At 42.7% G+C, this 72,089-nt stretch overlaps 3 protein-coding genes across 3 annotated transcripts in view; 2 read left to right on the top strand and 1 right to left on the bottom strand.

Moving 5' to 3' along the window:
- LOC139641972 (cdc42 effector protein 3-like) overlaps positions 1-4,502 on the top strand; it is a 6,549-nt gene extending 2,047 nt beyond the window's left edge. Inside the window, exon 2 of the mRNA XM_071516650.1 lies at positions 2,664-4,502. Coding sequence (XP_071372751.1) covers positions 2,897-3,979 — 1,083 coding nt within the window. The 5' untranslated portion in view covers positions 2,664-2,896 and the 3' untranslated portion in view covers positions 3,980-4,502. The remainder of the gene's footprint in view (positions 1-2,663) is intronic.
- A 46,566-nt stretch (positions 4,503-51,068) lies between these two features.
- On the top strand, positions 51,069-59,082 carry opn3 (opsin 3). The gene is made up of 4 exons (XM_071516651.1): positions 51,069-51,402; positions 53,835-54,154; positions 57,288-57,539; positions 58,256-59,082. Exons 1-4 carry the CDS (start codon positions 51,084-51,086, stop codon positions 58,526-58,528), a joined length of 1,164 nt encoding a protein of 387 aa, XP_071372752.1. The 5' UTR covers positions 51,069-51,083; the 3' UTR covers positions 58,529-59,082.
- A 1,280-nt stretch (positions 59,083-60,362) lies between these two features.
- kmo (kynurenine 3-monooxygenase) lies at positions 60,363-69,751 on the bottom strand (the record flags this gene model as incomplete). Its single annotated transcript, XM_071516649.1, has 11 exons — positions 60,363-60,733; positions 61,802-61,861; positions 61,949-62,050; positions 62,985-63,067; positions 63,242-63,299; positions 63,383-63,530; positions 64,084-64,205; positions 65,538-65,609; positions 65,738-65,903; positions 68,638-68,725; positions 69,703-69,751. Coding segments are annotated over 11 exons (1,089 nt in total), but the record flags the coding sequence as incomplete, so codon positions are not given.
- Between the last annotated feature and the right edge of the window lie 2,338 nt (positions 69,752-72,089).

Raw genomic sequence — 72,089 nt, 5'->3', positions numbered from 1 at the left:
TCTATGCACTATTTCAATCAATACTCAATCACTCAATTCCTCAACAAACTCCCATATTGGATGTATAGTGAAACACTGGCAGCCAAGACATAAAAGCCTGAGATGAGGATATTGTTTTCCTCATGCGCTGCTGGTGCCTCTGGCATTCCAGTCATGTTTGCCATATAAGCCAAACTGAAGCACCAGCAGGAAGGCTGACGTGAAGGTCAGGCTTTCACCATACCAGCTGACTTCTCACGGGCCACAACTGTTGACCTTGGCTCGGATGCACAGCAGATGTCTCCCCGTGAGCGCTGGAAGAGTTGGGTTGCTCTGCCGGTAGAGGAGTTCCTATACATTCCATCTATATTATTGATTTCACAATGAGATTATCAGCTACCATAATGCATGAGCTTTGCGTTTTACAGGGTCTGCACAATTCTCACAGGTGAGGCAGTGTGGTCTAATTTCACGTCTGGGCAGACCAATAATCAATAAGTGCGTTTGATAGGAAGTGTTTGAGCCAGAGGTGAAGCGGTGACCTTCTTTTCTTGGGATTAGCAATACAGCGGATAACACAGCTATGTACTGTAGATGCAACACACACTCACAGGAAGCAGCTTTTCGGATCGGCAGGCTCGGCTGTCAAGGTCAGAAAGGATTGAGCGATGGAGAAAGGGAAAGAAAAAAAAAAACACAAGAAAGGGAAGGAAGGAAGAAAAAAGGCAGAAAGGGAGAAAAGCCCGAGCTAAACAAGTGAGGGATCTTGCTTTACACCCGGACTCCTCCACCTCCTCCCTCCTCATCAAACACTGCAGCGGTGCTTCTCATCTCCCTCCCCCCCACCCCCGCCTCCACCCTGCTTCCCTTCCTTTCTCTCTCTCTCTCTCTCTGTCACTATTAGCAAAACTATTAGCAAACAAACACACACTCTCCTCCGCACACATGGCGTGCATTCAACACCGACCCCCGTCTCTCGCGGGCGCCGTCAAGCGCCTCGTACAAACACACCCCGCGCTCGCCACCGGCCACTCAAACACACAAGGACCCTTGGAGAGCGGCAACACACTCGCACATGTTCCGCATCCCTCCGCAGTGTTTGTCATGTCTATATATAGTCCCATAGTGCTTGCTGAGTGACAGGTTTATTTGGGTTGTAATGGCATCCCCCTTAAGTGAGAACATTTTCTCTACTACTTCATATGCTGCACAGTATGTCGAGGTCTGGAGACATATGGGTACTGCCACGCTGAATAGAAGCGTTGCTCTCATGTGATAAAAACAGGTAGTTTCACTGGAGAAATGGAGAAAATGTATGTCAACGCCATCTTTGCCTGATGTCTCCATACTGTAGTCAAACCAGGCTGCTGTTGGGACTCAAATACAGAGCGACCGTCTCTCTCTCCCTCCTCACTAATGTGTCCGCTGAATAAACATAGCCTACTTAAAGTGTCTCTGATAAGGCTGCCGCAGCGTGTCTCTATGGGGTCGGTTGCAGCAGGAATGTGGATGTTTTCTAAGTCAAACTTTTTTCTCGGGGTGGACTTGACCGCCCAGGCACTTTTTGTGCGGCGGTGCGCTCCGTCGGACGGTCACCGCTGACAGACCTCTCATAAGTAAATATGTCTATAAATGGGCAAGCTCTCTCTCCTCTCTGGTGCTCTCCTCTCCCCCCCCCCCCCCCCACTTCACACACACACATTGTAGACTCCCTTCCTCTACAGTGTATTTTTTCCCCTTTCTCCTCGGTTGCTATGTCATTTCAAACGGTCAAACCAATTCTCTCCTCTTTTTTTTACTGAGCTCGTCCTGCACAGAGCTGCTTGCCAACACGATGACATTTTCTGTTGGGTTTGTAACAGAATAGCCTGGAGAAGGCAGCACTCCATGCAGGCACCTTTTTATCGAATCCAGTACTCCTTAATAACGTTTACCCATCCTGATATACTGTGCAAGCTCGCTGGTATATCAAATCCAAATCAAATCACCATCTGCATCACCTCCTTTCTTACAATCCACCCATCTAATCCCTCGCTCTATCTCTAAACCCCTTAAACCCCCTTCCTACCCTCATTCTCCACATGCGCTCCCCCCCTCCGGTCCATCTCTTGCTATCTCTGTGCGTGTCTGCGCAGTAGCCCGCTCCTAAAACTGGCTGCCCCGCTCTGATCCCACTAAAGTCCCCTTTGCTTCTCCTCTCCCAATCTGCGGCCCAGCTGTTCCACATTAGCACATCCAGAGCGGGGAGGCCAAAGGAGGCTCATGTGCGGAAATGTGAATGTGAGTAGAGCAGCGGCAGCAGCCTTAGACCAGGCCTCGTCCTCCTCTCCTCTCCTCTCCTCTGGCTCCTACGCTCTCCAGATGCGAGCGGATGATGAGGATGTTTTTGTGCGGGATCCAGAGCTTATTTCTGGGACTTGTGTCAGTAACCAGATTTCTTCATCTGGATGGCGGCGGTGACAGCAGTTGTACATCAGTAGGGGAAGGAAGCGTCAGTAAATCTGTCAGTGCTGGGTTTGTTTTATAAATACTGAATGGAATGCATAATGCAACATCTTCGCGTGCAACGTACCCCAGCAGCAAAGTGAGATATATAAGATGTCAAGTTTGAGTGCTGTCATATTGTTTGGAGCTAAGACTGCCGACTGTAAATCTGATCACTCTGTATTTCTCTCTCGTTTCAGAGAAGTGGCCATCTGACCTTTCCACAACCCCAGGCATCACCAGTAATACTTGGAATCCCATCTCCTGATCAATGACACAACGACTGAAGTTATTCCTGGAGTTGCACATGACCGCTGTATTCCTGAGAATGTAACTCGAGCGTCTCCCCAGGGACACTGTAACGTTCAGAACTTACAGAACATTCTCCACTGTCCTATCCTACGTATCTGAGATCTCTTCCACAGTTACAGCCATGCCAGCTAAGGCACCCATCTACCTGAAACCCATCAATAGCAAGAAGGGAAAGAAATGTCGCCTGAGGGATATATTGTCCCCGGACATGATCAGTCCGCCACTCGGGGACTTTCGCCACACCATCCACATCGGGAGGGGCGGGGAGCGAGATGCCTTCGGAGACATGTCCTTCCTCCAGGGAAAGTATGAGCTCCTTCCGGGGAAGGGAGAGGTGGTCCACCCGCAGTTCGGCATCCAAAGCGAGTTCCTGAGAGCGAACAGCACCTCCGACGCCTCCTTTGCCGAGACCCCGTCTCCGGTTCTCAAGAACGCCATCTCCCTCCCGACCATCGGCGGCTGCCAGGCGCTCACCCTGCCCCTGATCTCCTCCACTGTGTTCCCGCTGCCCCCAGAGCCCCTGGACGACATCGTGGGGCCTACAGCTCCCATGAAACCTGACAGGGCCGAGGAGGTAGAGATCCTGCAGATGGACGCTCTGCTGCGCTCCATGGACGTCTTCAGCGGCGAGCCCTTGCCTCCCTCTGATATCCAATCAAAGCCCGATGTCCTTCTGGATGTGCTGGAAAAACCAGAGAAGCCGATGTCTAAGACAGTCGCCAAAGCTAACAAGATAAACAAGGGTGAAAGCAGGTCTGAAAAGCCATCACCTTATTATATCAATGGCCACAGCAACAGCATCTACAAAGCCAACGGAAGCCTGAACAGCAACACAAGCAGCGACAGCTTCGACAGCCTCGATGGCAAAGGGAGCTTCAAGAGTAACGGAATCTGCAATGGCAGTGGGAGTCTCAACGGCAACGGCAACTGCAACGGTTATGGATACTTTAACAATGACATTGCCCTGAGCTATAAGAAGGAGCTGTCCAAATGCAACGGAGACTGGGTGGACAGGGACAGTGGGGTGGAAGAGGGCCGCATCTGTGATTTTGAGTTTGAGTTTTCCAAGGAGAAGAGTTCGTCGCGGGATTCCCTCACCCAGATCACGGGGTCACTCCTGTCCCTTGAACTCGATCTGGGCCCATCCATCCTGGATGATGTGCTCAACATCATGGACAAGCCCATGGTGAAGAGCAGGCCTTGAGCAGTGCTGAGGCCCCAAGAGGAGAAAGGGAATTACTGAACTATAGCCATGAGGACAGAGACTCAAAAAGCAATCAAAATGGTGTCTGGATATATCATTGTGATGAAAATGAGCTAAAATAGACAGAGCTGCTTATGTTTTTATTGTCAAAACAAATAACTATTCTAGCTTCTATGGAGTGTTGATTCTTCTTCTTCTTCTTTTTTTTTTGTCTGTCACGCTACCAGCATGTTTATGATGCATGCGCTATTGAATTACAGCTAAAACACAGCCATTGTGCCTTTGATTTATTGATTAAATTACTGTAAAAATAATACACGATAGATTTGTGTTCTTATCCTGACTTCTGCAGTATATATGAGAGATACTTTACAAGTGTTGAGGTTGCTTTTTGCTTTTTTTTACACAGTCTCGATCTGTTTCTCCATGAAAATAATGCAGTTTGTGTGACTTTTTAATGTGTTTTAACAAAGCACTGTTTTGTTTGTCACATAATTCGTTTGCCACATGACTATTTCAAAGAACAGAGTACTATGCATATTTGTGTTTTTAATATTGTAACACAAATAAATACATTTTGTCCTATTTTTGCCCAATTTCTTGCGAGGAATGTGTGTACAGGATTTGAGTGTTTATTCCAAAAGATAAAGCAAATGGGGGAGAGGGAGAGAGAGAGAGAGAGAGAGAGAGGGAGAGAAAATCAGACCAAGAGTCAGATCAAAACTGAAAGAGTCAGACCAAAACTGAAATAGTAGGAGAGGGAAAAGACGAGGCAAAAGATGTCTTATCCAGGAAAGAAAGAGCTACAGATCGGCAGAGGGAAGGATAGAATGGATTTATTTTCTCGCCTCTGACATTCCTCGCATTCTGCCCGCCTGCCCTGCAGTGGGAGCACCGGTGGGCCTTCATCTGCCCCGACCAGGCGCCTGCTCCATTTGTTTGCGTGCGGACGGGACAAGCAGAGGAGGGGTCTTTAACATTCCCCGCATTCCAGCCGCGGAGCACAAGTGTCCAGGACCAGACATAAATCAGCTGTTTCCAGTGAAGAGGGGCGGGTTCTCGGTCTTAGCCACGCAATATCCATCACCCGGGATGTATAGAGAGACGGGGCTGTAAAACACAGCGCTTACAACCCACAGGCAAACTTTGCTCAGTGCTGAGCGATGGATGGGCCCTCTCCGTATGTCTAGGTACAATAAAGATCGTGTTGACCCAGCGGCGTTAAAGCAACAGTCTGAAAGAGCAAGACAGCGGTGAATACCCACGCTTGCCGCCTCTTGAACCCTACCACCCCTTTGTAGCTCTGCCCCTATCCTCTATCTCTTCAGTGTAGACATACAGTATGTAGGGTGAGTCATAACAAGACCCTATGGAAGCCTGTGCTGTTCCTCTTGAACACCGTACAAATCCGAGATAAGGGCCAAGGCATCCCCCAGCGTCCACGTGCCGCCGCGTCATTCTCAACTAGATAAAAAAACGAGATGACCTCCCGACGCTCCCTCTACACACAAACATCCAAAGCGGCCCGCATTTGTGTCGCCGAGCTAATTTCGCATGCAAATAATTAGTTGGGGGGTTTTGATTCCGTTTCTGTCATGGAGCAGGCCGCTGCGGCAAACCTCTCCGAATCCCTCAAAGACCTCAGAATGTGCGTAAACAACCGCGACCGGCCCAGCCGAGGCGTCTCAGGCCGTCGTAAAACCAGATGTTCGAGGCAGCATGAGCATTTCCCCACGCAAGAAAAGCCATGTCGTGGCAACGTGCCCCGGCCGTCGGAAAATCCCCCGCATTAGTGCGTAGAGTTTGCATTTGCATAGCTGAAGCATCTAACCCCCGAGCATGAGTAATGGAAACCGCTGCTGTCAAGGTAATTACTATGCTTATACCTGCAATAGTACATCATTGACTTGATGACAGCCCTCATTTGACAGGCGTGGACCCCTAGCAAACTCCCTTCTGTTTACAAAAGAAGCTGCGACCACAGCCGCGAAGTGTGTTGTGTAACATATTAGAAGTATTGCTGTGGAGATGCCAAAGCTCTCTGACTCGAAAAATACCAGGAAATACCACAGTGTTTTATGAAATCCAATACAAATACCCGACATATGTTAAATTCTGAACATTGCCTTCATGTTCTCTTACTTTGAGTTCAGCGCTCTACATGAAATGTTAAAGTGGAAGGGGGGGTGTTTTTGTTTGTCCAAGGGACCAGTTGGCTTTGTGCCTCGATAGTTGTAGAACTTTGTGTTATGTAAGCGATGCAAGGTTGACATTTCCATAACTTTTGTTCACTAAGCCTAGATAACAAATCTTTGGATATCCATTTTGAATTGCACCAACTTCAGCCGGCTGTAGGCTACTGGCAGTCCCAGACTGTCTTCTCTTGTTGCTGGTTTAGTCTTCTCCCGGACCCTCAGGGCAGAACAGAAAATACCAGAGATGGAAGGTAGAAACAGTCCTGTTGGACTGTTTTTTATTACAACATGGCCAGTGCCAAGGTGGAAGTCTGACCTGAAGAAACCTTGAATCCAACTGCCTTAGCTTCTCAAAATGAACCACAAAGAGGCTGCACAGCAACAGTCAGGCATCACATTATGTGACAAACACCCACAGACTCACAACAGAACAATATTCCACTTGTTTCACTATCTACAAGTCACAGCTTCATGCCTGTGTTTGTGTGAGTTTCTCATAAAATAATTTCACTTGGGAAATCAGTCTTTCTTTTTATCTCAATCTTTTCAATTTTGTTTTAATGCCGTTTTGTTGGCAGAGCCAAACGCACACGAGTGCCAGTTGCTGAGAATAGGGGAATGATTGCCACATTAGCAACGCTGCTCCAGAGTAAAGTGCCCTCCAGAGAGGGAGGTGACACGGGTGTTGCCGCTACCTGGTGCCTTGTAATTTCCCGACCAGCCGCTTACTCGACAAAAAACAGAAAAAGCCTAATTACTTATTTCTGCCTCTTTGACTTTGATGCTGCGGTTTAGTAGAGCAGTGACACACATCCATGGGAAAAAGGAGGGGCATAACTGTAAATGCATGTTTACCCATTAGCCTGTTCTGGATTATTCTACTATATTTCAACCAGGAAACATAAATTGGAAGGGTAGAAAATCCCTTCTATCTGCAAATGTTTTGGGTTTTTTTGGTGATTGAAGACATTTAACACAGCTTGTGATGGGCCATTTTGTATCATGCATATAAATATTACTGAAATAGAGGCAAAAAGGCTCACAACGTTTTTTCAAAGCATTTGCCTAGTACCGGTAAATCATTTAAGAACATGTCGTGAAAGTCCTTCCAGCAGACTGGTGATCCGGGGGAATCCAGCTCCTCCGTTTCCTGGGCTAAGGTGAAGCTGTCAGTTCACAGATGAATAAGCTTTGGCCCACAGGCCGCCGGTGCCAAAGAAAGCACAAGTCAGACCCAGCAAAATTTTCCACCCCAACCTCTGCAAGAGAGGCGAATAATGCGCACACTGTCTTTCACACAGAGGTGTTAGTGAAGGAGCCCCACGTAGCAGGACTTGAGCTGTGTCAGGCGGGCGAGAGGGAAACTTTAATAAGACGTTTCCCCACTCGCTGGCCCTAGATGGAGACAGCAGAGACACGAGGAGCAGGATAAAGCTCCTCTTGTCCTGCCCTACTGCCCAACATGAGCCCCAAACACAGTTACAGCAGTTTCCATCCAGCCAGGGGGAAATATCTGAGGTATGAGCTGGCTTTGTCTCAGAAATATTCTTATTAAACATTATTATCGCTCGCATTGGAGAGAGAGATTGCATTCACTGCAGAAAAGCATTCCGTGCGTGCTCCAACACCGAGTGCCACGGCTGAGATAATCGGGGTCGAAGTAACGGGAGGTTCTTGGGAACATTTACTTTGGGATGCTGAGCATGAACGCTGGAATCAAGTGTTCCCCAGATCTGATGATTTAGCAGCGCGGGGCCGTAGCTCCCTTTCAAAAGACAACAACCGGGGAGCGTAGTGGGAGCTTATTCTCAGGGGTGAATTAAAGCGAGCGGGAGAAAGAGAAAGGGGGTTGATGCAGTGCAGATACGAGCCGGGTCACATGCAGTTGGGTCTGGCACTGGGTTTACAGTGCTGTTGACTGTTGTTTGGCTGACAGTAACCATAGTGAGCAGGGTTTGTATCAGCAGCACGTGCAGGCAGAGGGGAGGGGGAGTGAGAGGACAGGAGTTAAAACGTTACAATAGTGTCACCTCGGAGGCAGCGGGACGCCTCCACGACAAAACCCAGACGCCTTTTAATCGTGGTGCTGCACTATGTAGACCAAAACAAGAGCTACACTTAAATATACATTTGATTTACCTCTAAGTCTTAACTGTTTCACGTGCATCTTAGATATGTGGCTTCTTGCTCTGGACAGCAACTGTAATGTCCGATTAGGTGATTAGGTATTACAGCAACAAAGTAATTCTAATTTCTATAGTGCTTGGGCTTTTGGGCATAGTGCTATTCACAAAAGTGTTTAATCTGGATACATTTGCAGTGAATAATAAAGATTTTCAAAAGTGCTGTTAAAGGATCAGCAATTCAGCAATTTTGGACCTATAAATATTTTGTCTCTTGCATACCTGTAGTACTTGGAGAATATTTAATACAATATATTGCCTATGATATATTGACTCCAGAGTCAGCTGTCAGTTGAAACAGCGAGCTCCGGCTGCTAGGCCTCCTGCTGCTAACAATGAGTCCACATGGGGTTTGTCAAAATATCTCCAAAAAAGCCATTTGTAGGCTTATACCCTAACCAGGCCATAGAGGAGTTGAGAATAAACATGACACAATTCCACCATTACACACACTTTCACTAATCAGCAAAATCACAGAACTATTTTTCTCTGCCGCAGCACAGACTGCTGTGGGGTGGAAGTGCGTTACTGGCGGCGTGATCTGGTTTTGCAGACGGTCTGGTCAGATGGTAAACAGTAGACTATCCACTGGGTAGAAATGGTGCAGTGTTGCTGCTTTCAGGGCTGTAGATAGAAATACATTGGTTGGTCGCCATATTGTTTCCACAGGCTGGCTTTTATGGAGATATTTTGACAAACGCTGCTTGGACTCATTGTTAGCAGCAAGATGCTAGCAACTGAACTCACTGTTTCAACCCACAGCTGACTAAGGAGTCAATATTCTCTGTGGGCACTACAAGCACTACAGGTATGTAATAGACAAATTATACATAGGCCCAAAATTGCTTAACTTATCCTTCAATCAATATTCATGTTGGTGGAACATTTTTACTTTGTAATATGCATACAGTATGAACAAGGTTTATGAAGCGTCTGCACCCAAAATTAGCTGCTCCAGGAATCTGCTGCAACCACTGGTGTTCAGGCTTTTTCAGACTAGCATTATCAAATTTTACAAAATGACCTTGAAAAGTGAAATGCAAAAACAGAAAAAAATATTTGAGATTTTCACAGTAGCTTTAATGCAGCACTGGGCAACATTTTTTACATAGAAATACACCTGTCTTATCAGTCCAAATGTCCAAATGAAATTCTGGTGTTGGATATGGACATCTCTCTGCCCACAGGAAGTGACACATCGAAAGTTAAGAGTGAAACGCAAACTGTGTCATTAACAGCAGAGAGAGAGAGCGCTCTGTTCAGGCCACTCTGTGATGCTCTATACCAAATGATAGAGAGAGGCATAAGATCTAACATCAGTATACCAGAGAACCATCAGGGGAACTCAGTGTCAGTGGTTAACTGAATTAGGGGCATACAGTATATGCTTGGAAGCAACTTTGTTCATCTAAAGTAAATTGCTGTAAGTATTGCTTTTTGATCCTACAGGCTGGAGGAAACAAGGTTTGAATCGAGCTTGTTTTGCTTTGCTGACCTTATCACCAGTTCCTGGAAATACCAACTGTCACATTTGGTGCAGGAGATATTTGTTTGACCAATGGATAGGCCAATACTAAAATCATTTAAGGTCCTCTTCAAAAATGAACCACAACTAAATAAAGAAATAAATCAAAAGTAATCAATATGATTTACTTTAATGATTTCAAAACTTTGTCAACAGCTATCTATCATCAGCCCACATGTTTTCCTACTAATTTACCCCACATTGGTGACTATAATGTTCTGCAAGTCAAACACCAGTGTCAGACAGTACTACACTGCACATGGTAGACATTTTTCCTACAAAGAATATGACCTTGACTTCACAAACTGTAGCCTGCATGTCACTTTGTTGAGTTCAAACTGCAGTTAGTGACATGCACTCTCCCCCTGTCAGCTTAATGATGAATACTGGAAGGCTTCCTCGAGACATGGAGCTGAGCACAAAGAGTGCGCTTGCCATTTTAATCGGCTTAATTTACAACAACTCCCACACTGCAAACAATCCATGAATTATTCATATTTTATTCATATTTATTTCAGCCCACGGAGAATGGGACTGTGACCGAAGCCGGTTAGCTGGGAAAGTAATGTATGCGCTCGCTGGGTGCCGTGTCTGAGCTGGCCTTCTAAGGCAGAGCAAGGGAACGAAACCAAAGGCTGGGACCATGTGAGTCTTTCTAAGATCGTCCTTGGCTATATTTTCTCTCATTTCAAATGGCATGCCCCTCGTCCAGGGCAGCAACTACCCATTAGGGTGCTCTTCTTCTGCCCAACAGCCTATATCCACACATAGGAGGTATTTATACATTTGCTCTTTGCTGCATTTCCTCCAGACAACCCCCTGAGAATTCCTTCAATGCCACGCAGAAGGGAAGGGTAGTGGGCTTAGTGGGGTATCTCCCTTTATAGATGTGGGTGACATCACTTGCCCTCTTTTCCTCTTGCAGCTCAACAACACTTCTGTCACCCTGACCCGGATGATTGTACCCAGTCACCTCTCGGGATCCCGTGGTAAGGCAGTCGCCAGTTTACCCAGCTGCCCCGGGGGTGGCAGATGAGGAAAGAATATGTATTTCACAGGCTGCATATATGAGGAATAATTTGTAATTCATTTTATATCATATTGTCTGTTTTTTTTTAACCACCCATGCAATTTATCCATTGTTTATATTATCTGGTTTTTCTGCACAAATCACTTTGAAAAAGCAAAATTCAATCCATATGTGTGAACAGGATCAACTCTCTTTGAGCTGCAGAAATCAAAAGACCAGCATGCTTATTTGTAATATCAACAGTTGCACCCTGCAGCTGCTCCACTGACAATGAATGGGAAACTGACTCATTGTCAACTCATTGTTTTTTTGTTTTTCACTTGACTGTTTTGGGGCTTTTACACCCTAATAAACATTATTTGAATGCTTTTACAGCCCCAGGGAGGTTTTGTTAGTGCTATCAGTTCTGAAATAGCATACCAACTGAAAATCATTTTGGCTGCAGGCACAGAGTCCAAAAAGTCAGTCTCCTGTTCATTTTCAATGGAGTAGCTTGTGGTTGTGCCTCTTGATGACATGTTGAATTCCTGACTGTCTCCTTTCTTTGAGAGAGAGCTAGAGGAATAAGATACATGTGTGAGTTTTGGAGTGGAAGCCCCCTTTTACTGATGCCAGCCATTTAATTATCATATCTCACTTCATCAAATCCACCTCTGAATAATACAACACGACTGTTATCTCTGTACCTGCGTGCAAGTATACAACCAAGGAAAGTGGAATCAGTGAAAGCACACAGTGTTCAGGTCAGAGGACTACATTCCTGTCGTTATGGCCAACAGCCTTCAGGATTCTGCCTTTTAAGGTAAGACACTCTGTTTCTCCCTATCCCCCCCCTCAAGCTTGATCCCTCTGTCTCCAGGGGGGCTCACTGGGTGCCCCAGAGTCTCCTTTTATAAGTTGTCACCGGCCGGTCATGCGATCACATCTGCAGGAAATTTCCAGCAGGTTCCTTTCCTACGACCCCATGAAGAAACGGCAGCTGGTGGCCATTCATTTTACGTTTTGTTTGGAGGAGCTTTTACACTTCAGGTTTGCGCGCTTGAATTACGACCGGGTAGTAAAGTGGAACAACACACAGCATGGGAGAGATATAGAGGAAAACGCGACGATTTCAAAACTTCCAATTTTAGAAAAAAAAAAGAGGAAGAGTTATGAATCAATGTTGATGACGTTCTCACGGTGTTGCGACCTCTGACCTCTTCTCAAGAGTTGCATTGTGCCTCCACCTGAAAAACACGCCAAGCTGTGTCTGTGAAATGCATCTCATTTCCATTTGACACCGCAGGGAGCAGAGCAATATAACAGCTTACACTTCAGCCGCTCTCACTGGATTGTCAATCACCATGAGGACTGAGGAGTCCTGGCTCACTTCACGACTCCAGTCAGCATGGGGAATGTCTTGGACAGACTCCCGGTCCATGCATCAGGATCAACATGAAATGACTACCAAGAGCTTCAATATTGGCCGGACATTGAACAGTACAATAGGACGCAATCGGCATGCAGACATCTCAAAGGATGATTCAATAACCCAAAAAAGAATGTCATGTCTTCTCCAAATGTTTTCCTGTAAATCTATTTTCAAATATGTTCCCTATAGGCCCATTCAGTCAAGTTCATCAACTGTGTACTGAAGTTGACATAAGAGAAACAACAAATCAAGTGAGCCCTCTATAGGCAAGTTGCATGATAGCACTAAATTACAAGCACAGGCTGTATGCAATATTATTTTTTAAGCTCACTATCCCAGCAATATAGTTTATCTTTGCTGCTAATGGCATGACTTAGTCTACATTGTTGCATAAAAACAACATTAATGCCACATATCAACGCTTACATAACTAACCTTTCCCAAAGATCACAGGTCACAAGGCTTTCTGGCAGCAGGGAAAATACCAGTGGTGAAGTTTCCCAGATGCAAAAGTTAGTTTTGAGCTGTCAGTGGCTGTCAGTGGAGGAACATGGCGTTTTGGGAGATATATCCTGAGCCAAAGATAGATCACCGATGTCAAAGGGAGCGACCTCTGAGAACCTAAGTGCTCGTGCCCTCCAAGGTGAAGTTGAGGCATTCTGCTCTCCTGTCCGAACTCTGAAAATATTCCATGAGTCCCGAGGGTGCGGGCTGACGGCTTATTGAGAGTTAATCAGATAAAGAGCCCACACACACAGGAGTAGTGGTAATAGTAGAAGTACTGCTAATACTAACAGAGCTGCCACTACTTGTTGGAGTGTTTTATTGATCCCAAGGTTTCTCAGCTTCACCAAAGGTACATAAATGGCATAATAGCTAGAACAAGGAACAATCAGGATGCTGATTCATACAGACAGAACACAATGCAGAAAAATGTAGTAAATATCCATCAATTGTTCAACTTCATTCCACTCTGTTCCATTCTGTTCATTCCACATCCTTGTTGCATAGACCTGAAGAAGGCCCATGGGGTCGAAACATGATAAATGTCCATTTGGGATACTCTTAATACACGCACAGTTTTTGTGGATGTATTCACTCTGCCTAACACCTGCCGAGCAATAAAGGATATGCAGGTTTTTATGGATTTGACTAGTTTTATCCAAACTGACTAAAAAATTTCACCGGTAACAACTCATCCGACACCACCCTGGATCACACTGTATTTGGATAGTCCAATGTTACTCAACTTCCTATCAAGTGATTATAATGCGTCACTAAAAGGTCTACTGAGTTTCAAGTGATACTCAAAATTGTGTGAAAAGTAGTCTGGGCTAGGGTTAATGTTAGGGATGGGGTTAATGTTAGATATAAAAATGGGATCAGAGTTAAGATTAGGGTTACATAGTCTGTAGAGATGCACCAAAATAGGTAAGTAACACTTTGTTGAGCACGTACTTTTTGTCACCTGATAGTTGCGTATCAACATTGGACCATTCAAATTAAGTGTCACCCAATCCTGAATTTATAAGTGTTGAGGCTAATTGTTACAAAAATGGAAAATCCACAAATATTCACAATGGCTACTGTTCAATCAGGATGGCAGAGGGGTGAGCAGCACCCTCTGCTGTGTGATAGGAGACACTGTCTGTCTGCTGGTCGGAGTCACAAGCCCATCTAACTCGATCATTAGCAACCTACAGGCGGCCTCATTCAGCAAATACCCAGCGCTTTAACAATCATAGCTTTAACTTTATTAAGAGGATTTTTCCTTGGTTGTTCCCTTGCACCTAGCCAATCTCCAGACCACCCAGATTTGTCTCAGCACTTGACTAGAACATTCCACACTTATGAATGTCAAATACAATTAGGGCTGAATATCTCCTCAGCAGTCCTGGGACTGGGATTTCCTAAGCTTAGAGAGACGGATGAATTGTGGTGTCAGTTAGACTTTGCAGAGCGTAGACTGGATATTATATAAAGCGTGTTATTTTGTGTTAAAATCTCTATATTTCTCGTTAATTGCCTCACCACCACCACAGCAAGCCATTCAGTGTCCAAGTCGGTCACTCGAATATTTGCAGAAATTGCCCTCGCACACATGGAGAAACTATCCTCAGTACTGACTGGAGGAGTCTGAGGGATTAAAGCATATTGATGACAATACAGATCAACATTGTTGTGGTTTAACCCCACAAGTTAGAGGATCCTAAGCAGATCATGGCACCTCCAGGGTCATCCAACCTCCATCCTTCAAACCGGGGTCAGGTCAAAGCTCAGCTCAAGAGCGAACCACTCAAAGCACAAGCTGGGTGGTTCAACTGGCCGCTGAAACGTGAAGATGAAACCCGACTGCTTCACACTGTGCAGAGAGTAAAGACTGTGAGGACGATATGATCAGAACTTAGAGAATTTCTCAGATATGCCGTGGGTCTGCGCAGGTACACAGGGTGAATCTGAGCCACTGTGTAAATGTCCGGTGGAGGTTTAGACCAAAGCCCTCCCAAAAGTTATGTTTTACTAATGAGATTATCTGCACTTTCGCCTCCCTCCAACAGCACCGCTGCGGAGGGAGAGAGGAAGAATGAAAATGACCCAACTATTCTGTGGCTTGGCCCGATCCCAAGTGCTTTGCATGCAACCTGCTAATTCGTCCGGCTGGCTAACGACCTGCTTGCGTGCCAGTCGATCATTAGCGCTCAGTCAGAAATGGTCACCAAATATGTCACATGCCCTCGGTCACTCTATTCAGGGCCGACTGCCGGGGCCCTGCATGACAAGAGGCGGCCGTGACACAGCCGGCCGAGCTTCGAATTAGCACCGAGGAACACAAGGCCATTAAAACTGGTTTTGTAATTTGCCCATGTTGTCCTAATGCTCTTTCAAATGCTTTGGAAAATGTGCTTTCTAAACTAAATATTATCAGAAAATATGACAAAAGACAGTGTTTTTTGGGTGGATTTGGATTACTTAAATCGTTTCCATGACAATTAAGGCCCCAAGGGACCGACTTCAAATGAGGTGACATGCAAGTAACACAGTTCCTAAATATATATGCTGTATTCTATATACCCTATACATTTGTTGTGGTTGGGATGCATATAGTCTCTACTAGACCATTTTGGTAAACATAGGGACAGAAAAAAACGAACTACTCAAACTGAAGCTCCCAGTTCCCTTCGTCATACAGGCATGAAGGCTTTTACCGCTTCTCGTTTTTTCCCTGGTGCAATTGTACCATCAAAAATCAACTGACTTCATGTTTTCACGTAATCCATTATGAAATCACATTGTGAACTCCAAGAGGTAAAAAATGAGTTATGGCTTGCAAGAAAAACAAGTGCTACAGTTTGAGATTACTTAGGCCAGAGCTGAAGGGGAGATGGAGATTGAAAGAGACGGGAGGAGGGGGAGGAGGGCGGTGACTTGGTGATGCCTGGCCAGCTACTGTATGTGCAAAACCTCTAAGGCCTCTCTGACGCACTGCAAAGCAGATCAGGGAGACTTGCTGCTAAAATTACAAACACAATTATTCTCCTTCTGGGAGGCTCTCCAAGCAAAACGAAATGTGAAAAGCCACTTTCTGATTCGCAGGAAGAGAGGAAAAAAAGCCAAGACTCTCCCCTACCTAGCTCAGCTCATCTGTGTCCAGAGTGACTTTGGCATCTAATATAGTAATTTACTGAATGATGGTAAGGTACTGTATAAACATATTTCAAAACATACTTCCCAGAATTTGGTCCTTTGTCATGGGTCACACTGCAGCTTGCCTGTGGTCAATACACACATCGGTTTGTGGTAGAGGGTCAAAATGTGTTTCTGCCTACTCACTATGATGCATTCGCTTAGTCACCTTCACTTGGCCTGTAATTGGACAGGCCATGTGAAGAACCACTGGGTGGCACCCTGCCACTAAATATGAAATGCCCTTTGAGACGGACTTCAAATAGTCATTTCTCTGTGCTGTCATGGAGAGATGTGAACTTTGCCCCCATTCCCACAAGACTCATAACACAACACAAAATGCTGTGAGGGGGTTAATATATATCTTAGCATATCAGAAATGCAGGTGTTGGTGTATGGTCAGTGGTGAGAAATCATGAGTCAAAAACGTTAGATGTTTTTCCTCTCTTTGGTTTCTCTTTGGTATAAAGCATCACAGACCGGCCGGGTTGGTAAACGTGCAGTTTACTGATGTCACACTACAGGATTTCGGGGTATTGAAGTCCTCACAATTCAAACAGTTACCTCTCACTACCATTTGGGGTCACCAACGTGGGAAAAAAAAGTTTTTTATTGTTTAAAAAATAATCTTGTGCTCTATCTCTTTGTACAACTAGGTGTCACACTTTCTACAAAACTGTTTGAGTTCAACATTATGTCATTATGACCTGGACCTTGTGTTTGCATTAGGAAGGGCCCCTGGCACTAATACAGAAAACTATGGGGGGATATTGAAACAGCTCAATCCTTGCATGCTAACTGATCCATTAAAGCCCTATGATCCCATCCAAGTAGGCTTTTCTAAATTACATAAGCCTCATTAGAAGAGTTTAACAACTCACAAAGTGGAGCAGTCACAATACAGTCAGCCATATGACTGAAATCGCATCTGAGAACGCAGCAAAATTATGCTGTTTTTAAACCTATTCTGTAATCTCATAGGAAAACCCTTTGTTTCACATTTAAACCAATTACACTGATCTTGCAAGCCATGTGGAAAGTTTTTGTTTGGTCTTATGTGGTCACAGTTCAGTTTCTGTGCTGAGCGTTTCTGTGTGTTTTTGGGTTTCTGTGTATGTGTGTGTGTATTGTACAGTATGTACAGTATGTGTATTTGGGTGTGTAAGTGCTTCCCTCTGATTTGAGGTGACACATCAGAGAGGTCGAGGTGACACACGAGGTTGACATACAGTATCTGAAATGGCTTTTGAACGACATCTTCATACCAGTAATGAAGCCAGAATGTGTGTTTTGTGTCGGTCTGTCCTGTTTGTTTTAAGTCTGCACAACAAGCTGCTTGATTTAAAATAATTCGATCAAGGAAAGCACTTCAAAGCAAACAGAATTGTCAAACAGAATAAATCTCAGTGTTTGAAGTGCTGCTTGCCTTCAGGATAAGGAGTTGTGTTGGGTTTTCAGACATCAAAAGTGGTCAGGAATCAAAGGGGTTGATGTCTGACAGTGTTGAGGGAAAACACTAATGGGAAATGATCACATTCATTATATTTGACTGCCAGACAGTAGGTGATTATTTAACCTTATGTGCCATCTAGTGTTCAAATTAATACAGTGCAATGTAACCACTATACCTACAGTATATCAGTTAGCAGACACAACTTTGGACCCTGAACATTTGTAAGGAACTGATCATACATTCTTGTAAGACATATAAACATTGGAGTATGATAGGTATTATATAAATACATAAAAATGAATGCAGCCACTTCAAATGTTAATGAAAATGCTAATGTTACTGACTGTACTGTTTATCATGATGCCTTCACATGCTCCTCATAAGCTCCTACTTCAGAGTTAAGGAGTCATAAAGAGGACTTGTCAGTCACACATTCGAGTGCTTTTGGTCAGAATTATAAGAATCTTTTTCAAATGTATCCTGTAACAAAAGTAGTGTTTTGGTGGTGGTTGTTTGGTTTTAGAAACAAGCAGCAGAGAACTACTTTGTGCTGTAGTGGAAGCTTGAAGATGAGAAAATGTACAACAGCCATGCAACTGATTTTAAAATAACTCAATAGCTGTTGCAGTTAAAAAATAATGTATTTAATAAATCAATTGATCAATTGTTGAAACAACTTCCATTCTCTCTGCCATATGTCCCTCAACATACTCCCCTAAATGTCACATCTCTGCAAATTCTGACTTTCCCAGTCATGTTTACCACTTTGTTGGGCTGTTCATGTGTGCTAAACCTGTAATCAATATTTCCAACAGCACATGTACATGATAATGAGTTTAGGTTCTATTGCAGCAATAGAACCTAAACTCATTAACAAACAACTTGTGTAACAGGAGATAGGGGACCAGTGACCACTGGGGTGTGGTTGGTTTCAAATTGTACAGTATATTGGCTTTGCAGTCCTTGGTGACTGTTCATGACAACAGCAGCCTGCCATGTCACCCTGCTGATTGGGATTAGAGTCAGGTGTTTGGCGTCCGACCCTCCACTGGTGCCTTGCATACAAATAGACGCAGATCAATAAAGTCACAGCAAAGGTTACATGAGCAGGAAAAGTTAAACATATTGCAGCATTGGATGTGAATAGCGCACGCAAACTTTGTTTGATCAGATGTGTGTGTGTGTGTCTGTTTATCTATGTATGTCGTGAAGTGTATGCCATGGGGTGAATACACGTGTGTGTGTGTGTGTGTGTGTATGTATGTGCCTTGAGGCTGTGTGGTTGTGTGTGGTGTGTGCATCTATCTGTACTGTGTCCTTCAAACAAGGTGGCAGCCTTGAGTTGAAAATGAACCATGAAGACTGAAAAAGTAAAAAAAGTAAACAATATTGTGAACCATATCTTTTTTAACAAAGGTTGTCACCTAGTGAAAATAAATGTTTTTCTCATTTTATGCCTCTGAATATGATATTACTTGTTTGTTTTCTATAACATATTTCTATATCTTTACCAAGGATGCCTGTCATTTGGGGGGACATTATCTTTGTGTACGTGCAAACACAACATTTTTGTGCGTGTGCACGTTCATGCTTGATCATTCGGTCAAGATTATGTAAGAAAAACATCATCAAAGAACTGCTTCAACAAGAAAAACTGTGCAATTGCCATTGGAATTCACTGGTTATAGAAGGTAACGCCTACAAGCAGTGGACAAAATAACCAAAACACATGAAAACCACATGAAAAAGGACTTTGAGGTAACTCACAATCACAATTACAGGCAGCTACACAGGCGTGTGACATTCAGTTCAATGCCAATTAGCATTATGTGTCAGTTTTAAAAGAAGTCTGACAATCATTACTTTTACGAGTTTTCAAAACATGAGGCAAATAACAGTTCTAATGGAGGCCAGATAGTGCATCAGTCACAAAAACTGCCACTCAAAGACGCATAACCTGATGCAAAGAGCACAAAACCTATAGATCCTTGTGCAATGGAACAAAGTAATATGGTCTGAAGGGTCAATGTTTACCCTTTTTTACTACATCTGGTTGGGTTTACTTTACAGAAACCATTAGGTCGATGATTGCCCAGTCAAGGAATATGAGACCAATATGAACTCCTTCTGAGGAGATAGAGTACCTACAACAGTAACAAGCGTAAAAAACTACAATTTGAACCTATACAAGCATTCTGCAATTATTTCCACATAGAGAAGCTTTATGTCTGGAAAAAATACTTTACAAAGAGTTGCATAGTTTATGTGATGCAAAAGTGCCAAAGTCTGAAATGTGCAAATTAGATGCAAGAACTCATCCCCCATGTCCTGAGTGTAATCAAGAGAAATGCCATATCAATTTGAGATTTCATTACAACTCACTGATTAATTTACCCAGAGGGGCAAATTACTGGTACGGAACGCATACATTTAACATAACTGTAACAGTCTGAATATGAACAAAAAACAAGTTCTATTTGAGTGGTCAATGAGGTTGAAGAGAGAGGAGGTTCTTTGTTCGTTCCATGGTTCATCACCAGGTGCTTCTTTTTTTCAATCAGCATTTTCTTTCTCCAACCCACTCTTCACATGTTATTGTCAGTTTTTGTCTGGCTTTGGAATCTCATTGAGGTATTGGGTTCTTCATGGACACTGCAATGGAGCTACAAAGTAAATGTCAGTTTTATTGCTCTTTCCACCTCCACATACTGAATGCAATAAGTCCAGGCACATTCTCTGAAAGTTGTCAAAGGGGATTCTGGGAAATGTAGGAAATCGCTAACTGAAACAGAAGAAGACAAGAGAGGTTGAGGAAAAGTGGGAACACCAAAAAGTTAATTTCAGCACAAAATAACTCCCACATCACAAAATAACTCCAGGAATGCAATGAACATCACAGACTGATGAGAAATAACAGTGCAAGAGTATATGGAGGTGGAATTTTCCTTTAACCTTCCACAGCTATACCATCAGCCATCAGGCTTAACACAACAAACTCAACCTAAATGAAATAACCCTGACCTTTTTTAATGAGTAATGAGCAATTACCACATGCACTTAGATGATTAATAATGTCCTGTATGGCTTCACCCACTGCCATCTCTGAAATAGATAGACAGATGGTGATGAACTAATTTACCAGCATTAAGTCCAGGGATGTTAATTACTGGTATGGAACTCATACATTTAACAGAGCTATAGCAGAATGAATACTGTACAAAAAGTTATATTAAATGTCAATAGCAATAGAATGACACATGAGGCCGAAGAGAGAGGAGAAAAGGGGGATTGCATTTAAAAAACTGTGGCCTAAGCAGAAGAAAATGTGTAATTGTGTTTTGCTCCCATTTTTGTTTGTTGAAGCCATATCTCATTTTCAAAGAAAAAAAAAAGAAAGAAAGACAAAGAAAAAATAGAAGAGATGAGCTTGCTTTCCATCATCAACTTCTGTCCCTCTCAACTTGAAAATTGCTTTCTTGCAGTAACATTAATTTCTACATTTGAATAAAATGGTGGTATTGTCAAGTTAGTTTCCAAATCACATGTATTCAAATAGTTTTAAAGCAAATCTGTTGTGGAATATATCACATAGTGGTCTACTCACTGCCCTACCATACTGAATTCTTAGAAGCTAACACAGTAATTAAACACAACTAAGTTATATTATGACTACTTGGTACATAAACTTTATTATTTATTTACTTTACTATGTTTAGTTGTAGATAATGTGCAAGGTCAGTTGCACATTAACCATACGCAGCTATACCATGAGTCATAAAACTTAACACAAAAAGCCAGACCCAGATGGAATTAACTCTGACCTTCTTCAATGAGTAATGAGCAATTACCACATGCACTTAAATGATTAAATGATGCACTGTATGGCTTCACCTGCTGCCATCTCTGAAATAGACCACTATGGTGTCATCCATAGGAGGTCATCATGCATTCCCTTTACATTACTGCAATGAAGGTCATTTCTAATGTACTGTATGGCCATTTTCCCATAGGAGGGGGGTTGGTGGCATTAATAACCAATTGCCTAAATACTGATAAATGCTTTTAAAAGGGCTGCCAGGAGGAGGAAAAGGGCACAGTGAAACCCCATCGCTCCAAGGTCATTCATCAACCCGTGTGTCCATAGCAACCTTGAGACTGCGGTGTGATTGGTGGAGACGAGGTAAGAGGTTATGCCCTGTAGATCAGTTAAGACTCTCCATTCCCACCTTCCCCTGCTGTCTCACGATGACTCCTGTCTCATAAATCACCAGGAGTTAACAATTATACAAGACGATACTCCACCTCACCTCAAGATCTTTGATTGATGATTTAATCAGCGAGGAGTACGGCCCTTAACAGATTCATAACCTTGCATAGTTAGGCCGTTGGATTATCTGCCAATGTCGTACGAAAAGATCATTCATATTCCTACAGTAAGCAAAACGCAGCCTGCTCGGTCCCATTTTCCCTCGATGCACATTCCTAGAGTCATCCTGCTTCGTAGCGGCCCACTGCCCCAGATTCTTCATCCAGACAGGTGGAGTGGTAATGTGGGTGGTGTTATAGTGATTTGCCAACCAGCTGCCTGCACCGGTGAATGCCCGCTGACACACACTGGCCAGCTGCCTCCCCCAGGAAAAAGTAATCAAAGGGACTCCCGGTGCGCCAGGATGGCGTGCGGCCGAGAGTCTCTTCCTCTTTAAAGCAGCGACTGGCTGACTCAGAGAAAAAGGGGCAAATGAGGAGAGAGTTGTTTGAAGTTTGTTTTGTACGAATAAAATGTCAGCCTGAGTCTGAGTTCAGCGCGGATGATAAAGGCTATTCATCTTGACATTTCCTATGGCATCCTAAAATCGAGACCCTCTTCTTCGATGTTATCCAAACCTATCATTTCCGGTAACATCGCTCCAACAAAGCCGAATCTTCTGAGATACTCTGAGGTGACCCGAGAAGGACGAAGCGGAAATCGAGACGAGTTTGTTCATTCATTCGTTATTTCAGCCCCTTAATCCTCCTCAGACACGTAGACGGAGACGCAGCTGCTTTAATACGATAGCGCGGGGTCTGCGTCAGCGCCTCCCTTGAATTCTAATCCCGGCCAGCCGCCTTCTGAGAAAATGGATGAGTGAATGTTAATGCAGACGCTTCCTCGGTTGCCTGTGAAATAGCCGAGGGGGGGTGGGGGGAGGTTTCTTCAGACATGACGCGCTGCGGCTTCATGCTAAGCGTTTCTCCTGAGCGCCGGGCCTCGCACTCCGCCGATGAGCCAGTTTTGTATTTGTTTTACCACTAAAATTGCCGCTCGGCGTTTTGTTTGGCGGGCAGGTTGCTGTTTTCACTCAATGAATTATGCATGCATTGTTACAACTTTCATCTCGCAATTTCCATGTTGGCTTGTGAGCAGTTTCTTGGTAAGAGGACAACACAAAGAGAGATAGAGGGAGAGAGATTCTGTGTCTGGAATGTTTCAGCCACTCCTCTCTGGTACGATCCCCTTTAATGGCTCCTTTGGAGGTATAGTGGTATGTAACGACAGCAAGCGTTTCCAAATGTTCTTGTATCTCCGGGAGAGCTGTCAGGGATTTAAGAGAGGGGCTGCACCCGAGGGAGACAACGACGGGAACACGAACAATTGATTATCTCAACCGCCTTTCAAAACCCTTTTGCGAACAACCACAACGAATCCCTATCTATCCGCCCGGGGTTCACCTTCTACTCTCACTCCAGCTTCATGGCAGCAGAAAAAATGAGAAATCAGTGACTGCGTGACCCTTGGGGATAGTGTGCACAAGGTGAGGAGGTGAGAGATATACATCTCCTGCCCAGCATTCATCACTCTCCCAAATGAGGGTGCATCTGTGTTGTATCTGGTGGAGCCATTCGGGCCCAGGTTCCAGACCATATGGCACTTAGGGTGATTTACGAACCTCGGATAAATTAAGGGAGGGAAACATGTCTGCTGCCCGAGGCACCGTCACTGGTCTGTCGGCTGAGCTCTAAATCTGGAGCTGTCCAGGAAATACATCTAACAAGCATGTTCTGATGTCAGAAACACTTTGCAAATGCAATAACAGTGTAGGTTTCCCGATAAAAGCTGACGGACTTGGTACAAGGACAACAGGACCTCGCATACAGATCAGAGGGAAAGTACAAGACGCACATGCAGTATGCATAGTTGACTAAAACAATCGACATTTAATATTCATAACCGGCTCTACACCTCATCTGTTTGCATAGTGGAGAGAAGTTCAATGACAACACTACAAGACACTTTTCACTACTAGTACAGTAGTTACGCTTCACTTTAAAGCCACCCCGAAAATAAAAGATTGTTTGACAATATTACAGCTGGTTATCCTCTCAGAAATTTTGTGCAATTTGGGTGGAATGAATGCATCAGGCACACACATCATGTTTGCTCTACATGAGAGAAAACCTGAGTGATTTGTGAAGCTTTCATGTACCATTACCTGTTCTTTTTTTTTTTTTTTACTTTCATCATGTGACCGCCATAAAAGCCCCTGACTCTGAAGGTCCAGCACTTACAAAACACTTTATTCCCAGTACAGTTTCCCTTGTCAGATGATGCCCCTGGCAACATAAATTGGTCCAAACCTTGGAAAAGTTCTGTGCCGAGCGCCGCCGATTCACAATGTTGTTGAAAGTCGCCTGTCTGGACTTTTGCTTTGATTGTCGTGCGCCTCATTTGGATGCAGCACGACTGATTGCTAAGCGTGCATCTTTTGGCCTTGGATTTTCAAGCCTTTGCTGATCCCAGAGAGCGTGATAGAGCTCAAAAATGGCACAGATAAGAGGAGGTCTGGTGGCTCCCTTGGTCCCTGCCTTTAATCACACAGGCCTTTTGAACAGTGTAAAGCTGTTTAAAAAGCATCGCTGGAGATGCCAATCAATGCCTGACTCTCAGAACAGCCAGAGCAGAGGAAGAGACAGTCGAAAAGTGGGACACAAACACATTAAACTGCCGGTCACCATAGGGATCACTAGACTAATGTTAGTTAGTCTAGTTATCTTGCCTATAATTTGCAATTGTATTAAGTTGTTTGTATGATGCTCTCAGTGTTTCATTCTTATGTCTCAGAAACAAATCTTCCTAATTGTTTTTTTAAACACCCATGTGTCATCTTTTTCAGAAATGCCATGAATACAACTTATAACTGGTTTAAGATTAGTTTTGGAAATCTGTCATATCTGACTGCCTTATTGTAAGTGTTACATTCACCTGCCGATCTCTCTCTCCCACACACCTTCAACAGCTATCGCAGGGCATAATATCACACGATTTCAACTTTGCAGTAGGTTGTTCCCATGCCTTAGGACATTCAGTCTGTGTTAGAGTTCACTGCTGTTCTGCTATTGACAGGAACAAGAGAGAAGAAATTAACCTGGATCTTGAAACTGGTGTACAGCTCCATAGCGAATGTAACACAAAAGGAAGGAAAATGTGGCTGTGGAGGTAACAAAGGTGGTTTTCAGGGCATCAGGATACATTACCTGGTTTGGAATTGATAGCACTGCTGTAATAACAAGATCATTTTGATGTAATAATTCAGACTGAGTCCACGAAAAGTTTTCCATTCACTGTCATTTGTTAAATTTCAACTGGGAGAGAATTGTTCATGCTAAATAGAGAGGAATTTATACCAAAATGCTATATATCTATTTTGGAAAGCTATTCATCATTCAATATCATTCAATATAGAGGACTTAAATGTTGCATGACAAGAGTCTAAAACTATATAAGTGACTATAAGCCTATGGCCTATTCACTATACTGCAACTTACATGTTTTTCCCACTGGCAACATACAATCTGCTCCCCAAGCGAGGTTGTCTCGGTTGTTGTGGAGATACTCAGGGGTCTTAGAAAATCATAGGGGTCATTGAGAGGAGCCAGGTCAGGATGCTCCCCAGGTGCCTCCTTTGGGAGGTGTCCAAGGCACGGCAGATAGGGAGGAGACCCAGGACAGAACCAGGACACACTGGAGGGACTACATCCCCAGCTGGCCTGGACCCAGATAAGCAGCTAGAAAATTAATGGATGAGAAGACATGCAGTAACTGCTAGTTTCTTTTTTTCATTTTCAAATATAATAATATTTGGATGTACTACACACAATTCCTTTAGTGGAGCAGCTCAGTGGCAAACAGCAGAAGACTGTGGTTGTACTGAGCAGCTCCCATGTATGAATGTGTGCATGAATGTGAAGCAGGGTTTTGCTGAAAAAGATCATCTGTGCTCAGCAAACTTGCCTTGAATTAATAAAAGACAAGATATAATAAGATAAGATATAAGTTGATGGTTTAATCAGCATGTACAGTATTTTAAAGTGAGCTGAAGTAGTGTTGACTGTTTTAATCATCCCCAGAATTAAAAAGGCATGATATTAAGGCATTAAAAACATTACTGTGACACCCATGTTTTCAAAGCAGCTCTTCAGATGCCTTTCCATGCAATGTATAAGGGATGGATTTGAGTGTTCTTGAAATAGACAGGCAATAAATTAACAGTGATGATGACTTTGTTGAGCTATTGCCCCTCATTAACCAAAACCGCTCCCGAGGAATTCTATTAGAAAAAGCCCTTCAGTCAAAACAAGCGCTTTCAAGAGGCATGAAAATCACCTCTGATGGATTACTTCTGAGGCAATTTACTGAAATCATTTTCAAGGGTGGGCTGAATAAACGTCTGACTCAAAACAAGGAGAGTGGAAATCAGGGTCAAGTGAAATAACAGTCCTGCTTTTGAAGTGCTTCAACACTGTGGGCAAGCATCCATTGGTATTCATGAGTGAACAAATAAATGGTATATTTGAGAGTTATATCCATTTACATATATATCAAAGAGAAAATGTCTGAAATTATACATTTTACAACATCGTGGTTATTTCAAAGCCTTGTAAAATATAATGCTGCTTTTTCCACGTCTTATAACATCAGGATGCAGATGTTAAGTTTAGACATATATAATCCCATATACCAAAACCCTGTATCAGAACCAATGCTTGCCACTCATAGTTATTTCATCTTATATTTATCCAGAGTTCATTCTTGTGATAAAGTATGGCATTTGCTAGAGAGACCTGCTGGTTACAATGATGAAGAGATGAACCAGGACAGTGGAGAAATAAATAAGTGTTTGAAACAAGAGAGTAAAGTTACAGTCCATTTTCAAGAGTGAGAGGTTTCCATTTGTCACTGGTCTGCCAGTGGAACTGCAGAGGAGGAGATAAGATCGTTTAATCAGAGCTGACCTGATTCCTCTCTGTAGGGGACTCAGCTCAATAGAGTTCAGCTGGAGGTAATGCAGGACTGATGGGTTCAGCATCAGGGGACAAAGGTTCACATGGAGGTTTGGGACAGTTAGCGGGACAGTTACACAGGACCACTCTGAAGAGCACGGGAAGAGCGTGCAACCCTCCAAAAAAGCTACAAATAAAAGGTTAAAGCTACAATATGCAACTTCTTGCCTGGAGGCAACAAAGTGTTTACTCGCCCTGCCCTCCTCCCCCTCAGTTGGACAAGTTCACATTCCAACACTTGTCACTCATGTTGATGAGCCGTCTGCCTCAAAACAGCATACAGCCCGAGGCTGATGTAACTCAGTCTCCACAGGCACTGAAGAAGCAGACAACCTGCAATGTTGATGTTCACAAGGGATGGAAAGAGTACTAAAGCATCCTACTCAAGTACAAACACTGTTACCTTGCTGAGGTTTTACTTACATAACATACATACACATACATAACAGTCAAATTACCAGTGTAAAGCTAGGTAAATTGGAAAAATTAGAAAATACAAAAATCAAGTACACAAAGTAAAACTAGATTAATCTTCTCTTCTTTGCTGACTGACCATTGGCTAATGGCTCCACGATTTGCCAGTTTACGATGGTCCAGTTTCTGATGCTGATGGAATTTGTACTCTGTAATGGCTGTGATTTAAAAGTACAAAAACATACTTAAGTAAAAGTAAAATTGCTAACTGTAAAAAATACTCCAAAATGTACAAGTACACAAAAAAGCTACTCAATTACAGTAACGGGAGTTTAATGTAATTAGTTACTTCCACCCTCGATGTTCACACATGTCTGCCACACGTTTAGCGTCACTGTACTCCATAAGACACACGCCCACAGCTAATGGTATACGCCCCAAAATGGCTTGAACATCATTGAACAGTCAAATTCAGGCATTTTTCATTGATTTAAGCATGAACACATAGTCACAGACACAGACTGATAATGCATAATATATCACATTTATTTATTGTGAAAATGTGAAAAAATTTGCATATTGCAGCTTTAAAATAGAATGCACAGTACAGCTGATTCGAAAAATAGAAGAAATGCCAGTGTGACAAATGGTATAAGCCTCGGTGCTGTGTCAGCATAAAAAATCCCCCTTCTCTCCCGCTGTGAGGGCAGTTTGATTTGTCACAGTGGAGGGAGTCCTCTCCCCCCTCTGGCCAATAGTCACTATTCTCCTCAGCCAAATGGCTGGAAAATTCATCGAGCCATTGCAGCACAATTAGATATGCATTGTGAGGGCTGCTGTGACCTTCCCGTGATAAAATCCAATGCATCACAGTTTACATATCATTAACAACAGACCCAGGCAGGTTCATCTGGCTCCAAGCCTTTGGCTAAAGTCAGGAAGTATCTGTGGGGGAAACAATGTGGCCCCATGATGATGAAATCCTATTTTGATGAAGGCAGTTATCATATTTTATTGCAAGGAGTTGTAGACCAAACCATGGCTGGCAGATGAAGTACTCAGTAGTGAGCCACTGGGGAACACATTTACTGAGTGTGTGAGCTTTAACCATCTCTCTGAGCAGGTGGCCAGACACTGTGAGTAAACAGAGCAACTCATTATGAATAGTGGAAGCAGGCTGCATCAGAGAAGCGCAACATCCTCGGGCTGAGCAGAGCTGAGGCTTGTCAGCTCACTGCTTCTCAAACACTGGCGGAGAAGGGCCCGTATTGATCTGCGGGCTCCGAGGGCGTCAGCTGCCAGTGCCCTGCAAACACAAGCTGGCATTTTGTTTCGGGGCAAGAAACCTTCAGCACCTCCCTCTATTTTTCTTTATTTTGTTTCATGGCTGTCGGCCAGCCTGTCTCGTCTTCCCGCCTGTCTGTCTGTCTCTTTCTGTTTCTTCTAGACGAAGACACAGATACAAACACACACACATAATATCTGATGAAGCTGACATGATGAAGCTGATGAAAGCAAAAAGGCTTCTCCCTGAAAATCCATTCATTTCAATGCATGTTCACGAGACTCGATACCTAAAAAGAGACTGCCAAATAAGGCAAACACAGTCAGTGAGAGACTCAGGATTTTGAAAAGGCTGAAGTTTGCTTCTAGCTCCCATCTTGTCATTATTACTGTGTAGAAAATGCCAAAAAAAACTTTCCCTTAACTCATCAGGGCTTTGACACCATGTCTTGGAAGAGAACAGTGGCGGGAGGCTGGGCTGCAGTGGGCAACCAAACCACAAACAGTGCACTCTAGACAAGTATCAAGCCTTATCACTGTGTGTGTGCAGTGTGTGTGTGTGTGTGTGTGTGTGTGTGTCCCTGCATATGTGTCTGGGCTCATTAGAAGTGGGAGGCAGGCAGGCAGCTCCAGGAGTCTCCCACTCATTTGTCTCAGCAGCGCCTTCCCTCTGCTGCTGCCGGTGACCAGCAGCACTAGAAGGGGGAGGAAAGAGAAATGAAAGACAAAGCGGCAAATGAGACGGGAAGCTAGACTCGGCGACTCAAAGGTGTGAAAAAGAAGTGAAGTAATGAATACAGATGGAAAGCGTAATCAATGCCGATGTCACCCACCACAGTTACCCACCTACACTGTTACCAGCGGTGCTAAAAAAGTGCTATGTGAGACTGAGCTTGTCTTGCGGTGTTAACGGCACACTTAGCAACAGCGTTAATCCTAGAAACATTTACTGCCTGAACACACTGCGAGCAGCTTGGTTGATGGAACACTCTTTTCTAACCGACCAATCAGAGCCTGCGATAGGCTCTGATTGCATCTTTGTAGAAGTCTCCTGCAGCTACGAAGTACATAGAAATAGAAATCATGTTGTTTTCACTGCTGTATTTTTCGTTTTGGTGAGTTAACGTAGCAAGCACTAACAAGCCAGAATTATAAGCAGAAACAAATCAATATGACTTCAGAGTTTACCATCGACCACATGGATACAATCATTCTCTAAGCATCGTTTTTGAGATGTTTATTCCTGTACTCACCTCGCGGTTTTGGACTACCTGCATTCCGGTACCTATTTGCATGGACCCAGCACCTGGTGGCATGAAACGTTTTTTGTTTTGTTTTTTGTCTGCCATGTAATACTCACAATAGTTGACTCTTCTTTCCTTTCCCCTCCCTTCCAAAAACCTGTCTCATTTCCATATGAAGACAGGTGATTACCCTATAAGAAAGTAACAACAAGCGCATAGTAATCACTTTACACATGAGTGAGCTGCTCTGCAGAGTGTGTTATGGTAAACTTCAGACAGCGTCATGGTTGAATTTGCTGTCCATATGTCCGCTGTGTGGACTATTTTGGAAAATCAGACAAGGTAAGCATGATTTTTTTTGTATGTAAACGTGTTCGCATTTTCTGTAATCTATTAGGTCTCTGCTGGGACAATCAAAATTTATATTTGCATAGATGACTGCGAAACAGAAATTATTTGGAGTGTGGACCTGTAAGTCCCACAGTTAAATATGCGAGAAATTGCACGTTATGTTGAGTGTCCAGAAATAATTGGTAATAACATGAGAACTGGTTGAGTGAAGGGCTGTAAGCCACATCACTGTGGGCATTTCAAAACCAGCGCGGTCCAGCTGAGGGTCGCATTTAGGCCGACTTCTAGCTGCACCACGACATGTTTTACTGCATTATTCGCTGACATTGTTTCCTACCAAAATCGATATCCAATGAAAGTATTTGTATTGAATATTGATGCGTAACTACTCTAACCAGAATTTCTCTGGTAAATGGTTGAAGCCATTGCAGTTTCCTTTATGTATGATTAGGATGTCTCATAGTAGCCTATGTGGGCATTTTTATGTTGTGCACAGTGCAGTTATATCTTTAGTCTACTACTTGAAGGGCAGGTTTGTAAAAATGAGCATTATGTAGCCTATGCAATAATAAAATATTGTTATAGGTCAGCAGTAGTCGGAGCTCTAAGGTCATATAGTCGGTCATTTAGTAATGTTCAGGCTGTTGGTCTACAGTAAGCTGTATGGCTGCACTGAGCACCACCGTGCCTCCAATGCGCTTGTTGTCTTGATATGTTCCAGAACCGTTTCCCTCCAGACCGACTCGCGGGAACACCGACCCCTTGGTGTTCCGGGACCTCATCATTTACAAATTAAGCACTGAACTTCTGGTAACTTGTTGATTGCGTTGCTTACAATGTGAACACACAGTGGGACACTTACAGTCGCTGTAACTGCCTGTGTGGGTAGGACACAGTAGGATACTGAGACAAAGGCCATATTTTTTCAGGGTCTGGAGAAAAGAAGTTGCCCTCAGTATATGCAGTTCACACCTCAGCAGACGTGTTAATGCCTGATGACAACTGCACCTCCAGGTATGGCTCTCCTATAAGCTAAATATAACTTCACTGGGGGCAGATAGGAACAAGGGCCCTTAAGCATTAGTATGAGGCTGAGGGGGCTGAACAATAGGACCGTGTGTGTGTGTCTGTGTGTGTGTGTGTGTGTGTGTGTGCATCACTTACTCACCATAGTCTAATTCATCTGTTTTGCTCAATGTCTTTCTCTCACTCCTTTTAGCGGTCCTTGCTCCCTCCCCCTCTGCCTATTGTATCTTCCTCCATGACCTTGTCCTTGAGATACTGTACATCCCACTCCCACCCCTCCATATACACACACACACACACACACACACACACACCTCCTTCCAACCACGACAAGCCACTGGGAGAGCTGCTGAACACGTACAGAACAGCCAGAAGTGAAAAATGCCATTAGACGGTAAACATGAATGGTGGAGTGTGGGTGTGATTTTAGGGGGAAAACAGCAAATAAATCTGACATGTCAGCTGCAGTCAGCATTCAGGGTTTTGCCTTTGTTTTCCTGTTTAACACTCTGTTGTTTTGGCTTATGACACTGAACAGCAACTGAACAAGGAAAAGAGCTTGACTCAAGTTTTTGTACACAAATGTTTATGTGCATGTGTGCGTGTGTGTGTGTGTGTGTGTGTGTGTGTGCCTGGTACAGTGGGATATTTTTGGTTTCAGTTTCCCACAAGGTCTACAACTGTTCATACTCAATATTCTTCTTCATTTCAGCGCACTAGCTCATAGAAATAGATGCCATTTCCAATGAAGGGCATTCCCTCGCAGCAGCAGTAGTAGCAGCTATGGCCTCACTCAGTTTACAATAGCTAGAAAAAGGCTAGGCGGCAATACATCAGACTAATGGATCGGGTCCAATCGATATAGCCTGTCTGTTGACCATAAAACCTCTGAGAGGAGCAGTAAGCAGAGCAAAAAAAAGCAACAAAGACTGATATTGATGGTGCATGAAACAAAGGGAGGATATTCCTGAAGCGTGTATCATCACATTTATCTCAAATGTCAAATCATTGGTTGCCAAGCTAAATTAATGTCTTATTGATTTGCTAATGCCGATTTGAACTGTGCCACATATTGACTCAGTGACACTAAATATCAGACTTGTAGTCATAACTACAAGTCGACATTATCTTGGACTATCTCATTTCTATGGTTCATGCCTTCCCCTATAAACAACCCGCTTTGTTTCCCTGATAAATGACCCCAAGCTCAAGATACGAGATTCCAGCCAGCAACATCATATCTGATAAGATGAGCCTGAACCTGATTTTTCCCAGCCTCCTAACTATGAGTTTCAGGCTGTGCAGTCTGGATGCAGGTTCAGATATTGACAGACTAAAATAAATACAACCAGGAACCCTTCTATTTCTACAACTCTGTATCTCTCAGCCCTGCAGACAGTAGCAATAAGCTGGAACCATGTAAATGGGCTTACTAATGCACACAATGCTGTGTAGCTCGGAGGCTGTGCTATATTGTAAGCAGTTAATCATGAGGACTGATGCCTCTTGTATACGATCTAACTGTGGGTTGATTGCTGGATGAGTGAGGATTGTTATATTTGTTTTATTTATGCAGCGCAACAAACTGCCTCATGTTCCCATTCAACTGAACGTCCGGAACGATGCAAAAAATAAAATGTGAATTAGGTGTTTCCATCAGCCGGGTTGAAGCAAATAAATAGGCTTCCTGAACATCAGAGAAAACACATCCACCAGAAAAAGTTATCATTTTTCATGTCAGCTAATATTGGCCGCATTCCATGCTGCACGAAAACAAAAACAAAGAAATGTATACTCTACAGGGAATGACAGCACACATGACATTTCTGGGAGGCCATCGCAGACTAATATTTTACAATCAGTCTTTTAGAATATCCATATAAATTGTTGTGCAATTAGATTGAACTATGCCTATATCATTATTTATTTGGCAAATGTGTTCGCATCGCTATTTGTCACACAATTTCTTTATTGATGAACAACTTCTCGATACATCATAATTCACAGAAAAATACATGGATAGAAACCCAGCTATTGAGAACATTCAGTTTTCGAATCTTATTTTATTGTGAAGTCTGCCTTTAATCCAACATTATTTTTCTATATAATTAGGTATTAACTAGCATAATATACTGTAAATTCACTAGTTCTGCACCCAATAGATCACCATACTCTCCCGCTGACAGTTCAACGTTGTGTTTTTCAAATCCTAAACCTCTCTGTTCTCCTTTGATGTTGCAGGCAGAGCACAGTTCATGGTGCCTGGAGTCAGCACCTGTCAGTGCAGCTCTGATTATAACTTCATACCAGCACATATGTATTAGACATGCACACAGGTCTTTTTTCGGGGAGAGAAATGCCAAACCAAATCTTCTTATTTCCCCCACTTTCTCTCCAAAAAAAAATCCCTCCTAACTCCAGACATCTGTAATCTCCTGAATGTGCGGCTCCTCTGATCTCGGTCCAAAGTGAAAGGGCCGCACGGTGCAGCGGAGGAGACAGAAGTTCCACTGAACGCTTCACTTGTTCCACTTCACCGTTGATGGCATTTCGCTGTAAGCTTTCATGTGAGACGGTTTTGCTGCCTCGCTCGGGCCCCCGCGGTGGCTGAGGCCGACTGTTTGGTGTGAAGTGGTTGTGCGCCTGGTGGTTTGGGGGCTTTTGCACCGTCAACGTCACTAAAAGATTTTCCCCCTACATGAGGCTACTTGCTGCTCTCTCCCTCGAAAGCTTTGACCGTGGCCTTTAAAATGACGACACACTCCGCTTTCCTTAAGTGGAATGTTTAGTGACATGGGATGTGAGGCATGAAAATTGTGTGCGATTCGTTTTTTAAGGAGCAGAATAACACGCGGCAAGTATACTGTATGTTTAACTTTCTCACACTGAGCAGAATCAAAAGGAAGTGAGCTGGTACCACACATAGTTATAAAACATGTAATATCCAATTCACCTCATTAAATCTAATGAATGATGTGATTATCAGGCCTATTCCACTTTGCCGCAGCATTGGCATTAAATGCAACAAAATGATCAAACTCCGAGATCTCCGACACCGTATTTCACCGTGAACCCAAGCTGAATGCAGTACTGACCTCGTCACATTTTCTCTGTCAGTTGCTATTTGCTTAAGATAATAAGGCGATGCTGGCAGACTGTCCGCCTCCTCTGAGACTGCTGCTACAGCCGCCGGCTTTAAACGAGAATCAAATCATTTAGCTACAAGCCAGGGTGCAACAAACAGAGATGCCCGACAATTTCTGATCTCACTGAATCGGTTGTTATTCGGTCTATGCAGATGGAGGTGGGATATGTCATCATAAATGTGCTGAATTATCACATATTGTACATCCTACACACACAGGCATACATACACCGCTCATCTGACAGAGAGGCTTTTGTTCACCCCACTAGAACACATGTGTATCGGACACCGTTGGAATGACAATGATGCCATAAAATTTGGTGAGGTCAAACGGAGCCTCTGCAATAATTATTCATTGTAATTAGTTTTGCAACAAATGGCCCTCAGCTGCTGGTGACTACAAATGATCCGTGTGGTAATTCATAATTATAGTGAAAAGTAGCAGTGCACACAGCTCCAAATCAAAACAAACGGCACTCACAGAACATAGTCTTCTTATTTATTATGGGCAAAAACGAACGCGTTTCAGCTAGAAGCCATCATCAGCGTCGATGATGGCTGCATTTTTGCCCATAATAAATAAGAAGACTATTGTTCTGTGAGTGCTGGTGTTCTGTTTGTTTTAATTCATAATTATAGCCCAAGGGAATGGCTCTTAGATTTGACCTATGTACCTATAATGGACAACATACACTGAAATAACATTAAGTCTGAATGGATGAAAGCATCAATTGTGACTCTGTTTAGTCATCTTAAATATACACGTGTACTGATACAGTTATGGCCACAATGTGTAGGTCAGCAAAAAGATGACATTTGAAAAGATCGTAGATATTATGCCATAAAGATGAAAAAGTTTGTAAAATTTTGACACCTCTACAATCTCAATCCTACTATGACATCACAGAACCAGTGCAGTTTTGATGTTAATTTCCTGTGTCTTCAGGTCTAGCAGACGGATCTATCTATCTATCTATGTGAGAACTGTTTTCATGAATACTAGTAATATTTGCATACAATTTCTGCTAGTATTATAATCATTCTATGATATCGGCATGTGGTGTGGTGCCAATTTACACATTGTTGACTCCCTTAAAAATAAATAACTCTCTTTGTGATTATTCCTTTGAAATTCAATTCAATACATAAGGCATGAAAGACTTTCAACTGGATGAAAGGCATTAATATTGGATGACCTGCCTATGGGCGCTGCAGTCACCTTAAGCAAGGTCATTAAGTAAGAGGGCTGTGTCTGCATGCGGGGCTAATGTAGCACATAATCAGAGCCACTGTGCAGACGGATAAACGGATGAATAGATTGGATGTATGGATGTATGGATGGAAGGAAGGTGAGCACAGATGTCTCTTCAGGTGGCCTGCAGCCCGCTGACAGAACATGACAGACAGATGCAGTGCGTAGATTATGCTTACTAATGTTTAAATTGATTCTGAATAGCAATCAAGCTGTGTGGCAGATTGAAAATACAGACAGTCAGAGCACCATCAGATGAATCTCTAAGTAGTTTATACAATGGAAAGAACTTGGAGGGATTTGTCTCAATGTCATATTGTTAATAGCAACAGACATTTTGTCATCCTCTCCTTTTGTACTCAACTTCTTTGAACTGATTTTCTCTTTTAGGATAATATGAAGGACAATTAACATACAACAACATACAAATGCTCAGTATATTGCTACAATAAAGGCTACACCAGGGTAACTGATGATGGCTCTGATAGTGTAGGTGATTTTTCTGGCATGTTTTTCAACCACTTATCTCTCTTGCTCATTTGGGATCACGTCTGGTTATTGAGGAAAGGGCTTAACACAACGTCAATCAAACAGTCTTCAGAGGAGATGGAGCTAAAACTGGAACAACGAAGCAAGTTCAGATACATTTTCCATGAGAATTCCTTACCTCTGTTTCTTTAAGAACAAAGGGTTCCCAAGGCCAAAGAGGACATTCCCATCCACTTTAATTGCTGGATGATCACTGCCATTATCCTCAACAATCATCTCTAAGCTACAAATTAAATGCATGGACATGCAATTTCCTGCACAAAGAGCGATTCTGCATCTGAACATAAGGGGAATACATTATCCTTGGAAAGGTTTTCCCTCTGAGAGCAGTGACTTAGACAGTAAGACTGGCCTAGCAGGGCGTAAATTCTATCCTTCGCACACTCTGACCATGTAGGGGATGCAAGAGGTAAACACCTGCTGTTAGAGCGCATCCTATTATCTCTGCACACAAAAGCTTTTATCTGAGACCCTGAGCCTCTCCTGTATGTGCGACATAAGTAACACATACAGGAGAGGCTCTATATAACTATATACGGACATATAGAGACACATACATGAGCTGCTCCTGTATGAGGCCAGATAGTTTCCACTGTATTGCCTTCTGTCATGAATCTGTATTAAAAACAGTTGGCCCACGGTCTCTCTGGGGGGCTATTTTATTTCTAGTGGCCAGTAATGCTCAGCTAAGCCAGCTGTATGTATGCCCTACAGTGTCATTGTTGTCATCTTATATGAACTCATAAGTGTATCATGAATTGTCACCCACTACTGGGCATGAAATATACCCTCAATTAAAGTGGCATTAAATAATCTATGACTTTTATCAACCTCTATTGGAGGATTGCATCAACATGGACAGGTTTCTGGCACAGCTTATGGTGGCCTGCAATTGACATAAATAATAAAGTCACATTTTCATAATAGAGACAAGTAAGCTAGCTAATTAGAGCAGGGGATGGGAGTTTTTGTTCCAAAACAGAGTACGGACCAAAAAGTGAGTTTTGAGAGCCAGAAACCTCAGCAGCTGGCCAAGTAATCGTTGAGTCACTGGTATTGATCAACAATCCTATCAACCCCCTGCTGATATATTATGGTCATTTTATGCTATGGGGTAATAAAAATCTTACTTATTGCACCTAAGTAGTATATTGACTTTTCACTCAATATACAGTGCATAAGGCTGCTGGATTCATGCCACTTAGTGTAGCTCCTATTCTAACTTGTGCTAGTATCTAATGTACTCTTACTAGTTTGGGAGCAAAGCAGTGTGATTATAGATAGGAGTGAGGTAGATACTTATATCTACTTATATATACAGCACGTATTGCATATTCCATATCCATATTTAGGAAAGCAATCGGTACTGTTAGTAACAACTGTAAGTAAAGATGCATACTATTATTCTAGTTTCCTTTTTTCCCTGATGAATCCTGATTACTTTTGCAGCTACAACAACCTAATTTCCCTAAGGGGATCAATAAAGTTTCATCTTATCTTATCTTATCTTATCTTACAAACCAGAATTTGATGATAAAATGCCTGGAAATACTTGACTTTGAAAATATAACAGAGGTGTGTGATGACGATGTGTTGATGTTTGTCAAGAGGAGTAGTAAAACACTTCCGGCTACTGTATAATTATTAGGAATCAATCTTCCGTGCGGCCGTGGCAGGCCACTTGCCTCTGATTGCTAGCTGACAGGAATGGGCTGTCACTTGGCTGGGGCTGAAGGGTGAAACGTCAGGCAGCCGGCGGCATGCTTTCATTAACTGTAATCACACAGCTGAAAGAGCCCCCACCTGTAGAAACTGGTAAGTGGTGGGAGCATGGAGGGACGATTGGAGGGGAGCGGGGTGAGGAGAGGTGACTGTCACAGACGATAAAACCTTCCCTCATTGTAAAAAGGAGGATTTTTAGCTTTAGATTTTAACAAAGGAGCCCTGCCTGAAGACATCAAACATCATGTTCATGTCTATTTGTGTGTGTGTGAGCGAATTAGAAAGAGATGGGGGTGCAGAGACACAAAGGGCCATTCTGCTGGCAAGAAACACACAGTCCCTTGATGCGCACATCAAAGAAACACCCAAACAGCCTCCTCGGGGTCCTCCTCCTTACAGACATGTGCAAGACGAGACCTCATTCCCCATCATCGAACCGATGCCTAATGAGGTTACGAGACTTCAAACGAAGCTCTGACTCAGCCCTGCTCCCCCAAAGACGAGGAGAAACGCATTAAAGGTGAGAGCATCGACTTATACCTGCCTCTGTCCTCCTTTGGCGTGGCCCGGCTAATTCAAAAGCTCCGCGTTCAGAACCTCTGGCCCAACTCTTTGTTTCATTGATAAGATTCCTGCGAGCGGCTGATTCTGAATCTGTGCACCAGGCTGATTAACATGGAAGCCCTCGACCAACTCTGCCCCTCCGGTGAATATACTCAGGCATTATATAACAGGGGAAGGTTGCAGTTAGACAAACAAGGCCAGCATCAACATTAGAGAGATGCAGACTGTTGTTAAATCGATTTTGGTTACCTCGCTTCTCATTACGTGTTGCTGAACTTTTCCCATGAGACTTGGGCTGTGCTTCCCCTCTGGCTAACTGAAATCCACTTAGGCTTTCAAGGCTGGGCTTCGGTAAAGAAGTGTGTCAGCAGGGATTGTAAAGGTGCTCTGTGGAATCCAGGTCCATTCTGGGGGAGAATCAAAGTGGTTCAAGGTGTGCTCCTCAAACCATTATTTAAATTGATCATCTGTGTCCGTTTTGCTACTCTCTATCGCCGATGGATACAACACAACAGTGATTCGTAGGAAAAGAGCGCCACCTACAGAGACTTAAACTTCACCAGCAGAAAGTCCAAGGAAAAAGACGTGACAGCACTGGACACACTGTTTGATTGATAAGTGATCACTGGGAAGTACAGTGAAGAAACACCACAGCAACAAGCGCTGAGCACCAAACCATACCACCAAAATAGGAGGAGATGTGTAACTCTTCCACCCCTCTGACCCAAATTTTTCAAGTCAATCTGGAAATTTGCACCACTGACCTGACAGTCAAAACAAGCCCATTTCTCTACACTTCAGGCTTCTGCTGCCATTCCATAAGCAAAGTCTATTAGATGCGGCTTGGGACTCTGCATTCTGTTGGTGTCTCGCTCTGCCTATAAGCCCATGACGCACTGATCCACTTCCACTGTGCATCATCAAAACCCGCAAGCAATTACTAGACAGTTGTAGGCATCGGGGCTGCAATGACGCATTGAGAGCCGTCTTTCCTGAAAGATCTCAAATCCACTTTTTGAAAACTTTGTTCCCTGTTCCTTTTGTTTTTCTCGTTCACCATCTAAGCACGCTGCTGAATAATTCACCAGCAGGCAGTCAGAGTTATGAGTCGGAAAGGGAATATTATTTTCTCAGGCCGATGCCCTGACAGAGAGACAAAGAGATCAGTTCAATGACACAGAAGATTCCTACCCGCAGTATAAATATTCATAAAGACCGGGTGATATTGGCATTTCTTTCTTCAATAAAGCAATCTATCCAGTATTTCACTTGAGAAACGGAAAAGATGGCTCAGGGGTGTCTGATGCTCACATAATGTGCACACACAACGTGCACAGACACACACACACACACACGTGGATCGAGGTTACTGGAACAGGCGTAGGTGTTCATGTTTTCCAATGAGAAATAATAAATAAAGCAGGAGATTTCAATTAGCTTTGAGGCCTTTAATTACACAGATGGCACAGACTCAATCTTCCTGCGGGGTTTGATAACAGACCAATTTACTCACGCTGCAAAGGTGCTGCGGCTGGAGTCAAACCCCAACGAGACGCAATCATTTATCAGCAGCACTTTAATTAATTTGTCTCTTTGAAGTTTAGTTAATGGGGAACTGCGCAGGAAATATGTACTTCATTCAAATACATGTCATTTTTATCTCATCTTGGCAATAATACAGCACATCATGCAAACTTTGAAGATCTCGGAGAGGAAATCTTGTTCTTTGTATTGCAAGCGCTGCTTCATTTTGTAAAACCTTCAAGAAAGTGAAGACTTCATTAGTTACTGAACATGCAAGTGTGATTGAACATCTTTAGCGGGCACACAAACACTCTCTGAGGACTCCTCATAACCTTGGTAAACCTTTGATGAAGTTTTTCTTGTGATTTTCATAGTGCAGAGTATTGCTTAGTAGATAGTGCATCCTAACAATGTTTGTTTTCATATGTTGCAAGTCTTTATAATCAAGGCAAATGCAGTCGACAGCAATCAGAGCAAACAATTCACGACAAGAAGTCAGATTCTAACATCAACAGAGTTTTGTTTTCAATAAATAAGCTTCTATTTTTGAGAGGCGAAATGCAATGGGAAAGAAAACAGTGCATCAAAAATTATTGCACGTGTGCAGAATTTATTTGTCAGGTCGTCTGTTTACCTTTTGGTATGTGAGGATTTTTCTCTGTGTGTGTTCCACTGATGTTTGAAGCACAGAGTTTACAGCAACATGCTTGATGGTGCACGATCAGGCAGGATGGCACAGACAGCCGCACCAATCAGCTGAATCACACACAGGTAAGTGATATCGCAGTTTGTGGGCTCTGGAAATACAACCTTCCACCTGACCTCTGTACCTTAAACCTGTGGCCATTACCGCAAGTCAATTCTCACTATGGAGAGATTAGTTGGACAGAGAGGGTGCACTCTACTGTACTACAGGAGACCCAAAGTGGATCAAATGGCCTCTACACTGTCACCATCCTCTGACTATGTTCTCTCATTTCACCCCCCCAACGGTCTATGAATCTTCGGGTCCCGGTGGGGTCTGGTGAGTGGAGTCTGATGCCTGTTCTTTTCATTGTCTATCATCGGCTTCCGCACAGGGGCGACGGCGTCATATCAAATGGCAGACTGGTGTCCATTCTGGCTATTAGAAGCAGCCTTGACTGCAGTAGGCCTTCTGCATGGGATTCAAAACAAATAACATGCTGGCTCCCATCCATCTTCACCATTCTGTAATTCTTCTCTGTTGTGCCTTTACATCAAGATAAATCCCAGTACATTTACTGTACTTGGCGAACAAACTGAATCTCATTGTTATTCTTCCACTTGCTTCTGTGACTACTTTTGCCAGTAGACTATGTAAAGTCAGCAAGCTATATGCACTTGTCTTTCATAAACTAATTTCATGACACCAATCACCAGTCAGTCAACACTGTCCGGCATTATTCACCTCAAGTGACATGAACTATATGCTGTAAGGCAGCTAATATTGAATATACTATGTACATTTGCAACATAACATCAATACCAGTAATGAAATAGTATTCTATGAGCAGTGTCCATGTCAGTCCAGGTCTCGCTCCGGTCGTTCTGTGACATTTACCTGACTGTTCAGAGCTCTGGCACCTCACGTTTGTCTCCATCTTTCCGATTGTTTGCTTCCTTCTCCCTCTGGAATCCTGGTTGAAAATAAAAGTTAATTACTCTGACATCGTCCTAGAAAATCTGGCAGGAGATCCCTGTGGTGATTTTGCAGCCACAATGCTCTCCGCTTACCTCCTCTGGTATGACCTTTTGCCTGACAATTTATTGCTGCATTCAGTTTATGGCAGTATGCAGGAGATGGCAAACTGTAGCTTAATGTTTTGCCAAGCTGTGGAAAAGTGTGATTTCATTCTTTTTTTATTACAGGGCTTTGTTTAACACTCAATTCTGCTTGGCCAGTGAACACATTCTCAGGCCTGTTATTTCTGAACATGTGCACTTGCACTTTTTAGTTGCTCGGAGAGGGGTATGCATGATTGGATTGAGTGAAACTACATTGACTTCAAAAACTCCACCGGTTAAAACCAAAGTGCTGTAGTAGCACAGTATGGTTGTGAACAAAATATGTAGATCAAGAGTTGACTCCTCGTGCAACCTAAAGAGTGCATATACTGTCATTCTCCTAACTACTGTGCATGGCAAAAAAAGCAACATACAAACAAATGAAGAGGCTACTCCTCCCAAACGCCTAATATCAGACCGCTGTTTCACATCTAATCATGTCAGTCCGCAGTGAAGAAGCCTGGTCATTTTTCTTGATTTGTAATCAAATTAATTAGGAACACCTTGTGAAAAAACTTGCTCCTTAGTAACTACAGAGAAACAACTAAACAAGGAAGAAACTGCAAGGCACTACTGAATGAGACCCCTTATTTTTGTACTCATAACTAAGCAAAAGATAGTTCCCTGTAACCAAAGAATACTGGTACATGCCCTTCAATGGACTGCATTTATCTGAGAGACAGAGGAATAATCATGTGTTGAGGAAACCAGCACAACATGACGGGACACTTGAAGGAGATCGGCACTGACGTGCCATTCTGGAGGATACGTCAATCAAGGAAAAGTGTGTGAGAGAGGAGCTTGTGTCAGTAGAGATAGCGGTGCTGAATGTGTGGCGTCTCCTCAGCCTAATCCTGTTTGTCACACAGCCAACAGCGGGCATGGAGTAGAAGGAGATAGAGGAGGAGGTAAAGAAAGAGGGGGAAGTTGTTGAGAAAGAGGCAGCAGAATAGGAGGAGGTGGGACAAAGTGGAGGCACAGTCTTACAAAGCTGATTTGGGGATGATAGAATCAATGCCGTAGCCACATGATAACAGAAAGTGCAGACCTCAGTCTTTTCAGTCTTTTTTTTCTGTGTAGAAAATGTCACTCAGACGCAAGTGAAGTCAAAACCACGTTCACAAAAACAATGCAGCGTTAAGCTAGCTAATCTGGCTAACAGTGCAGGTCACCTAGGGCTAGCTAGCACAGCTAAAATAATTTCAAAACACATTGTGCAAAATGTAAATAGCTTCCAAAATGTTTGTCAAACTGGGCTGTAAATTGTGACAAATGTATCCTACCTTTTGGTGAATGGGTACAAAAACACTACATTCAAAACAAGGGCATGCTAAATGCCTCTCTGTCATTTGTAGCTGAAGTGTTGCCAGGCAAATTTTTTAGGTAATTAAACAGCAAATCTACCCAGTATGTCTTCATTACCTTGTGGGTAAGCCCCAAAAGGTAGTTACAAAAGGTTTTTGCAAAAATTGGGTCATTGTTTTTTTCAGTGCCAGTATATTGTAATTGTGCCTTTCTAATGCAAATAGGGGTTTGATAATAAAGGCTTGGCCTACTGAGGTTTGACAGGGGAATTTGATATCCATTTGAAGTACAGCAGCATTTAGTCAGTGATTCAGTGTTCAGACTTGCAAAGCAATCTGGAGCAATAACTTGGAAATAACTTATGATATAATTCCTACTAAAGATCCCTCTGTTCATGTTAATGCTGCTGTGTCTGCAGATATAGACATGTTTAGTTGGCTTGAGGACTTCAAATGCTGCCAGTAGTGCTTCAGGAGGAGGCCTTCCTGGCTAATCCTTACATCTAATTTTAACATAGTAACTGGGCAGCTGTGATTACTGGAATTGCAGGACAGCAAGTCATTTTTGCAGCTTCAGATGGACATAAATTATGCAAATCTATTGTAAAGGTGCAAAAAATTTATTTTATATAGCCACATTTTTTCCGGGGGACTCCCCCACACTCCCTGTTGAGGGCAGGGTTGGGTAGTACAGGAATACTTGTAACAGTGTATTCTAAATACAAAATGTAATTGTATTCCATTACACTACCCTAAAAAATTATGTCAAAAATTAGAAGATTACTTCTCAGAGGTAATAGTGAAAGCGAGAAATTCAGACAGACATTTAAATAGTGGCAGGTGTTCTACGTCTTTATAAAATGTAGCACAGAAGAAACGTTTGCGTTATGCAAACCTGAAATAAATTTACTGAACTTTGTAATTTTAGTCTGGCTGCAACCCTGGACAGAATGTTACTTTTACCACTTCTACATTTGAGGTTGCAAATAAGTTTGTGTAAGTCACACATTGTGTAATGACGATGATGATGTGTGTGTGTGTGTGTGTGTGTGTGTGTGTGTGTGTGTGCGAGTGTGTGCATGTGTGCATGCACACAACATCAATCCAATTAATTTGATGAGGTGGACCACCAGTTGTTTATGAATCAGGCTATCACCACCGTGACAGAAAAGGACATTGAAGTTGACACTGAAGGTTGCTTGCAGTGCATATTCAGAGTGAGGTGAGGGGACATCGTCGGGAACGTCGTTGTATAATAAGAACATTGCAGAAATGTTAGCAGGAGATAAATATGAACAGCTTAACTCTCGTGGCAGATAGAGAAGGCAGCACTTTAACACCATGAGCTCACCCAGCAGTGAGGTGTGGGGAGAGGCTGATTGGGTTCTGGAGCAGAAAAATGGACAGTTGACGCTGACAGTCCTCTGGGTCTCCATGTGGTAAAGGCTTTTCATGTCCTGGGGCAACAAGGGAAGGTGCCCCATTACCTAACCAATATGTAGAGTGCATCTGCAGGGACAAATAAGGACAAAGACAAAGCGAGGTAGGCTAGTTCTGGCATCTGTGGGCCCAAGCATGTCGGTGTGCGTGTGTGTGTGTGTGTGCAAATGCAATGGTGAAGGAAGAGTGAAGAGGTGTGTGCTGTACTCTTCTTTGTGTTCGAGCCTTTCGCGAAATAGTGAACCCCCCGAGATGTCTATCACTTCAAAGAGAGAGAGAGAGAGAGGAGTGAACACACATTTGAGAGGAAGAGGAAGAGCTGGTGCTCAAAAGGGAGAACAACAAAAGGGAGAGGCTTGTACAAAAGGGAGTGCTGGCACACAAACATTGTGGCTTCGAACTATTTCAATGAAGTGAGATGTAGGTCATGAGGTTTACACATTTTCTGAATAAGCCTAAAGTAAACTCCATCCGCTACTTTGAAACACAAATGCATCTCAAGGCCATTAAAAATTCAAAAAACTGGAGGATAAGATATCGAACTAAACCTTATGTGTACACAGCCAATCTGTCTGGTATTTTGTGAGCAATGCAACAATAATATCAGAGTCCTATTCAGTACAGATTAATTTTCAATAGATTATTAAACATGAATCCATTATGGATTATGATTATTTTATAATATGGCTAATTTCCCCATTCGCATATAAAGAGTTTCATTCCCCAAAAAATGAGATATTTGAAAAAGGGACACCTACAGAATGATTAAAATTAGAAGAAATGGTGATACATTTTATAAGATAGCAGATACCTTAAGCAGATTATTAACTTTTACTGATTGAATCCTCTGTCTACATTTTAGAGATACTGATTGATGAAGCTCAGGTAAAGATTTTTGTTGTAATGGATGTATATCATTTTGGGAATTAACTCTGCATACGCTCCACGAACTACTGCCAGCTGCTGACATCACCGGCCCGGCTCGGAAACGCCGATGGCAACACCAGACACCGGCCTGGGGACGAAGCCTCTCACCGTGTTTTGGATCCCTGCCTCACATGGAAGAGAGAAACCTCCAGGGGTGGAAAACAGATCCGAAGCATCCAAGAATACCTCCTCTCCTCCTCTGCCTCGCTCTGAGAGAAGCCGGCCCTTGGTGTCAATGGGAGCCTTTTCATGTGTCTTTCAGCGGGGCATGTCAACAGGAGAGTGCATCTCCACACACAAGCAAACACACACACACACACACACAATTATTGCAAGAGCAAGATAAGGTTTACTATGATGAATTATTCACAAGTCACTAAAGATGCACTATAAAGGTTAGCGTGTTAATTTAGCGTCGGCTCCTGTGAATCCCTTTAAAAGATTATGTTTTGAATTCAGCTGACATATTTATCAGTGCCCCCCCATAATTAAGTGGCTTTTTGCAGGGGCAGAATTGGGCCACTCAGCTGTGAGTCAGTGCGTGATGAGAGTTTTTATTTTCCCCGCCCTGGTAGCTAGGCATGGAATTTGACTGGGGAAACATTAAAAGGAACTGATTAAACAAATTTGGAGAAAAAAATGAAAGGGCCTATGATTATCCCTATTTTTCACTCAACAAATACCACAAATATAAGTCTCTTAAGTCTCAAATTGATGTAATCAGTTAAATGTTGATTAAGAGTTAGTGGAGGACATCAAATCTCACTGATCAATGTCTGGTTGAGCGAACCACTCTTCCATAACAGTCAAAAAATAGTTTTGAAACAGGTGGGAGATCTTCTGAGGAAACATGACTTGCACAAGCGTTTCTGTTGCGGATGTTGTTTATAACCACATCTCACTTTACCCTGGAATAACCTTGGCTGTATCGTTTACAATGACAAACTCCGAGGTGCCGCGGGTCTCAGATATTCACACATTTTTATGCCTCAAACAGACAGTAGGTCCTTTTGACGCGTTCACAAAGACACTCCGGGGTTGTTGTTTTTCTTTTTGAGAGTGGGAGGAAATGATGAGACATAATGAGAGATGGATAGGTCACCATCACTGAGCACCAAGTGTGATGATGATGCCAGAGAGACTGTCCTCTTTTACTTCTGACGTCACGAGACATCACGAGACATCACAACGTGGCGTCACGAAATTGGAACAACAGTGAATATATTTGTCGTCGCATTTTAAACCGCAAGCCACAAAAACACTCAAAGCATTTTAGCTGCTAAAGAGTGGGACAAAAGGGCAAACCATTAAAAAAAAGACATGGAAAGCTGAAAGTATAACTCTTGTAACTCTGCTACATGCACTTGTACAGCTTTACACTACACTGTCTCCAAGAGAAACTGTCTGAAAAATTCAAATTCTGCTCTCTTTTAATCCCTCAGAGGGAGACAAAGACAGAAATTTCAAATAAACTTTGAGTTTGTGCAGAGTTTGACCTGTTTGTCTCCCATTGGCACCTGCACTAAGATAAGAATAGGTGTGCGAAGGACTTGTCTCCTAATCCCTCAGAGGGGGCAAGGGAACGACATGGCACACAATCATTTGAGAGAAATGAGTTTTGTGCACTTAAAACATGTCTACTCAGCTCTACATCTACAGCGCTGAGGAAAGAATAGACGTGACGAGGCTCTGTGCAGGTGGTGGCAGACTGGTCCGGAGGAGAAATCGGTCAGGTCCTAATCTGTCAAGGACTTTTGGAGCAGCACATCAGGCCTAGCACCATGTACAAGCCTCGCCTTGCTTGGTTATATGCGAGCTTTTAGCAACATTCTCATCTCTCAGTACCTCAAATGCAGGTGGTGTAAAGCCCTGGTTATCAAAACATTCAAAACCCACTGTGCTAGTCTGCGTATCAAAAGCTCCACTGATCTCTGTGAGTGTGTAGAAGTGATTCACTTCCACGTTCTGGCTTTCTGGTGCTTTCTACATCTGAGGATTGGGCTTTTTAAATTCCATGAAAGAAAAAAAATGTTATCAGAGTGAGAGCCGGGTTTACAGCGGAATCAAAAGCTGACAATGTCAACCAATCAACGCCTTCATTTTGTTCATTTTGTCGTGTCATTGGCAGGTCACTGCGGCGGTGTGGTCGTGCATTAGAACTGGTCTAATGGGTGAATCAACTGGGATAAAGTCTGCACATCACCTCTTTACTCTCCTCTGGCGCTCCATGCCAGCTCGTTCAGAAGAGCCAGGAGACTATTTACTCAGTGAACCATCGCAGTATTACCGGAATCTATGAGCACAGTGGAAAAGCCAATGGACTGTGTGTGTACCGCAGACGTCTGAGCGTTGGTAGGACTTGCTCAAACAATTGCACAGAAGCTTGTCATATCAAAAGTGACATCGTTTGTGGCTGGGAAAAGCCACCTCAAAGCGAGCCAGCTCATTACGGAGACGATTCACAGCACATTAAGTGAAAATGTTACAGTAATTACATCTCAGGAGAGCGGCGGCAGTGGATGCTGCTGTGTACTAATATGGAAGCAGATGTGCTGTTCTGAAGAGAGAGAGAGAGAGAGAGAGAGACGGAGAGAGAGAGGCTTGTGCGCACCAAGATGAGCCTTAATAAGACTCCATTCAGCAGAATCTATCATGTTCATGGACTGCACCTCTTATTGAAATGAGGGAGACAAATAAAGGGGGAGGACAGAGAGCGGGAGAGTGAGATGGACGGATGGAGGGAGTGTGAGAAACGCTTTGATTGGACGTTTGACCCAGTTCTAGACACCGAGACCAGGGATGTACAGCATGAGGAGAAACACAAGATCCAAGGCCATCCTTCCTTGAGTAATTATGGGCATTACTGTCAACTGTGAATACTCTATTGTTAGACTATAGGAAGATAGACAGGCGAAGAGGGACTCATATAGACCTAGATATGAAGGATCTATTGTCAATTCTCTTCATTTTTTTCTATTTATGACAAGACTGTATATTGGAATCTGCTTGTGAGGATATGTGAATGGTGTTGTGTGAAAAAATGTGATCAATTATGGTGTTGACCTAATTAATTAATGGGATTTTTTTTTTTTTTTTGATGGTTCCGTTTTCCAACTTAGCTGCACGATTACATTGTGTTCTGCTACAGCAATCTTTACACCGAGAGGTCAATATCGATCATGCGAAATCAACATGATGTGCGACCACATCCTCTGGGAAATGGAGCCATTGACCCTAAGGGCTTAGAATGCCCCTGGAATAAATTACAATGGCAGACTACAGCCTAACGAATGTCTTTACTGCCTGCGTATCTCCGAAAAAAGAAAGGAAAACTTCATCTGCAGCAAGAATGACATCTACCTTCAATCTATGAATGACTAATTCATGAATGAGTGGTTTGGACCAAAACACAGAGTCGACGCCGCCTCGTCTATTATTCGAGAGAGATCTGCTGTTTTGAATCCACCTGCAGGCAGCGGGAAACGAGGTCAGATGCAAAACATCGTCACTCCCAGGAATCAAGCGTTCCACCACAGTGACATTTCCCTCCGGACCCAACTCGGAGGGGCATTGTGTTGCCGGGAAGCGCTGCTCAAAATGTCAGCGACGGCACCCTGCTCAGACACAACACAACACAATCAGGAGGATTGTTTGTGCGTTGAGCATGTAACAGTAGCGATGCTGCGGCTGTGAGTCCGCTAAGTAGAGAACTGGCACTACCTCTGCCAGGGTTAGGGTTTCATTCCCACTGGGGCCGTCCATGCTAAAAATGTACAAACTCATGACACTGTAAGGCACTTTGGGTAAAAGTGTGCACCAAATGTTCAAATTTTTGTCTAGGGGACACTGGAAATCCCCTTTTCCCATTTTGGCGCCTCCCATCCTGTTATTTATTGGCTCTCCTCTCCTTCCCATCATCCTCCCCTCTCCCTTTCTGCAATGAATTCCCAGTTTCACGTATAGACAGGATCACAATTGAATCTCGGCTATAGGCTTCACCCAGCAGCTGTGGTCTGAGCATCTGCTGTATGTTGCCATGCGGGCCTGCAGGGGGAAAAAGCATCTGGATATGAAAAGGGCAAGATGTTAGCCATATCACAGCTCAGGGTTTTCACTGGCAAGGACAGCGCACTCATGTACGCATTGTTCACAATATAATTGTTTGCTTGTGTGAAAGACAGATGTTTTATGGACACCGGGGGGGTAAATCATAACATGATTTATAGGGTAGTAAGGAAGGTAGATCTAATTTCTAGAGGTTGAGCCCAAGCCACAGTCTGTTTCGAAAGCTGGAGCCCTATATGCTCTTGCAATTGTTAACATCCAAGAGGGTCCATTGTTTTTCATTCACATGTGTTGTATTATGTGAATCACTGAAAAGGCATGGTGGAGACAACAAAATTTGACTTTAATGACAATGATATTAAGTTCAAGAATCTTGTATTTTACAAGATTCTTGAACTTAATATCGTCAAATCCTGTAAAATGACTCTGGCTGTGTATCATCATGTCCTGAAATCAGTGGGTTTTTTTTACTGAATTAATAATATTCTCATCGAGGTTGGTTAAATCTGTTTGCCTAACACTTCATACTGTGCAATGAACCCATGCTGCAAAAAATACATACACATCAGAATATTTATGTTTTGAGATAAAGTATCTGTACATGTAGATGACACTGACTGGAATTACATTTGGAGTGGCCAAAATGTGTTTTGCATATTTTGGCAGATATGATGTCATGTTGTTATATGTCAATAGGAAGAAAATGTACAGTATATCTCCAGTGTGCAAAATAACTTTCGGATGAATATCATCTACATTTACAAAAACATTTTCAAATGTATCTCTAAACATGTTCTGAAGTGTATGTGAAGTGTGGTTTTTTTTGCAGTATGAGAACAAGTTTGTCAGTTATTCCATGACAAATCTCTCTCCTTTTACTTACAAGATAATTGACAGCTGCGTCAAGCTAGCCACAGATAGCCACAGTAAGACCGGAAATTAAGCGATTTTGGCTCCAAAATAAAAGCATAGAATTTGTTAGTGACGGAGGGAAGTACGCTATTGGGGTGTAGCCTACAGAAAAATCATATAAAATATCAGTGGAATCAATAGATTGAAAATTGAGTGAAACTCTGCATAGGCATATATGGCTCTGAATATATGCTAAATGTCCTTGTTGTCCTAGTCCTTCACGAGGACAAGGACAGGACATTTTAGATTAAAAATGTGTTTATATTGACTACTGATTAATCCTTAAACGTTTCCTTTATTTCCATATACTATATATCACCTGGAGCGTCAGTTCACTAAACGGTAGGGCATGGCAAAGTCCCTGCATATTATATCATTTACCAACAAAACTTACACAATTCCACTTCCACATAAATGTATGGCAATTTTGCTTGATGTTTGCTCACTACAAGATCAAATTTGGATTTAAAGGCTAATATATAGGGAGCACTATACCTTGCCATACTCAAATAACGCCATAGGCTTAATGCTCTGGTCGCAACACGTGGGTCACTTTTAGTTCGAAAGTGTAGCCGGAAGTCATATCTCTCTGTTCTGGCTGACTTGACTCTGTTACATTGACCCAGTTTCAGCAAACATCAGTCGCAGCAGGTTTATTTGAATTACGGGCGCCAGGAGTGAGTGGAGGAGCGGCGGGCATCCCACACAGCGTGTCCTCTCCAAGACGCGGCCACTGCGCACAGCACAATGTTGGAAACCAAGTTCTTACCCACGCAATGAATCCTGCCAACGAGACCAGGGCCGAGAGAAGTGTAGAACAATATATTTTCGCTGTTGGCACCTACAAACTTCTCGCTTTCACCATCGGGACTATTGGAGTATTCGGCTTTTGCAACAATGTTATTGTCATCATACTGTACTATAAATTCAAGAGGCTCCGGACGCCCACCAATCTGCTGCTGGTCAACATCAGTATCAGCGACTTGCTGGTGTCTCTCATTGGAATAAACTTTACGTTTGCTTCGTGCGTCAAAGGCGGCTGGATTTGGAGCCAGGCGACATGCATCTGGGACGGATTCAGCAACAGCTTATTTGGTAAGAGGAATAAAATGAAGTTTGTTTTTATTTACTTATTTCGTTTGATTTGTTTATACTGGCACATAAACTTTTATCTTGACAGCTGCACGTCAATAATTTAAACTGAATTTATGAACGAATATACTTGCCCTTTTTGATTAATCGTCTGTCCCCTATAATAAACCAGCGTCTGACATATATTTCAAAATATAAGGAAATATATTTATGAATTACATATCCTGTCGAACAGTGTCATGTAAGACAATATATTTATGTAGACAGTAGGATAAACTCATACTGCTGGATTATCCGGGGAAAGCCACATTAAAATAAACTGCATGTCAGATTAATTTCTGTACCATGCATATAAATACCCGTAAATGCATGTAAAACATAGTTGCCATTGCCATTTTCGGAATAGTGAAATTAATTTTCCTCCTTATATTTCACATAGTTAAAAGATACAGGATGGATCAAAAACAGTTTATCAACAATGAATCTATTCCTCCTCCAGAAAGTGCTGTGGTACAAACCTACACAGCTCATCTGTGCACGACATTAAAGACCTTCGTTTTTGCTACTGATCCTTACTCAGACTACTAGTTATTCTACTAAACGGTGTGCGTATTGCGCCGGGCGCCGCTTTACGCACCGACTGGCACGAGGAATACTTTACCTTGTGCTGGCCTGTTTCCATCAATAGGGAGGATGAAACCTTAGCTTGTAGTAACAGACAACTTCCATCTTACTATAACATTATTACCCACTTAATTACCAATTTGATTATTTTAGCAGCGGAGTCTACATGAATACCAAGGGTCATTCCCCATGTCGCTCCTCATTAAGCATGTAGGAATTATCGCTCATAAGTATGGATGTGTGATAATGAGCTCATTAGCTCAAACCCTCAAGCCTTGGCCACTTTGCCTATGTACACATAAGGATGGGTTGTTTCCATGGATGATTTCCCTGTTCTTCTAGCATCTTAATGTGTTGGAAAATAAATTATGTTCTTTCAACTCTTAATAGCACAACTCTTAAATACACCAAGTTGGTGAATTTATGCATACTTCATATTTTTCACCCCCAAACATCAGAATACCTTCTTTCATCATTGAAATGACATTGGGCAGAAATGACGTGAGTCCGGCTGCTGCCTATTAGCTCCCACTCAGATGAGCAGAACATGGAGATTTCATCTACAGTGATACCTTGCCCCTCCCTTGTCACTCACTGTACAGTAGCTACTGCAGCTAAAAATGTCCATTTCTACTGTGTGACCTTTTCAAGTGTTAACCCCCAGTTTCATCCAGCTGGCCAATGCATGATTTGATTTCCGCTGACACAGTATGAGCATCACAGCCTAGCGGAAACCTTATGGAACCTGCAGTTCTAGAGAGCCTGGATCACAACCACCAACCTGACCCCTCTGAACAAATTGGTACAAGTGTGTGTGTGTGTCTTCCTGACGACACTGGAAATGAGTGAGATCTAAAATAAATCCCACAACTCACACCCTCTGCCACTCTCCTTTACAGTAGAAACAGTGTGAGAGATCATTTGTACCGGAAGGTACCACCGTCTTCACACCCCCACCACTGCCATCGGTGACATAGTGTACGTGTTAGACCCGGTGGAGGTTGGTGTCAGTGTGACCTGCACAGACACGTGCCACAGAGCTGGAACAATGCACTGAATGTATAAAATGTCAGGGACTCTTTTCATGAGGCACACTGATGAGGAGAATCCAGGTAAAAGCCATTATCCCTTATTGAAGTCCCTTATTAAATCTGTGCCAATCACAAAGGAGGAGATGTAGAGAAAGAGATGAGTTAGAGAAGCCTCAGTATTGGTGCGTCGCTCTCACACAATTGAGACATTAATGTGCTGCAGAGAGTGCTGAAGAGGGTATTGAAAGATGTAATTGGACACATATGTGTTTGTGTGTGTAATGTGTATTGACTGAAAATGCACAAATACTAGGGTGGCAGAATCAATGTTTTTTTTTTCACAAAGTATAGTAAATACAGTATATGAGACCTTACACATCAGACACAACAAGACACATTGATTGGACAGGACCATATATACAGTGCTATATGGACAGTTGGACAGCTACAAGTATTAAAGTATACAGTAAATACTACAATATGAGCCGAAACATTGCACTCGGTGTGGAATGTTCAGTGACAGATGTAGGTCTTGGTGATCTGTGTGGGAGCGAGTAGTCTCCTTTTTTGTGAGACTTCAAGGATTCCTCATTCTGAGTGGTCCGCAAACAAAATGCTGGAGTTTGATGGTCACAGTGTGTTGTGTTCGTACTTTTTGTTTGTGGACAAAGAGTGCGGTGAAACTCTTTCGGTCCAGACAGATGCTGAGTAGCCACTGACCCAGATTCTGTATCGAGCGCTCTGCATTACTCAGTGCGCCTGCCTCTCTCCCGCTGCCAGGCATCGTTTCCATCATGACTCTGTCGGCCCTGGCCTATGAGCGCTACATCCGGGTGGTCCACGCCCGGGTGGTGGACTTCACCTGGACCTGGCGGGCCATCGCCCACATCTGGCTGTACTCGCTGGCCTGGACGGGGGCTCCCCTGCTGGGCTGGAACCGCTACACCCTGGAGATCCACCGGCTGGGCTGCTCCCTGGACTGGGCGTCCAAAGACCCCAACGACGCCTCCTTCATCCTCTTCTTCCTCCTGGCCTGCTTCTTCGTGCCCGTGGGCATCATGATCTACTGCTACGGGAACATCCTCTACACAGTGCGGATGGTAAGACAGGGCGGGCTTGTTCCGTGTCTTTTTTCTTCCCTCTGTTAACATATCTAATGTATTATGAATGAGTTAGACGGATAATCTGAATGAATTACGCAGGCTTGTGAATGGGGGGTTGCTGATTAGAGTCTGGGCAGGAAAAGTGAATTTGTAACGCTCTCCCCTCCCTCAAATGCTGCCAAGGCGGCCTTTGAGCAAGGCATGTAACATCCTATTTGCCCTGTGATGGACTGGCAACCTGCCCAACCTTCCACCCAGTGCTTGCTGGGATAGGCTCCCCCATGACCCTGAAGAGGAAGAAGAGGGTAAAGAAAATAGGGACGGGACGATATGCTTACCTCACAATACAATTCGATACACAATATGGGCTTCACAATTCGATACAACCACGATACAATTTCATATAGGTTCAACAACAAATTCTGACTGTGCAGAATTTTGTTTATTTCTGTGCCACAAATCTTCTAAAAATGTAAACAACAATTTAAAAATGTCATTACAAAGTGAAAATAAAGTAATTTAGATGGAGAGATTGTGAAATTGTGATCAAGTCGTCTCATTTGTGATTACTACAGCAGAATAAAATGTAGCTAATATAGTGATTCATTTTTCTGCCCCACGATACGTATTGCCACATTTTTGTATTGCGATGTACTGAATTTCAGTGTATATCGTCCCATCCCTAAAAGAAAATGAATGAATGTATGAATGAAATGAACACCTGCTTGCTCCAGTGGAGCTGCTAATCATTACAGATTAAAAAAAAGTTCCTTAAGTATTAGATGCATGCCAAAGCTAAAACTCCTCATGGAATTACTTTTGCAGACTTTATTCTGGCTTTTCTTTTTTCTGAGAAGAAACTCTTTGACCTTCACCAGCCAAGTCGAAGTTCACTCTTAATCTTTCTTCTCTCTTCTTTCTCTGTATGCTAATATGCTTCTGTACCTGCAGGACTCAGTAGTGGAAATCATTTGGAAGCTCATTGTCCTCCACAGTAATAAATTCAGCGCTAGTTATAGACTGTGCCTTCGCAGCCTCAAAATGCATCTAGGTGTCACCGATGTCATCAGTTTTACACGTCAGCCTGGTAATAAAGCACTGCTGCTCAGGCTGTGAGGATGATACAGTTTACTCAGATTTCACAATGATAATCCATTGTGATAGCATGGGAGAAAAAGTGTCTGTGTGCATAATTGAAATTGGGGAGCTACAGGAGTCCCTGTACCCCACCCCTCTGCTTCTGCCCCTGAGCAGACGACCACTGGAATGTTTTTGAACGGGATAATGTGTAAGCAAATGTGTAAATGCGACAAACACTATGCATTTCTAATCCGCTGACCCAGATGTCTATCGGTGGCACAGCTGCTATCGCTTTACTTGCTTAAGTATTTACAGCATTTTAGGAAGTGTGAGCCATTAGTTCCCTGCGGCCCCGGTCTCCGGTTCCGCGGCACACCACACCCAGCCTGCATGTAAATCCCTCAACACCTCAGACGCTTGGCATGACTCATCACATAGAGTGGCACTTTAGGAGAATACTATGCCCAGAAAAGGCTTCAAAGAGAAGTATTCACACTCTGAATCCTACAGAGTATTTTCTAAAACAATTGGGAAGCTTTAACGAAGCAAGGAAAAGGACTGTAGACTCATGAATGCCTGGGTTATTATCTATTTCTAACAACATAGAAATAGATCTTGGGATGCTGTATTGGGCTATCGGCTTCATGATTAATGTATAATGTGAATAAAAGCGGACGTTGGATGGAAGCCTGGTGTGATTCTATCCACTCCTGTTGACTGTCTGCTGCCTCTGAGGGAGGCTTGAAACCGGCCACATGCATTCTCATCTCGTCCTTTTAGTGCAAGTCTATTTAGCTGGAGGGTGTAATCTACAGTGTCAAGTGCCCTTGAGAAGTCAATAAATGAGGTACAGTTTTAATGAGCTGATTGCATTATCAACTACCACTGAGGCTGTGGAGGTAACGCTATATTCTGAGCATTTCTTAAGATGAACTTTACTAGAGATGAGCTCTCCATTGCGATTAGAAAGACTGTTTGCAAATTACAAAGCTATTGATTTTCATTGCACTTTTGTATATGACTCATTTACGACCTCTGCCAGGTTAGAGATTTTATTTTGTGGGAGGAATTAAAACAAATCTAATTCCAGCGTCTGTAACTTCAGATCAGCATGATGGACTCTGCACTCTTTTTTTTCTCTTCTCTGGTGTTCAAACCAGTTAAGAACACATGAAGAAATAGCTGAATATGAGCATCAGTCCAGACTGTGGTTTGCCCTTGATTCACTTTGTTATGCTAGACTTTCCAAGCATGAGTAACTGCTGGCAATCAGCTGTCAACATGTCTTCTTATACCCATAAAACCTTGTGTTTTGGAGTTGTTTCCTGTAGTTAGTTCAGATTATGAACCGAAAGAGGACAGACCTGCATTTTCAGGCACCTTCGCTCATTTATTTTGTCTGCCCCGAGTTCGAATGGTATTATTCTCACCTGTCCAAATGAGCCAAACTAAGTCGTACTAACTGGAGTAAACGCTCCAGAGTTGAAATAAACCATTCCAGACATGCTTGGTGTGAACGCGCCCTTGGCTGTTGAATGGATATTGATCAGTGTCCCAGCACAGTTGTTCTCATCTTAGCCCAGCCTTTGTTTCTAGTGCACAGTCGACCCCCTGGAGCTTATCCCATAGCAGAATGTATAAAGTGTGTCATTTCCATTCTTGCTCACTTTAATCATTCCTAACTGATGGCCCTATCTGATGCTATCTGCTTGTTGTGGGCAATCCAATTAAAAGACTACAAACATCTAGCTAGAGATTAAGGAGTCAATTTCAGGAGTCAAAAAAACTTTTATTTAACCTTTTGTTCAGTATGCCTGCATCACATTCATACAGTTCCACACATTCACACCTACCCCAGTCTTCTACTGCTGGCCAGTGAAAATAAGGGAGGGTACAGTGTTACCCATTCAATTTTCCTTATTGATTTTCCACTGATTACTTTGATTCAATCCAGCAACCCTCTGGTCACAAGACAGCTACTCTAACCATTTGACCACCACCCCATAACAGGATCTGACTCCTTTCTCCCTCCCGTCTTCATTCTTCGTAGCTGCGCTCCATCCAGGACCTTCAGACGGTGCAGATCATTAAGATCCTGCGGTACGAGAAGAAGGTGGCGGTGATGTTCCTGCTGATGATCACCTGCTTCCTGGTGTGTTGGACGCCGTACGCCGTGGTGTCCATGATGGAGGCCTTTGGCAGGAAGAGCATGGTGTCTCCCACGGCGGCCATCATCCCCTCTTTCTTTGCCAAGTCCAGCACGGCCTACAACCCCCTCATCTATATCTTCATGAGCAGGAAGGTGAGATAAGCGGTGACTTAAATGGAATTTAAAGCTGCACTAGAGACTCTTGCATGTTGGTGGCCCCAAATGGCTTCTTCTTAGTGGCTGCTGGTGAAGAGGTTCAGCCAAGTTTCGCATTTCACTCCTGAGTTTTGATTCGTCCTTCTTCCTGTGTACTTCTTGCCCACTCAGTATATTTCCCACCACTGACCACACCTGACACCAGGAATTGATCTGAGCAAACACGGTGAATCTACAGCAATTAGGGGAGATGGAACACTCTTCCCTGGTGCTGCCCCACTTTATCATTTAGGCTGAAAAGACGGGTGTATTTTTCCATAAAAATCTTGCCTAGTGCAGCTTTAAGTGATTCAATTACCTTGAGTGCTTTTTTTGCGGAGGTACAAATGTGCAAAAATACATGAGAACGCAGCTACATTTCAAAGAGTGAGTGAAACCTGTGTGTGTCTGTGTTCCTGTAACAGTTCTGTATTTTCCTATTTATGGGTGTTTATGCAGGTGCACTATACTTAGCCAAGCCTTAATGTGTATGTAATGTATGTGTGTAGGAGTGGAATTGTCACTTAGGTTTAGCATGCTGGCATCCTGAGAGTCTGATATCTTGTGTGTTTGACTCTGACAAAAGAGAGGGGCAAGTGTGCTATTTCATCCCTGTGTTAAATACTAGTCTTCTCTCCTTTTCCCTTCTTCTCCTCCCACTTGCCCTCTGACAGTTCCGCCGCTGTTTGCTGCAGCTGCTCTGCTCGCGACTCTCCTGGCTGCAGCGCGGCGTCAAAGAGCGCCCCCTAGCGCCCGTCGCGCGCCCCATCCGTCCCATCGTGGTGTCGGGCGGATGCGGCAGCAGGGACCGACCCAAAAAGAGGGTGACCTTCAGCTCCTCCTCCATCGTCTTCATTATCACCAGCGACGACTTCCACCACCTGGACATGACCTCCAGGGCCGGCAGCACCTCGGCGGTCAACGTCATCCAAGTGCGGCGGGTGTGATGTGGGCGGGACGCCAGAAGGACCGAATATCTCACTCTGTCTCTCAGTATGCCTTAGGACTTCTCATGCAATTCCAAGCCAAAATAATACGCTCTCTGACCTCCCAGGACATCGAGGCTCTCTTTTTGTCTCTGCCCGTTTGAGATTCACTGTTACAGACTTGTTACAGATAATTGTAAATATCCCACTGTCAGCAGTGGAGTAGCCCAAGATCTCAACTAGACCTTTCTCCTGATAATGTTTCGTCTAGCAGATCGTATGACAGTGTGACATCCTCATCTTACATCAGTTGTGGTGATATACATGATAATGTAGCTAACAAGTGGTGATGTGTTTCTCTTAGAAAAAGAATCACAGTTATTCCAATGGCACATCTGTCATTCCTATATGTGACAATTGTAGGACTGTGTCGAGTGTTTAGAGGCCAGCGGTGTTAACAGACCTGAGCTCGGCTCAACATGTGATCATGGTTGTGTTGGTTGTTACCGCAGCTCGCCAAATGCAGTGTGGAAAATGGAAAAAAGCCTTAGCTCTTTAGCCATAGAACATGTTTCACAAACATTACTGTGTACGGATTCAATAAAGAGATCCTATTTTAACTAGCTAGCTTGCGTGCTTTATCTCATTTCATCTAAATCACCAATGTGGTGAAAGCAGTCGTGAAATGACATTTGGTGGAATTACCTTTATGAAAACTACAGGAGTGTAATTAGATCAGAGGAGATGAAACTGAGGCTGCATCAGTGAGAGACTCCTCTCATAACCCCCTGGGCTGTCAGCTATGAATAGACTTGATGAATGGATTTCCATAGCTGATAATTACCTTATTCAGCGTGGATGGGAGTGAGTGAGTGTGAGTGATTGAGTGAATGAATGAGTGGCCCTTCTGTCTATACTGTTTGTTAAATTGTGGTACTGGAGGATGATTTTAATCCAAAGAAAAGTGATGCTTAGTATTTGTCAGTGTTGGTACACTCTGAAAAGCCCCTCGTTCTCCCTGTTGTAGATGTTGTGAGGAGAGAGCAGAACCAAAGAGAACAGAAAAATAAAAACAGACAGGACTCACGAGCATTGGGAACATTTATAGCATCTGTTGTAAGTTCAGAAATTCTTGTCAAAGGGTCAATTTCAACTCATATATGATTTATGTATTTTGCTCTGAATAATGACTTGACCATTAAGATGGTACTGGCTAACCTGTGAGCCTGCCTCTGTCAAAAATATTGCTTGATTGCTAAGATGAGATTGTTTGATACTGATATTATATTTTGCAATATCTTAAGTTTGCTATTCTTCAAATGTTAGAAATGAAGTCTTGCCTGGGCCCAACATTTTCACATGAAAATGTATTCAACATGCAGATACACTGATAGTGTAACCATGACTACTGAACAACACTTGTCTTTCTTTGGCAGCAGCATATTGACTTGCGTTCACAGTTGAGTGATGTGGCTGACTGAAACTATTCAAAACCACCACTAAAATAGTGTGACATGGAATCTAGGTTTACACTGATATATGAGGTTGATATTAGCCCTTTATTAAAAATGACTCATATCAGCCAGTCAGTGCTGTCCAGCCCCAATTTGACGGAGATGATGCAGTTTGTTTGATTACATATTTATTGTATAACTGATCAATAGTACACCTGCTGTGTATGGAAAGCCCTTACACTTAATAGGATTCAACACAATTATGCATGAATATGTATTATTATTATTATGTATTATTATTTATTAGTGTTGAAAATGAAAATGCTCACATTTAAAGATTGAATATCAGCCCAAAATATCAACTATGGGCAGTTTCAATCCAAAAATGTTTGTATCTGTACTGGCCTTCAGAAACCTGTATTGGTCAAACCGTAATGGAATTCTCAGTCACCATGACTGGGGTGAGTTAGGACGATCATTATTACAGGACATTAACAATGTGACCAGCAGGGCCTTCACTGTGAATCAAAGGATTCAATCAAACTCTAAATATTTGGGTCCTTTCAGTTTTACTGTCCACTGCTCTTGTCTTTGCACCCTTTCGATCAGAGATGGTGCATTTTGCCGATGCTCAGAAGGGCTTGAAGGCCAGCAGCGTGTTCCACATTTTCTCAGTGGGGATGTTGGACATATTGGGAGGATTTTTAATGAGCAGGTAGGAGCCTCCCACCACAGTCCCTGCAGCACAACACAGCAGGCCTCGGTTGATCACCTGTGAAAAGTAAATTATATGAAAGCTTGTAACACTTTTTCAAGATTAATTTGACTGCAGTACTGTCAAATTTTATAAAGAACAAAGTAAGTGCTTGTTGCTCACGCCTTCACATGGTGTTTGGTAAGGATGTACTTGAGGTATATCACTTGCATTAAAGCACATTACAACTACACAGAAAATAATATCAACATGCATAATGAAGCCGGTGTGACTGCTTTGTGATACTTTTACAAGCTATGTTGCACATAGCAAATTCCACAAATGTATGAGAAAGTATACAATTTATATTAAAGACTAGTATAACTATCCACTCCCCTTGTTCAAATAAGGCTAAATAGTTATATGGGCAAAATGTGATCAAAATGGAATGTGGTAGCAAAACTGATATCATGAAACGAATATGTAACGAGCGCACTTTAAGTGAGTTTCTTAATGCATCATTTTGGGGAAACTCCTGCACATCAGCCTTATGCAACATATAATTTCTGTATTATAATGTGTTACTGAAATACTGTAACACAGTTATTATAGTCTGGTGTGTTCTATAATGGAATCATAATATGCTTATCATGTCCAAATACCTTATGATAAACATTTCACGTAAAAAGATTCCAAGTTTTTTCCCCCTAGAGGTCATTTTGCCCTTCGTCCACACACATCCCTATGGGTTTGAATAATCTACCAAAGACGCTGTGACATGGTACCTATCCATCTGACAGTGCATCATTACTGTCGATGGCATCAAGGTAGGTCACATCAGACAGTCTGACACAGCGTCAAGGACTAACCGGCTCATCTACAGCCAAGCCTGAAACATCAGCAACATTTCTCCATGTGGGGAGCTGTGAGCATTGTGGCTGAAACAAATCAACAATGGGGAATTCACTTTCCTGCTCGCTGCTGATAATACTGCGACTTCAAAAGAGTGCGGGATTACACCAGTAAGATGTTCAAAGGTATGAAAAGTCCATGAAAAAGTCCATGAAAAGTAAATTGTATGCAAGGACTTGAAATGAATGAGTCCAAAGAGAAAAGACATTTTTCCATTTTCTCAAAGTGTCTTACTTTGTCTTGCCAGTGCCAGTGTTTCACGGCTTCATGGTACCTTGTCCTGGAGAAGGTGACCTAGAGACAGAGAATGGCAGAAAATGAAACAGGTTTTCTGATAAATCGAACAATATGAATCTTATTTGTGTACTAGGAAAAACTTGCCATTGTGTACAGGGGAATTATTGTCTTCGGCAAGAGGAAGTGGAGGACGTTATCAACGTGTTTTCGGAAAAGGAACCATTTGGAGTTGACATGCGCTCGCATCTACAAAACAAAACAGGACATCTGTTAGTGAAGTAAAGCATCTGTCTTTCATGTTCTAATTTCACAGAATAAATGGTACAGCCATTTTAAAAAGTCCAGAAAGCACGATTGTTTCTCATTTTGGGGATTTCAGCAAGCATTTCTTCCTCAGAAACGAGGCCCATTTCAACTCTTCACTTCATTAGACAAATGAGTTAATAAAAGCAGATGTTATTTTCTCCTACCCTCTCAAGCTACAGAACTACAGTGTGTGCTTCAACAAAGCTCTGCTGGGTTTTTTTTTGCATGTGAGAGCCACGTGCAAGATCTGTGAAGAATAACAAGGCCAATTACTGGCATTGTGTGTGAATGAATTTTAATGGGCAGATGGTTAGGGAGCCATCCACCTGTCAGATATGATGGATAGTGTTAACATCTTGTTGATTGTAGTCGGCACAATCAGTCTGCCGCTACCCTAAGCCCAGGCTTAGTCTCCTTCTGTCAAAGTGGAAATCATAGTAAACACTAATGTTAAATTAACTGATTGGCGATGCAAAAGAAGAGGAACAATGTCTCAGGGTTTTGTCTTTGAGCCACTGAGTTCTTAGCACATTCACAGCGAGTGAATGCATGCGTGGATTGTGTCGCTCTCAATCAATCAATTCAGCTGCACTGTGGGCAATAATTAGGAAATAATTAACAATTGAGCAGAGTACCTGGTGTGCGACTGACTATGTTAAAGACGGGATGTCAAGCTAGCTCACATCTCATTACCTGGTCCATTCCATTACTAAGGTCACTGCCTCAAATATCAGCATTTCTTGATTTCTGTCTAATAACTCAAGCCCACTTTAGCAGATGCAGCAGTGCTTCAGTACAGGAGTGCGCACTGTGCAATACTAGGTGAAACTGGACTTGTTTTACAAAGTGCTTCTAAGTAACAGATATGCATTACTTCGATATAGTTGTACATAGCCAGGTCTGCAATTGCATGGTCGTCTGGAACTCGCACTCTGGTGTACTCAGGCAGCACAGCACCTAGGAAGGGAAAACAGCTCTATTTATATTTACAGAAGATGAACCAATTTGATAGGCCTAGAGACTCTCTTATGTTATGGTAAAATGGATTTGTGATGCGTTGTTGCCCCAGCTCGTTGTCACAGTCTATTCTCTATGCCTCCTATAATCTCTGCTCATGTAAAACATACTTACTGAAATCCTCGTTGAGCTGATCCATTATTTCATCAAAGACAAGGCAGTCCTCAAAGCCCTGTACAATGAAAATGGATAGATGAGTCTCCCTTGAACTCTTTTTTCCCTCATTGTTCTCTTCCTGTATTTAATATTACTTACAGCATTCATCCCTTGCCCATAAAATGGCACCACTGCGTGGGCTGCATCACCCATGAGGACACATTTGTCACCAATGTGATATGGGGTGCACTTGACAGACACCATGGCCTGCGCCGGCAATCGGAAATAATCCCTCTTGAGAGCATCACTACAAGGCACAAATGGAAAAAAAAACAATTACAGTATCTTGCTGAGCTATTCATTTTGACAGTTATATTTTTCTCAACGCGAGTTCAGGCTTTGGTTTGCTGGATTTAAAAGCATCTTGTCATTTCTAAATGAGCTAAAATAACCAAGATCTCTCTGCCATGGTGACGTTAAACAACCGAAAATTGGAAAGTAAACATGCATTCAGCTCTTTATGCCCGAGTGCTCCAAATGAAGTCGACCCAGGGAGGAAGTAAATGAATTACACACGTCAACCGTTTCTACAGCTCACGCCTCCCCTATCTCCCACCACCTGCAACATACTGTTCGCCTCAAATTAAAACCTCATCGCTCCAAGCCATGTAACTGTAGGTCTGTAATTTCACACTTCACAGACCACGGCTATGGATGTAGTTGGAGCTGACAGCATGATGGAAAATGAAAGTGTTTTGAGGGTGGATTGGCAAGTTAGATGGAGAGATGAACAGAGAAGAGGAGAAAAAGGGGAGCTCGACAGAGATGGAGGAGGAATAGAGGGTGGGAAAGTCACTTACACTCCTATTAGCGGTATGGCGTCTGGGAAGTATTTTTGGAAAAATTCAATGACTTCATCTCCCGTGGTGATCTTCTCAAACTCGTCAAAGGGCATGAAGAGGGTGCAGGTGAATGTCTTGTCCTAAATTGGAAAATGCACACAGTGCGCACAGTGAGCTTAGCTCTCCCATCCATCATGACACACCTCTTGTCAAGTCAAGTCAAATCAAGTCATCTTTATTTATACAGCGCCTTAAACACAGAACACTTGGTTACAAAGTGCTTCACAAGGTTGGAAGAGTGAGAGAACAGAACACAAAGGAAGCTGAACAGTCAAACAAAGACCGAGCACATTACAAAAAAAGCAGGTAAAACACATCAGTCACACTGAAAGGCCATAAATTAAAAGTTAATTGTTTGTTTTTTGGAAAAGGCAGTGGATTCCCTAACCTAATTCATTTGGGAAGGTTGTTGCACAGTGTAGGGATGCATTCACAAGATTGTTATGGATTCAGGATGCTTTGCAAGATTTTAGACGTATTTTCTTATTCAGTGACAAATGGGCCAAATCCTTAACATGTTATAACCGAACCCGCCTAGGTGCAAGTGATAGATGAAAGTGAAGGGATGGTGTGGGCGTGCCATTATCTGCCTAGTCGGCTGGTGTTATCCATCAACATCAGGAAATCCTCCCTAAGGGCCTTTTAGTAGTGTCGCTGTTACCATGGCATCTTCACGGGAGCCAGGGCGTTTTTCACAGGCCTAATGTATCCCTGGGCCTTGTGGTCATGTGAGTGACAGCGCTAATGCACTCCAAAGTCAGCTGCCTTAACCTGGTCTCACTACAGAGAGCAAAATTCTTGTGCTGAGTCAGCCACGCAGAAAAATTATCATGGGATTAGGAACAAAAGAGAGAGATTGACAAAAACAGCAACACAGATGAGAGAGGGGCAGAGAGGACGACAGGCAGAAACAGTTAAGACACTGAGATAGAGAGCAAGGATTAAAAGTCAATTGGACAGTGCTGTGTGAAACGTAGGCTGGACCTCAGGCAGCCAAGACATTTGCTGACGAAGGATTCTGATGCGTAAGCCTCTATTGGCTTGAGGGATTTCATTGAGGTAAGGTGGGCACTAAGCTGTGCAGCGAGGGGGTCTGCAGACGAGGATAATTAACCGTACAGCAACATCCCAAGGGTCAATCATGCCCTGAGATTCCCTGACCTGATTATGTGTTTAAAAATGAGAAAAATGTCCGCAACACTGTTACTCCTAAAGGCAGTGATTCATTTTGACGCGCAGAACGACGTTTCGATCGCACAGACCTTCGTCGGGTTACGCTTTTGTCACGTTTTTGTATCTCTAACAGCTGGTATTTGCCAAATAAACCTCTTACAAGGTTCATCTTGCAATACATAGTTTGTTTGTAGCTGCACAAGACAGGAGATAAGCAAACATGCAAAGATCACACTCACCAAGTTGGGCAAGGCGATCATCATGAACGTGTTTCGTGGCCAGATGTGCAGATAATTCGGCTTCATGGCAAACTGGGGGGGGGGGGAATGAAATAAACAATGACATAACCACGATGGTGCCTGCAAATGATGAACATGACTTTACTATAGTGAAAGGAGAAGGGGATAAGAGAGTGGCACCAGGGCAGCAGAGGACTGACCTCTCCGTTGGTGGGTGGCATGGTGAGCTCCAGGTAGCCGTGGGGGATGTAGGTCTGGCTGAAGTTGAAGCGGCTGCGTCGGAGGAACTGTTTGCGGATGGCAGAGAAGGCTCCGTCACAGCCTACGATCAGGTCTGCCTTGATCTCCTCCGTGGTCCCATCAGGCCTGAGAAACATGCCAGCGCCATGACAAATTACATATTTTTTCACAAGAGAATCATACCACTACATCATCACACTCATTTAAGAGCATTGTAACATGTGTGGTACTTGCTGTGAATGCTGTAACTGATTTCTTGCCATGAGTGAGTGAGGAATAAGAACGATAATCTGTAAGTCAAGTTGATGATGAAAACTGCTGCACTCCATGGGGCCAAAGAAGAGGTAATGTCATGTGAAGTCTCTACTTGGGCTTCTAGTCCTTGTGTGAACCCACCTCACTCCACTGAGCTTTACTAGACTCTGATTTGAGTTATCAGGCTGCTCATTTTCATGCCTAGTTTGAGGAAAATGTGGAAAGAATGGGTGCCCCGCGCTATGAGCTTAGGGCTCGAGTCAGACTATGTTAAGTTACGCGGGGTCTTCTGCAGACTGGCGCCACATGGTGGAGCTGCTCAGACTTGGGCTATTTGATGTGCTGCACTACATATTTTGGATGTGCCTTTGCCTGTGCACACTCACAGCCTTGGCTTTTTTGGCCTTCCTGTCATTATGCTGGAAAATCAGGCCATGGACTTTTTTGCATCTGCATGTCTTTCTGTTGAGACATTGCTTTTCAATACCGTGTTCCTTTAACTCAGTTTTGTTTAGGACTGCACACAAAGATTGAATTGGCAACTTGCCCTTGGGACATTGAGTGCATAAAAACATAATACATTGTTTAATAAATAAATAAATAAAACAAATTGACAATTGCTCTCTCTTCAACTCACCGACAAGCTACTCCTAACAAATGCTTTTCTCATTGCATTGAAACTGCACAAACAATGGTAATGACCATGTCTGCATGACATACCAATTGAAAGCTCATGGCTCATGGTCTTTTATTCCTATAAATCTGTTCTTCTGCATTCCGAGCCCTGATGGAATCTATGACAAAGACACAATGGAATCTGTCCTTGATGGTGCATCTATGCGCGTCAGTGTCTGGCCAATATACGCATAATATTCTTTGGTGCATCTGCTCATTGCCATTAAGCACCGCTCCATGCAGCCAGAGGCAGAAGCCTGAAGTATTCCCAATATCCCTGGACACTCTGTCTGATGGCATGTGTCGCCAGAATGGAAAGGGCTCTTGTTACCTGGGGTAACGTCAGGGACATCAGCTGTGAGATTTGGCTCATGATAGCTTAGATGTAGGGAGTCGTCAAATTGCTTTAAATACCATTCTAAGTATTAACAATTCATATCCTATTTGATGTCTAGCACTTTTTTTGTAATTTGTTTTTCATCAGGAAACTAAGAAAGGAGCGGACAAATGGAATTATTTAAGAGTCAGAGTCCACATAAAGCGATGTGGACATGCCTTGATTTACATATTCATCACCTCAAGGTCACATCTTCGGCGTATCCCCATGCAAAACCCCAGGGTTGGAATGAGCAGAGTGGGACAGAGCAGAAACCACTGCACAGCGCTTACGTCAAAGTCTGAATGAGGCCCTTACCTGGAAGTACCTCCCCTCTGTGGTGTAATCAAGAATAATAGGTAGCCAGATGGATGTACATAAGGATGTCTTTACATACATGTACAGATGTACAGGTGAATGTCCATGAATCCTAAAAGATTTGTTACTTAATTCAATTTTGATAATAATTTGAGCTGTGTTGTTTGGGTATTAGCTTGATTTTCTCAAGAGCTTTCTTTTTATATATAATTTCAATATAATGGGAGAATGGTGAATGCACACAGTGACCAGTCAATCTGTCAGTGGACCAACAGCATGGTGAGTGTGTACATTATCTGCTTTCCTAATCACAGTGTTGTGAAGCTCTCTCACAGTCCTAGAGTTTACATTGTGTCTGCCTTGTACAGTTCTACACTTGAAGGTCTGCTCATGAATAACTGAATCAAATTAGGATATTGACTGTCTAGTGTCCACTGATACAGTAGAGTCTTATTAACAGTTATAGGCTCTATGCAGTAGGCTCTATGTGTACATTTAATTATACAAGCTATAGATCTGGATTAGAGGAAGTCACCATAGGCATACTCAGCATCGATGCAACAGCACTTCATTAAATACATTCTCAGTTAATTAATGTACTACTCCACTGAGGCAATGATTGTGTAGTGAGTGACTCATTCTAATCCACAATTTAAACTAGACTCATTTTAGAGCCTCAGTAAAAAAAAACACAAAACATTATCATTGACAACATAAACATCAAATGGATTTCCGCATGTTTTAGATAAGCCTAAATTCAATAAAAGAGTGTGTAATCAAACTAAACAGGCCTTATGCTGCATACTGTGTTAATAATTCACTTTGCGACTATGTTAATTCCCACAGCTAAAAAGACCTGGAGGTGTTTCACTGCTAATTGGGTTGTAAATTGTGTGTCACATTTACCTTGAGGGCACTCAGTTACAAAGCTACTAAAAAGTCACGCACAGGGGCTTAAAGGCAACACGTTTATCCCCATCCTAGACCTTAGGCAGTTAAATATATGCACATGGCCACATGCGTTTCCATGCAGGAACACACACAGAACATAATCAATAAAGTGGGAGTTAAAACAAAGAACCCCAATTATCCTCTTCAATTATCAATTATCCTCTTTATACTTTATACTGTGTACTAGGCTGGTCTATATGTTTGTGTGTGTGTGTGTGTGTCTGTCTGTGTGCTTGTGTACTGTGGGTACATGGGTGCACGTGTGTGAGATCGGTAACTATTTACCTGACAAAGGTCATTAGCCCTGTTTCAGTGCTCCAGTCCAGCAGTTTGTGGTCAAAGTTCATCTTTGCATTTGGATATGCCTCTGCCTCTTTGGTTAGAGAAGGAAAAGTATTACAAAAAGACAAAAGCATGACATAACAGCAGTTTGTTATGACATGCAGTATCTTGTAAAAGAAACGCAGGGACCCTTCACAACCCTATTAAAATGGAGCAAGGACACTGATTAAAGTGTAATTACAAAAAAAGGTAACACACCAGTCAATGTATCATGTTTTGTGAAAGTTATTCATCTCAAGGTTCATTCCAGGTGTCTGAATCTCCTATTGATAAGGGAGAAGGCTTTGCAATCAGGTTCTCTTTCGGCACACCGAGGCCCCTGTGAGCCACACATTATCTCTAACCCAAGGCTGGGAAGCTTACTTAAATATTAGGCAAAATCTTTTAAGGCCAAAAACACTACTACGTCCCCTGATGACTGAGACTTTAGAGACTTGTGCAAAGTTCTGTAAAACACAGGGGAAATCTGCACTGGAGTCAAGGCTCAGCTCAGTAGCAAATAACCAAGTTTAGGCCAACTGGTGGAAAGAAAGAGACAGTCGTAAGTCTGTGTCCCTGTTTCAGCTTTGTGCAGAGTTCATGTATCACATACTCAGTAATGTATTGGCAGAACAGACTTGAAACTTGATTTATAAGGCATTTTTATGACCTAAACAAGAATTCAACAATCTGTGTTAATGTATTTGAACGTATTTGCTTGTTTTGGCATATAAATTGACACCGGTATGGAAAGGTAATAATAAAAGACAGCAATGTAAAATTTACAGCCCTGAACAATGCCAGTTCTTACTCAATCAAACTGGCAGTAGTGTTAGTTAGGAAAAGTGCACAATTAAAATCTCAAATTACAATTAAAATGTAATTTCAGCAACACATGTTATGACATTAGATGAAGCAATATAAGTGTTCTGCTTGGTATTACTACATGAGGTGAAAAGTGTTAGATCTCTGAACCACCCAGGAGACTGCACTGGCTGAATGATAGGAAATTGTTATTGATGGTCCTACCTGTTAGCAGCTCTTTGTTGAGGTTGGCTCTGTCTACTGACAAGATGTACTGAAATGAGAACAATCTGTTAGCTTTGCAGTGCAATGCCAAAAGGTACAGCAGTTTCACCAACAGAACTGTGACACTTTCGTAAGTGAGGTTTAAAGAGGTTCTGGGATTTAGACTTTTGTCTCAACTCATACATATGGATTAGTATGGAGTGAAGACTTTGACCTTAATGCAGCAGGACTTCTTTTATTATTATGTGACAAAAGAAGTTAAGTCTGTCTGCTGTTGTCAGCTACGCCATTCATCCTTCGGTGCACCCTTGAGTCACTTTAGCTTACCTGCCTGATCTGTGTGTGTGCATGCATGTGTGTGTGTTTTTGTGCGGGTGTGCTTGAGCGCAGGCCTGCGTGGGTGCATGTGATATCCACAAGCTGCACAATAAATATTTCATCTGCAAACTGATACAGTACAGGAGGGAATTCATATGTTTACCTACTCCAAATGTGTTTCCTCTTCTGCATCTACCAAAGGCCTGAGCTTTTAGGAAGGTATTCTTTTCAGCATCGTACCCTGAAACACTGACAGTACTTCTCTATGAAAAGCACAGGGCCAGCTCTAGGACTTAGGACTTCAACTCTATTGAAGGTACAGAAAGCCTTCTTGATGGGGTACTGATGATAGTTTCTAGTGTCCAAGACCTATTTTCAAATCTGTCATGATTCAATTCCATCATAGTTTCAAGAACAATTTAATGTGATTTGTAATATAGACTATAGTGTTGAAAAAATTGGTCAAAATTTATACTTAATGTAAAAACTAAAATCAAGCCTTTCAAAAGACCATGGATAATGCAGAGCTAATATGTGACTGGTAACTCCTACTCTCTTTTCTTGAAAAGTTCTCGTTTCTTTTCTAGAAACGGTGACCCTCTAAAACGTCTGAACATGTTAATACCTGGATGTATTACACCCTGACTGACTCATGAAGGTATTGGTATTATCATCAGAGTATTATCATGAGTTTAAGGTTCCCAGAGGTTACAGTAAGTAGACTTTGAAAGACTGTGTCATTTGGGTGAAGGTGAGGGAATGGAGGAAGGGTCACTTTTAATGTCTCTGTGAGTAGGCTCAAATAAAATGTTACAACATACAACTAAAAAAAAGCATGACTCTAAATGAGTCAATTTATGCACTTTTATGACACCCATTTCAGTTTGCCTTTCACTCTCCTTAAAATAAATAATTAGTGATTAGTGTTTAATAGCAACTGTAGTCAGTGTTTAGGGAAGTAACCTCATAGTCATGCTAATGACTATCTACTAACTACTAACTATTCTTAGAATTAGTTACCAATCTTGCTAGCTAGTTTGGTAAATCAACAGCTGTGTCAACAAATTTGTGATGCATCTTTTGCACTGCTAAGCAATGAAAGCAGCAGATGATGTTGATGTTGATGATGTTGTGTATGCTAGCAATCATTCAGACATTTCTTTCTCGAAAGTTGTAGATGGATTTCTTGTAGACTCTTGGATAGCAAGCCCTATATTTGGAAAGCTATAGCCTACCTAGTTCAAAATTACTCAACAGATATGAAATGATCTGAGCAGAGAATGTACTGATTGCTGTCTGCATTGACGTTTTTACGATTGAGGCCATCCATAGTCGTCTTCTTCTATCTGCCTTTTTGTCTCTGTGATTTTCTGAAGTCTATATAATGATTTCTTCTCTGCTGCTTTTCCTGCCTTATAGGAACAGCCAAACACACAACAAAAAAAAAAAAGATAACTAGCCAGTTGTGCTGAATTACGTGGTGATGTGGTATCCCAACATGGCCATTAGAGGGTCTAGAATGCTTCTGAAAAGCCTCTATTGCTTCAAAACTTGATTTAACATAAAAATATTTTTTCATCACGTTTGTCCTCTTTCTGGTTCTCTCCCATGGTTATACTGCTTATAGCTCAGACGAGCCCAGGAAATGCAATTAAAGTTGATTAAATTTGGTAAAATTACGCTGCTGTGGTCGATAAAATTAATGAGGGTGAATGTTACGCTGTGTAATGGCATGGAGCGATATTAACAGTTTTGCAAACATGTCATCCCCTGTGAATAATACAGGCCCCCCTTGGACCAAGCAGTATTAGGCCAACATCATCTCCACCAACTTTCATCAAAACCAGACCAGTGGTGTCTGAAATATTGGGTTTGAGTTATAATTTTGACCTTTAACTATAGCCCCCCGTTAGGCTAATGGGTGGAATTTTTAAGGATAGCTGGATTTGTGTAGCAAATTTAATCTTAAAGCTGACTTTTCTGACCACTAGAACACATTTGTAAATAACACACAGCAAAGCCACTGCACTACGGAGGCCTACGAAGGACAAATGGAAGGATAAATGCTA

The sequence above is a fragment of the Centroberyx affinis genome, unplaced genomic scaffold (assembly GCF_046629955.1).
Source record: "Centroberyx affinis isolate AG114_WGS23_722 - 3 ecotype Tasmania unplaced genomic scaffold, CSIRO-AGI_Caff_v1 ptg000420l_1, whole genome shotgun sequence".
In the NCBI taxonomy this organism is placed as follows: Eukaryota; Metazoa; Chordata; class Actinopteri; order Beryciformes; family Berycidae; genus Centroberyx; species Centroberyx affinis.
The sequence above is the reverse complement of the archived record's forward strand: the minus strand, read 5'-3'. Positions and strand labels throughout refer to the sequence as shown.

Excerpts from the sequence above, each read along its gene's own strand:
- opn3 (XM_071516651.1), top strand. The coding sequence starts at position 51,084 with ATGAATCCTGCCAACGAGACCAGGGCCGAGAGAAGTGTAGAACAATAT. Across the intron at positions 51,403-53,834 it reads ATTCAGCAACAGCTTATTTG|GCATCGTTTCCATCATGACT; the intron begins GTAAGAGGAATA and ends TCCCGCTGCCAG. Across the intron at positions 54,155-57,287 it reads TCCTCTACACAGTGCGGATG|CTGCGCTCCATCCAGGACCT; the intron begins GTAAGACAGGGC and ends CATTCTTCGTAG.